The sequence below is a fragment of the Cajanus cajan genome, chromosome 1 (assembly GCF_000230855.2).
Source record: "Cajanus cajan strain Asha chromosome 1, NIPB_CcT2T_4, whole genome shotgun sequence".
Taxonomy (NCBI): Eukaryota; Viridiplantae; Streptophyta; class Magnoliopsida; order Fabales; family Fabaceae; genus Cajanus; species Cajanus cajan.
In genome coordinates this window covers 619,352-680,299 of record NC_138517.1, presented here as the reverse complement: position 1 = coordinate 680,299, position 60,948 = coordinate 619,352, and the positions used below count along the sequence as shown (strand labels likewise).

The following is a 60,948-nucleotide window of genomic DNA, read 5'->3' as shown; positions in this document are numbered from 1 at the left end:
TCAAGGAAGATCCATTATCTACCAAGACTTTTAGCGATGTGATACTCCTTGCACTTTATAGAGATGTGCAAGGGCTTGTTGTGGTTTGATCCCTCGGTGGGGATTTCTTCATCGATGAAGGTGAGGTGATCATTAGCCGTGATGTGACTAATAATCCCCTCAAACTTGTCTTGGGAGATAGTGTGCGACACGTATGCCTCGTTCAAGACTTTCAACAGAGCTTGCCGATGCGGTTCGGAGCATAGGATCAACGACAACAGAGTAATCTTTGCTGGCGTCTTATGAAGTTGATCCATGATGGAGTACTCGCTCTGTCGGATATATTTTAACAGCTTGTCTGTCTCCTCCTCGGATTCCTTATTTTCCTCGGTTTTTTCTTCTTTTTCTTTCCCTTTATTCTTGGGAGTTTTGTCATGAAGATCTTCGGGAGTGTAGATCCTGCCACTCCTAGTCATGCCCCCAAGTCCAGCGATGTTGGAGATATCGCTGTCGGCAGAAGAGTGGATGTCGTATATCCACGGCACAGCCTTATTTGATTTGTAAGGGAAAGGCCTTGGGACTGTGATCCTTAATGGTGTCGGACCTTCCCCTTTATTCGTCTTGATTACCAACAACGGAGTTGATGTGCGCTCGATTGGCACGGTCGTTGGCTTACACTTGATAACGAACGGCGTGCGATCCATTCTTTGAACATACGCATCGACTAATCCTTTCTTTTTATTAATGTTTATTAATGGATTACTAGGAGAGATGTATGAATGACTCCTAGATCCCTCCATGATCTATATGCATGATATGAGATGATGGTGGTGAATATGCATGCATAGTGTTTATTCAACTAAGCATTATCATGTTTTTAGGATGTCCCTAAGATGATGCATGATATTGCTTGGTTTGGATAAATAACCCTTTTTTCTTTTTTGGGTATTTTTATTTATTATATTTTTTGTATTTTTGGGTGAAAAGGGAAACTACCTATATGAATGTGATGAAGGTAGATGTTAACACCATGCAATGGAAGATTCTTATTCCCATTTATTCTTATTTTAAAAGAACAGGAATGTTGTATGTTTAAAGAAATGCAATGTATGCTCATACAATGTCACATAATTAATGCACAAACAATTCACTCATCCACGAACAGTCACGAGCGAATCACGAGGTAGGGGTCTCCTGCAGAAAAGTGCATATTCAAGGAGGATCTAACTGTTCTCACTTGGTCAAAGGCCCCCAAGGTGCCCCCATTATAGGGACCCAATTCCTCTTGTCGTAGGTCGATGGAAAGCTCCAACGCACCGTCGGACTCAAGTTCATGGTTATCACCTTGAGTGATGTTTTCCGACAACGGTCTCATAGGCTCCTATAAACCCATCAACCGGCCGTACTAACATCCACTCCCTATGGATTACCACTCATGCCCCCGGGTATAGAGGGAACTGTTGTGTGCAAAGGTTTGTGTACAGTTTGTATTTCAAAACAATTGCGGAAATTAAACAAACAACAGTTATTAAAAGCCATATAATAAATCATGTTATCATACAAGCAAGGGGTAATGAAGTAATTTTAACTATTATTTGTTAAAAATAATCTGTCACTAAATGGGACTGACTCTCGAAGCTTTCCCAGTGGAGTCGCCATCTGTCGCCACCGGCCCGAAACGGGCTTTCGGCATTCGCGAAGGATGGTTGGACTCGTTATTCGTTTTAAAAATGTGGATTGCTAGAATGACGTATTCTCAAACTGAGACCTTGTCAAACGAGCAATTTTATTAAATGATTCACCAATCCATATTAATCCCAAGCGGGACCCTCCATGGATTAGTGGTTTTCGCAAAAAGGAGGGGTTCGTGGAGTCGCCACCAATGTTTTACTCAAAACATTGGAAAAAGGGATAAGGCAATTGATTTTACAAATCAACTTTGGCCATTACAACCAGAGTTGGGTAAGGGAGTCGGTTACGCGTGGGGAAGGTGTTAGCACCCCACAGCGCCCCTTTCGGGTTCCCTATGACAGATTATTTTCTAAAATAACAGTGTAAAATTACTAAATTACCCCTATTTATTATAAGCGATTATAAGTTAACTATCTACATGATGACAGTTTAAATATGCACACAGAAAGCAGTAAAAGGAAGGATTTAAGAAGAAACCTCTTGAAGCGTGCTTTTATATATTGAGTAAAACTGGGAAGCTTTTTGGCGTTCCCTCGCTCTACAAGCTCGCTCGCTCCTTCCTAAAAACTTTTGACTATGGAAATCCGGAGGATTTCCCTTCGACTAGGTTCGAATCTCCAAGCTAAGTGCTCAGAATTCCAGAACTTCGTCGGATCGACTCCCAGAGAGATTTCTAGGGCAGAACACTGCTCAAAAACCCCAGAATACTCAAGGAGGGAGTCCAAACTGAGTGAAAAAGTGTGGAATGACGTCCAATTGACGTCATATTTATAGGGAATAGGCGCAATACGGCCTACAGGGGCAATACGGCCGTATTGAAATTTTTGAACTTCAATACGGTCGTATTGAAGTTCAATACGGTCGTATTGAAATTCAGAAATTTCAATGCGCCCGTATTGAGTTCGCTGCGGTTGTATTGAAGTGTCAATACGGTCGTATTGACTTCAGTACGACCGTATTGAAGTGTCAATACGGTCGTATTGACTTCAGTACGGCCGTATTGAAGTTTCAGAAACTTCAATACGCCGTATTGAGTTTCGCTGCGGCCGTATTGAAGCTTCAATACGGCCGTATTAAGTTCAGTACGGCCGTATTGGGCTTTTTCCCTCCACTTCCTTATTTTGAGCTATTCTAAGACCTCTAGACCTACAGAGAACCCTCCTAGGGCCTTCGAGGAGTCCTTCTGGCTGATTATCCTTCAGTCTTCGAGAGTCTTCAAGCTTTATTTCCGACCCGGACAATTTTAGGGGTCTACACCTCCATTATTCAATTTGAAATCAACCAACATAATAACATTTGATGGCCATCAATCAACATACATCTCAAACAATTCCACAGAAGCAAAGTCCTAATCTCCCTTACCTCAATAAATCACTTCGAAAGAGAGTAAAAGGAAGAAGAAGGCAAGAAACTTTGAGCACACAACGAAAAGCTTCGCACCACTATGATCCATAGCTAGGGGCTTTAGATCACTTCTTCGATACTGAACCACAAACTTCTACAACTCTCGAGAAGTTAGAAAGAAGCAGGGGAAGAACTTTAAAACTCTAGAGCTCCTTTAACTACTGTCTCTTTAAAGTTCTTTGAGAAATGAACTTATGAGACTCTAATATAAAAAGAAATCTTATGTATCTTCCCCTTAAAGGTCAAACTTGACCTTAACTCAAAGATATCCCTAAACAACTAAAAACCCTTAAAATTTTTCATAATTTCAAAGTTTCTCAATGACTTAACATCAAATCAACACAACACAAATCTTAATAAAATCAACAGTAATTAGTAAAAACGTATAATGTTACACATTGCATTAGTGCTATAGTGTTTCTACATAGTGAAATTAATATTCTTTCTGGTATATAATTTTTTTTTATATTTTATACATTTTAAATAATATTAATTAACTTTTCTACACATCCTTCTTTAGTATCTCTCGTTTATTTCGTCTCGTGTTTCTTAGGTTATGGTGCAAACCCTCAACTTTGTCCAAGGAATTCCCCAACTCGACAATGCAAAACCCGTAATTTCAAACAAGAAAACATTTCCTTTCCGTGGTATCTCCTTCCTTTTCATTTCTTATTTCTAATTCGCATCATGATTTTTTTATTATAAACAAGTACACTCTGTTTGTGTAATGTATGTATTGTTAAGCATCATGTTGGAGATCCCACAACAATTAGAAATAATACTTAAATAAACTATATAAGCAGGGATAATTCTCATCATACAAAAAGGTTTTATAAGGTTTAGTTGAACTTAAAATCCCACATTCATAACATGTCCTGAGAGCATTCTACAAATTTCGTGTTTGAGATGTTCAGTTAATGGCATGAGGAGTGTGTTGAAAATTTCACGTAGACTAAAAATACAACTTAAATAAAGTATATAAATTAGACAATCTTATCTTAGTAGTTAGTTTTTTAGGTTTATGTTAGGCCCAAAACTTATATTCATAAGATATAATGCAATGTAAATTGGGACCGAATGGTTTTGCCCAAATTTTTTGATAATTTGATTTTTTGTGTTTTATAGTAAAATATAGTGAAATTAATATTCTTTCTGGTATATATATATATTTTATTATTTTATACATTTTAAATAATATTAATTAACTTTTCTACACATATCCATGTTTAATAATTGTTAATCTTACTTTATAATTATTCTTATTAAAAATATTAAATGAGGATATTTTGAGGTTAACATATTAGAATTAAATATTTCTTAAAAAGTGTATACAAATTTTAAACATAAAAAATTATTACAAGACCTCTTCTTATTGTCAAATACATTAGTTATATTTTTTAAAATACATTTATCTAATTAACTCTTTTAGATAAAAGATAATAAGTAAAAAAGAGAAAAAGTTAAATTAAGAAATGTTAAAAGTAATTTTGAAAAAGTGAGTTAAATTACTGATAAATTTAATATTCTTAACTAAATTAATTAATTATTTTAAAAGTTTAATTTAGTTAAAAAGAGTCTATAATCAAGGGACAGAGGAATTACATGTTTTTTTATGTTCTATTTTTATGTGCATTACATGGTTTCATCGTGAAACCAAACACAATCGTGAAACCAAACACAATACAATTGAAAAGAACGTGAATTATACAGTTGAACACACATATTCTTACCAATTGGACTATGGAAATGAAGGATTCCCTCGTGTCATCGAGAGTGTACTGGGCAAATATTATTTCCGAAAAATGGTACTTAACACGGAAATCCAATTCTTCCATGTAAGTAAGCAGTCCCGAGAATAAAAACGTACTACTAAGAACCAAACACACTCCAAATAGAGAGTACAAATATATTAGTGATAATGTGAACAATCCAGTGAAATGCCAAAGTTAACAAGGGAATCTAATTTATATACGCAAGAATTTATATTTTGAACCCAACATCAGCTAAAAGGAAAACATTGCTTGTGGATCCCGCTCAACATCCATTCATTGAACCTCATTTATGTTATTTGCTCACTTTCTTTTCAACACATGGAACATGGAAGTATGGAACAATGCCATTCGTACGAGGCCTGCCCCATTACAGAAGGTGAAAACATGAAACTTATGCGGACAGTGCTCATTGAATTATACACCACATACAGAAAAGGAAAAGTGGAAAACAGTAACAATATTGCGTCGGTCAAAGTATGAAACAAGGAGGGCCCATCAACAGATACGAAAAATCAAAGCAAATTTCGGACTAAAATTAGTTTAAGCCAAGGAAATGATACATTACACCTATTCCTTCTGCAACATCTCATCTCATCGTGTTCTTATTTCAGAGCATCTACCCTAAAGAGCTCACTTAAATCTCATGCAGCTTGCTTGGCCATCTAATACTAAGTTCTATTCAGGGCAAAACTTAGACATAGTTTCATAGGTATTTTTGATGTTGTTTTTCAATCAAAATTGAAGAATCCATTTTCATTCATATATTATCTAGAGAAATCTCTAATTCTAACCAAAAACAACACAAGAAATACCTATATAACCCGTATCTAAGTTTGGAGCTTTCATTTATGCACTAGGCAGGAGAACAGAGTTGGGAAAGGAGGCAGATCCATTGTTAGGCGCACCCTGAATGTTGAGAATGGAAGTAACCAAATTATAAATCTGAACATTCTCAAAGGAGGGTATCTTCCTCCCTCTTGCAAACCTAGGACCACGTCCAATGAAAATAGTCCTCATGGAGAAAAACGCATTGTCATAACCATGCGCACCCCCACACTCTTTGTTACCGGTCCTCGTGGCCTCAACCTTGTAACCCTCCTCAACCAAACCAATTATAGGCGGAATCCGATCACTGTCTGAATAATGAAGCCTCTCGGGCAAATTCTCCTTCAAAAAAACCCTCAATTTCTCCCCATTCTCAACTTTCCCAGAGTTCAACCCTTGATTCATTTTCTCAACAACACGAGCAGCATCAACAGAAGAAGGTGGACGAATAGAGAGAATTGGAGTGTAATAGTGAACCCATTCTTTTGGAATGTCGACCCAAGGAGCCAAATCGTCCAAAAAGATGAGCTTTTTATCGCAAGTACCAACCATCCCATGGTCTCCGACCATGATGAGATGAACCTCGTCGAAAACCCCTCTCTGTTCCAAACCCTGAATGAGCCTCCCGATGATGGTGTCGATTCTGGAGACAGCGTTGGTGATTTCGGAATCGTCGGGTCCAACGAGGTGACCCTGGTGGTCAGGGTCCTCGAAGTAGAGAGTGATAAAGGAAGGAACTTGATGAGCAGGTAGGTCGAAATACCCCAAAACGGTGTCGACTCTGTCTTCAAAGGGAACAGAAGCATTGTAGGGCTGGCAGTAGCGTGGAGGGCAGGCCCATGGGCCTTTGTGAACCTCGGAGCCGGGCCAGAAGTAGGTGGCGGCGGTGAGGTTGTGGGCGGCGACGGTTTCCCAGAGGGGGTGGCCGAGCCACCACTTGGGATCGTGGGTGCTCATGGTGAATTTTTCACCGGTGAGGGGGTCGAAGAAGAAATTGTTGATGATGCCGTGGTGGGGAGGGTAGAGGCCGGTGACGATGGAGTAGTGGTTGGGGAATGTGAGAGTGGGGAAGACGGGGATGAGGCCGGTGAGGGCTTCGGTGCCGTGGAGGATGAGGCGGTGGATGTTAGGGGTGGGGGTTTTGTGTTGGTAGCCGAAGCGGAAGCCGTCGGAGGAGATGAGGATGACGACGGGGTGGGGGAAGAGGGAGGAGGAGGTGGATGAGAAGTAGAGTGCGAGGATGAATGCTGCTGCCAGGGACATGGAGGCGATGATCAGGATGAGACGGGAAGAGGAAGTCGAATGGCTGCTGCGTGGGAGTAGAGGCTCTTCCGCCATGCTTCTTCTTCACACCGTAGTTGCTGTTAATTTATCTTCTCAGATCTCATCCTACACAACACCACAACACTGGACAATTAATGCCACGTTACAAACTCTAATTTATGTCATTATTTAAACTACACCCTTGCAAGTTGCAATCATTTTCGTTCTACGTAATAATAATTTTTTTCTAATCATGATTTTAACCTTTATTATTATAAATAATAATTAATCTTTATTAAATTTAAAAACGATAAATATATATAAAATAAATATATTTTTTTAATATAATATCATTTATATTAATTAATGTTGATTAGTACATATAATATAAGATATAGAAAACCTAAAACCCAGTGTGACAGCATTGGAGCCCAAGGGTTTAGACTTTAGAGTTTAGAGAGAGAGGTTTTGGCAAAAAGCAAATGTGATTGATTGTGATAAGCGAAATGAATAGTTCAGTGCGTGGAGTGTTAATGTTGAGAAGGGATTCCTCTGTTTTGAATCTCATTGTTCGGTACTACGCCGCTCGCAAATCCAAATCCGTCTTCCCTCGGCCACCGGAAATCCCCTTTCAGCCAAAGCTCTCTAACGCCGTCAACCTCATCGGTCAGGTCCACTCCCCCATTCAGTTCCAGACCTCTCCCGACGGAAACCACGTTTGGGCTGCCACCGTTATCACGCGCCAACACTCCCCTCTTTCGCCCTGCCTCCAGTATCTCTCTTAACTCTTTACTCTTTACTCTTAAACCTAACCAATTCGCTACTCTCTCATTCCCTTTTCTTATTCTTATGCTATTAGGATTCCAGTTATATTCGAGGGTGATTTGGCTCACACCGCCGTCGCCCATCTCAAGCTTAATGATTTCATCCACATCGCCGGTCAGCTCACCGCCGATCCACCGAACTTGCAACATCCAACTCCGCCGCAAATTAGTTTTCAGGTCTCTTCAAATTATTATTTCCAACTTCTTTTTTTATTACTTCTTTAGTTTCTCTCGTTTATTTCGTCTCGCGTCTCTTAGGTTATGGTGCAAACCCTCAACTTTGTCCAAGGAATTCCCCAACTCGACAATGCAACACCCGCAATTTCAAACAAGAAAACATTTCCTTTCCCGGGTATCTCTTTCCTTTTCATTTCTTATTTCTAATTCGCCTCTTGATTTTTTTTTTTTTTTTGATGAACAAGTACACTTTGTTAAATGGATGTAATGTATGTATTGTCAAGCATCATGTTGGAGATCCCACAACAATTAGAAATAATACTTAAATAAAGTATATAAGCAGAGATAATTCTCATCATACAAAAAGGTTTTATAAGGTTTATTTAAACTTAAAACCCCACATTCATAACATGTCCCGAGAGCATTCTACAAATTTCGTGTTTGAGATGTTTAGTTAATGGCGTGAGGAGTGTGTTGAAAATTTCACGTTGACTAAAAATAAGACTTAAATAAAGTATATAAGTGAGACAATCTTATCTTAGTAGTCAACTTTTTAGGTTTAAGTTAGACCCAGAGCCTACATTCTTAAGACATCATGCAATGTAAATTGGGACTGAATGGTGTTGCCCAAATTTATTGATAATTTGATTTTTTGTGTTTATAGTAAAATATAGTAAAAGGAATTTTAATTGAGGAAAAGGAGTGAAAGTGCAGCTATAAGGAAGATAAGGTATCCTCGTAATCGGGACAAGAAAAAACCTTGGAGAGCAAGTTAATATGAAGCAATATAGCTAGTATTCATGATAGTCAATAAAAGTGAAAATATTGTATCAGTGTGTGTGCTGCTTTAGCTATAACTTCCACGGTTTTGATATTTCTTTTGGTGATATTCCATTTCTATCTTATTAGAAAGTGAGGAACACAAGGTCAACCCATTGAGGAAGCATGTCCATGCCAAGAAAAATGAGGAGCTTGACATAGACAAATCTTGGAAAGATCTTCTTGATAACCCCATTGAATGGTGGGATCTTCGTTCTGCAAAGGTTGGGGAGTTTTCTCCTTCGTTTGTTTTGCACTTTTGCGATTCATATTTGGTATTTTGAAATGATGAAGCTTCCTTCAAATTTGTATTTTAACATCTGTTGCAACTTAATCTAGGAGAATTCAAAAGGTGCAGCTTTTGAAAGAAAGACAGATGGTGAATTACTCTTTATCAATACATCAACTCCCAAATGGCTTAAAGAGAAATTAGAGTCAATGGCATTTGATTTGAAACCTGAACCAAAACACTCAATATGTAAGTGTATATATATATATATATATATATATATATCTTGACCCTCTTTTATTTTATAGTATTTGGTTTATTGGATTTGTTGAACATTTCAGAAATTTGCAATTTGGTTTGTTTTTACAGCCAATGCAAAGAAAAACCCAAGCACTTTGACGAGTTCTTGGACAGACCTTCTAGATAATCCGACGCAGTGGAGTGACTTCCGTGACAAAAAACTCAAAGGATTGGTAGTGATTGACGACTCAGCACTTGTATGTTTCTCTTTTTGACCATAGGTTTACATGTGTCTACTTAGTACAGGTAAATCCAAAGTATCCTGATTTCAAGCGCAAGGATGGCAGTGTTTCTCTCTGGCTTAACAATGCTACAACATGGGTTTTACCTAAATTGGAAGGACTTGAATTTGGTTCACCGGTTGCTAAATCCAATAAAGCAAAGGACTTTAAAGGTCTGTATAAATAACTTTTCTTGATCAGAAAGGCCTTTCTGTGTATCACAGTCATAATTGTGATGCATTATAAAGTTGGTGCAAATAATTGTTGGTGAGATTGAGTGCATATTAAATTCTAAACAAATCATTGTTTTGGATTTTGCATTTTGGAGATGTTCTTCATTTTCATGTTTGTTCTATGCCTCCTTTTTGTTTTGGCTCTGCAACTTTAGATTGCTAAAGTTCTACTTTCGTTTCTCTTTTCCTTCCATTTCTGTTTCATCATCTTATTTTATTTTGAAGTACACGTCTCAATTTTGTTTAGGTGGTGATGAGTCCTGGAATGATTTGGTGCAAAATCCGTCTAAATGGTGGGATAATAGATTAGATAAGGTAACTCCATTTTCTGATTTGCCCTTGTGTTCTTAAATCTTTTCAAGTTTATATCAGTTTATTAGATTTTGTGTATTGAGTTAATAGTTCGTTCCTTTTGATCATCAGAGGAATGAAAAAGCTCCTGATTTCAAGCACAAGGAAACTGGTAAAGTGCTGTGGCTTAATAATTCACCAAGTTGGGTATTATCAAAGTTGCCACCCGTGAAGCCTAAACAAAGTGTGGAAACTGGCAGGAAACAGACACTGGTTTCATAATCAATAGAAAGAGAAGTGGAGAATGGAGTCATTTACCAAGCTGGATATATCTTCTTGCTTATTCTCTGTGTTTCACTTCCATGTAATTAACTCATGCATTCCTAAAATTTTGTTTTTGGGATATCTTCATAAAACTTAGTATCTCAACCGCTCGCCTACTCAGCATTTGACTTGTAATCATTACCATGCAGATATATTAGCTGCTTCTGATGTGAAAATGTGATTATCATAAGAATTTCTGCTAATGTGCATTCCAATTCCACATATGAGGGAAAGTATTTTTGCTAAATTTATGGTAGATTTCATTATCCAAATTAGGAAAAGTGCAAATTGGGAAATGGCTTTTTCAGTTTTGACGGGCATTTTTATTTTCAATCTATCAAGTCATGGCCTCAGTTAGAAAATAGCAAGGCAAAGCTTTTTGAACGACTGTTAATTCAGAAGTAGTGTATTAGCTGCTTCTGATGTGCAGATGCGATTATAATAAGAATTTATGCACTTGTGTGCTTTCTTATTCCACTTATAACTTATAAGGGTAAGGATTCCTCCTCAAAACTTGTTATTGATTTCGTGTTCCAAATTCCAATTTTGATGGCTTCGTTGCCTCTTCGTCGTCCAGACCTGGGCCATCTTGTCGTAGGTGATGCTGATGACGGGCTTTTGCATAAGAAATATCGGAAATTTCCTTTTACGCCATTTATTTTGTAATTTGTTTTTTCAACTGTTGTTTGGAAACGACACTTGTTTAACTCTGGAAGGGCTATACAATCAAATTATTTAAGGAAATTTATTTGTTTAAAGCACTTAATGCAATTTAGAGTTAAAATTTTAAGAGTATTTAAAAGTATTTTCGAAACTTCAATACTGAATGTGTTATATTCACTCTTTCAAACACTTAATATCAGACTATGTGCGTGTTTGGAACGTTATTAAATTATGTTAGACTTAAAATTCATGATAGAATTGACAATAGATGTAGAAATTATAAATATTTATTTTTTTCTAGACGTGAATCTAAGTTGACGTGATGTAATTCTTACAAATATTTGTTTCTCTCGGTGGATCCAAGTTGACATGAAGTAATTTCAAACACACATTATAAGAATATTATCTTTGAAAGATACTTGTTAGAAGAAAAAAGGTTTATTTTTGTTATTCATGTGTAATCTTTTAAAAGTGATTTTTTTTTCCATATATTTCTTTTCAATTTCATTCTCTTGGTTTGCGGGAAAAATGACAAAGGCAAACTAATTAAAACAATATGATCTGGGTTAATTTTAATTCATGTTTTTTTAGGGAAATCTGAACTGAACTAACATAAAATTGTAGTTGCTTGAGTCCGATTAAAATATATAGGAATAGAAAAGGCAAAATTTCTTGTGCTAGTCAAGTACTTATTGCTGTTTTGCTTCACTGTCCTTCTCACAGTGATAGCACTACATCTAGTCATCTACTTTCTTTTTCTCGCGCTAAAAGAGAAAGAAAACAAAAGGAAACGTTTTTCCATTAAGCCAAACATCCATTAAGCTCTATTTCAATGGAAAACCAAACAAACGCTTTAAATGCTTCTGTTTAACCTTTTGCTGAACTTGCTTTGAAATGTAAGAACTAAGATATGTAAAACTCCCATGGATAAAATCTTAAACCAACAACTACTTACATCTTAGATTATTATGCTGGACACAAGCACCAAAGACCAAACCAACAAAATTGTTGGAAAAAAGTTGGTTCCAAGTCAGTTTTGATTGAAAGTGAAGATTTTTGAAAGTTGATATTCAAATTTACTTTTCAAGATGGAGTTGGCTTATCCATGCTTACTTTCATTTGTTGATAGTTTATACAGATGAAAACAATAGCCATTCAGAACTGAAAAGGGAATCTTATAAAAAGCGAAATTAATTTCATCACATGAAAAACGGAAGAAACAAAGAAAATGTGTTTGCTGTATTTGTGAGAGGTGGGAGATCAAAAGAATGACGGAAAATACTTTGAAAAGAAATGGCTGAATAAAGAGGAATGGTACCAAAACACTTTTTTCAATATTCTTTTAAAGATTCTTTATTATTACTGGGTTATGTCTCATGTTTGTTCTGTTTTTTCTTTTTCTAATTCTCAAACCTGAGACCTGACATAATAATTAGAAGAGTGTGTTAAAACTTAAAAAGAGAATAAATAAAGCATTGGAGTTTGATTAATTTGATAAGAGAATTACTAAAAACAATAGGAAGAATCAGAAAGTAAGTACATAAGACAGACATTACTAGGTCTCTAAGGCTTGTGGAGAACTCTTCCAGCGAGTAAAGCTGCTTCCATCACAACATGTATAACTTCAATAACATCATCCACATCGCATGTGTTTCCTTTGAACGTTGGCGCCCTCGAGTCCTTAAACTTATTCATACAGTTTATGAATGTTTGGCTGCACTCTTGGCTCAGGTAGTCATCTGCATAACACCAACATTATTAATCAACAGTTAACATAAGTACCCTTATTCATCTCTGCTTAGATACACCCAATTTATTCTGTAACCTTAATCACAAAGAAAAATTGGATTTTATTGTTCAAGTATTGGACAAAATAGTGCTAGTTCAATAAGCCTTTTGGTGGGGTACAAAGTTCACTAGTGGTTGTTATCACCAACACGTCCTCTTACGCATTTTCTTTGAGTGAAGAAGGGATCCAATAAGGGTCACGATCATGCCAATTAAGTTGGCTAAGGAGGCTCCATAACAAACTTACCGTGGTCAGAATTTGTCATCCAAAAATGATGTAATTAGATGAAGGTATTACATTCTATTTATGTCTATAAACTTCATAGCATATGCTGGACACATTAGGATACTGGTAAGAAATTAAGTAAAGAATCCCTATCAGCCAATTACCATCTTTATTTCGTTTTAGTTGAAGACTTTAAAAAGGATTCCTTGGATTAAACTACTTTTAAAAATTGGTTTGTACAATGAGATGCATATTTGCCTTTCTTCTAATGTAGTGTTTGGTCCAGCTCTGTTTGAGTTTTTCTTCTTATGAGTGAAAACTTTTTCTAATTAGTTTCTAATGGACTTTTATTTGATAGCAAAACGCTATTTTACTTCTAAGAGCTGTCTTAAAATTGTGTTTAACCCACTCTCTCCTTTAAGAAAAAGAGGAACTAGACAAAACACTACCTGAATTCCTCTCTGTCGCAATTCTCACCCTCTCCAACCTAACAATTTCCAAAGCCATGTTCTTGCAACAGAAAGTGCAGACTGATTCAATTTCCTGCTATATCTATTTCAATGGTTTATTATCATTATTAGGGCTAATTTAGTGAAAATTTCAAATAATACCATTGGGGCTAATGTATCTATAACAAAACAACTCCTCATGGATTTCTCAAAACTCAGATTTAAGATAATACCAACCCTACCAAAATAAAGACAAACAGTGCAAAAAAAGACCCTAATTGAAGATCTACTTTCTGAAAGGCCATTAATCCCACTTACAGAGTGTCAGATCAAATAGAATCTTATACTGGAAGTATTCAAGTAAATCTGGAATCCAAGTCTTAATTAAGAAGCAATTTATAGAACTCACTGTTTTTGGATTGCACACATTGATCATGCTTCATACAACAAGCATCAAGGCCATCACAAGGTCTTTCACCAGGACATCCACTATACAAAAGTCCACAGTACTTTCCATATCTCAATAATGGAGGCACTGTCATTCCAAAGTGTTGATATTAGCCCTCTTTCCGCAGTAAACCTTAATAATCTAATCTGCTAAATTTTCAAAAGAAGAAAATAATAATAATGGAATTAGATTAGACATGTACCTGAGCAGAAACTTGACTCACATTGTCTGCTGCACTCTTTGCTCTACAATAGAATAATAAAAGAAATATAATAGGAAAGTGCTAATTGTATATGCTACTAAATTAAGTGAGTTTAATTAAGCAAAGAGTGTACCACAGAGACAGCTACTCCAGTGGTTTCAGCTCCTATGTTGAGGGCACATACAGGAGTGGTTAACAAGATGAAGGCAAAAGTACAACAAAAGATGAGAGGAACATACTGGGTTGGAACCATGTTTTGTAGAATAGTGAGACTAAATTGAAGTTTGTGAAACTTGGTTTTGCTTAAAGGCTCTGATTTATAGGATGAAAATACAGACACCAGTGTTGAGTTTCAGAAGAAAGTTTCAACACATGGCAGGCACAGCTCAGAGAGAAAGAGTGGAGGGTAGGTGGTTTGTTTTGTAGTGTCTCGTGACTGTATTATTCTCATTATTTTAATTATTCTTTCCTACCACTTTTTTCTGTGGTCTCTTCTTGCATCAGTATAAATAATTTTAATGCATTGTTATTATGCAATTTTTACAACCAATACGTAGAAAGTCTTATAATATTGTAAGAAAATGCATGAGCATGAACAATGTCAATACATCAAATTTAAAATCTGATATTAATAATGAAAGAAACAAACTCTTATCCGGTGGAGGTTAGGTTACTTTCATTCTCTGTCTCAACTCGTGAACTAATTTGTTGGTACTTGCCACCTATTTCTCCATTGAAGGCCAAATGACTATTACTGATGAAATTGTATATTAAGTATTTGCTAGTGTTTTTGTACTCTGAATACATTATTCTTATATTCTATTTTATTTTATTCAATAAAATATTTCAACCTGATTAAATGGAATCCTCTGATTATAAGTACAAAGCGTAATTAATATCAATTCTCACACTAGAAATCAAATTTGTTTAACCATTTGTTATCCGTTTCAAATTAAAGCCAAGAAACGCGAGAAAGGAATTTTGTCCTTCTATGTGAATGCTTTGAACGAATGAAGAAACACACACTATAGTGAATGTTATTTGTCTCACATTCTAAAAGAGAAAAACGTGAGAAAGGAATTTTGTTCCTTCCGGTTAACCTCTATCGCCCATTCCATCATATTTATCTAATCAATATTTTTTTTTGGGCTATAAGAAACCTGCAAGTAATTCTTCCTACTATATCTGATGTGGACACTCTACCAATTTTTCCTGGATGCTCATCATTGCTATGCATGCGGCCTTGAAAATTTTCAAAGATGCATGCAAGAGACAAGTTACCTAACTAAAATTATCTAAGGATGTGATGAGTGTATATATGGAGAGTAGGAGAGCATGTTTATTTCATAAATAAGTTTTGGTAGATTTGGCTTTGGGACATGTTTTGGATATGGATCGACATAATTGATTTGAATCTATGTGAATTTACAAAATTGATTTAAAATAAACGTGATTTTTGTTTGAATGATAAAAGATATAGACGTGATTCTCATATTAAATATTATTTAAAAATTTGTTATCAAAATTGATTTTGAATGTGTAATTACTAAAATGAGTATTCATGTCTATATATTATTTTTCATATAGACATCTTTTGTTTAGAATAATAAAATAAAGTTTAATATGTTTGTAATACTAGTTTGAATAAAAATAAATATTTTGCAATACTAATATACGAGTTAGCTCCACAAATCAAATTTGTAAAATTAATTAAAGAGGCCAAAACTAGTAAAAAAAAAAAGGGAGAAAAAATCACAAGACAACTTGGAATAACCAAAAATCCAAATATCTCTCATATTGAAGAACAATAGAAACAACTGACAATGAGGGATAAAAAATAAATTTAAGTAAACAAAAGTCCAAAAGTCAATTTTGTTTGATGAAGAAGCTAGTATGGGTTGCTTCCTAGAGAATATGAATTTTAGTATCTTCAAATTGATTTTGTGAAACATTCAAACAATGTTGGAATGCGATTTCATTGATTATAGATCCAACAAAATTGATTTTGGATGTCATGGACATGAAAACAAATAAGTTTACTTAATAATTCATGTTTTATATTAAATTTTAATAATTTAATTGTTTAATTATAAGTTATTAATGAATAATTTAACTTTATAATTTTTTATAAAGTTTGAAAATCATATAATATTTCATTATTTATATTCAAGTTAATATATAAATTATTTTTATGAATATTCATTAATTTAAATTAATGAAATGAAAAATTAAATAGTTTTCAAGTTCTTTTAAAAATTTATGAACTTGATCTATTTATTAAAAAACTTTTAATTTGATAATTAAATTGTTGAAATTCAATGTAAATTATAAGTTATTGAACGAAATGAATTTACAAAAAAGTTACTTTTAGAGTGAGTAAATCTTTTCACACACACATAAATATATATAGGGGGAGAAGGTCATGATTCCTTGACATTATGATATCAAATTAATGAAATGATATTTTTAATATTTTTTATAAAATGTGTAAATCTAATTATTTTAGCCATTATATTTAATAATGATATTACATTCATAATCATATATATCAAATTTTAATGATTTAGACACTTTTAAATATGTTATCTAATAATAAATATTTATATATATTTTGAATTTCATTTTAAACATTAAAATAAATTGATATGATGAAGTACCAAATAATTTTATAATTATATATAATTATATTTAATCTAATTAATAATATCATCAAATATAACAATTAAATTATTGAACTTATATTTTATAAAAAAAATATTAAAAATATGATTTCACTAATTTGATGGGCCTGATTGTATATCTGTATAGTGCATAGTCCGATTGTATATATATTTAGTTTTATCGATAAAATTTTTTTACCGTGTTGTCCCACACTAGTCCCACACAAGAAAGGTTTTTACATAACTCCTTTCATTATTACCCAATTCTTTTTCTTTTTTAATATGATTTTTTTAATTATCAGTATGAAAACCTAAAATAACAGGTTTAATTTGAACCTACTATTTTTATATTACCTGAACCCCTCACTATTATATGTTAACACTAATAGTTCTGAATGATATTTTAAATACGTAAAATAGAAAGAAAAAAATAGTACATGAAAAATAAAGGGAAAGAAAAATATGAAAAATTACAATCGTGAAAAAGTAACTGTGGTAACATTAGTTAAAAAGAGAGATATAATGTGGTAAACTTTGAAAAGAAATGTGCAGATTGATTTAGTTGTCTTAAAGAACCTGAAAGATATGGAACTCCTGCTTAATAAGGGACAAGACACTCCTAAACTCAGTTTTCAGGTTATCTGCGATGCCATTAAATGGAAATAAATCTTTTTCTTTTAAATTTCTCAATAAATATTTTAATTAAACTCTCAAAATATATTATTGCTTCTATTTGTATTCAGCGAGAAAAATTATGTTCACAGCTTCTGAACGTATAACATATAAATTTAAATGCCCTTCCCAAAATATTTTGACTTATAATAAAACATATAACTCCAATTACGTTTTTTTCTTCTTATTTTTTATTTATTTTTGAATTACGTTGATTTTTTTTTCAACTTTAATTATTCAATATTTTAATTGTATATTTTTTGTCATCCATTATCTTAACTATTTAACAAATTATTGATGTAATACTTTAGTGGAAAATGATAATTAGTACGAAATCATACAAATTAGTTTTCATGTCTCTTCGTATTATTATTTCCAACTTTTTTTTTATTACTTCTTTAGTATCTCTCGTTTATTTCGTCTCGCGTCTGTTAAGTTATGGTGCAAACCCTCAACTTTGTCTAAGGAATTCCCCAACTCTGACAATGCAACACCCTCAATTTCAAACAAGAAAACATTTCCTTTCCCTGGTATCTCCTTTTTCATTTCTTATTTCTAATTCGCCTCTTGATTTTTTTTTTTGATGAACAAGTACACTGTGTTTGTGTATTGTATGTATTGTCAAGCATCATGTTGGAGATCTCACAACAATTAAAAATAATACTTAAATAAAGTATATAAGAGGGATAATTCTCATCATACAAAAAGGTTTTATAAGATTTAGTTAAATTTAAAATCCCACATTCATAACATGTCCCGAGAACATTCTACAAATTTTGTGTTTGAGATGTTTAGTTAATGACGCGAAGACTAAAAATAAGACTTAAATAAAGTATATAAGTGAGACAATCTTATTTTAGTAATCAGTTTTTTAGGTTTAAGTTAGGCCCAAAGCTTACATTCTTAAGACATCATGCAATGTAAATTGGGACTGAATGGTTTAGTCCAAATTATAGATAATTTGATTTTTTGTGTTTATAGTAAAATATAGTAAAAGGAATTTTAATTGAGGAAAAGGAGGGAAACTGCAGCTATAAGGAGGATAAGGTATCCTCCTAATCGAGACAAGAGAAAACCTTGGAGACCAAGTTAATATGAAGCAATATAGCTATTATTCATAATGTTCAATGAAAGCGAAAATTTTGTATCAGTGTGTGCTGCTTTAGCTATAAATTCCACGGTTTTGATATTTCTTTTGGTGATATTCCATTTCAATCTCATCAGAAAGTGAGAAGCACAACGTCAATCCATTGAGGAAGCATGTCCATGCCAAGAAAAATGAGGAGGTTGACATAGACAAATCTTGGAAAAATCTTCTTGATAACCCCATTGAATGGTGGGATCTTCGTTCTGCAAAGGTTGGGGATTTTCTCCTTCGTTTGTTTTGCACTTTTGTGACTTTGGTATTTTGAAATGATGATGCTTCCTTCAAATTTGTATTTTAACATCTGTTGCAACTTAATCTAGGATAATTCAAAAGGTGCAGCTTTTGAAAGAAAGACAGATGGTGAATTACTCTTTATCAATACATCAACTCCCAAATGGCTTAAAGAGAAATTAGAGTCGATGACATTTGATTTGAAACCTGAACCAAAACACTCAATATGTAAGTATATATATGTGTGTTAAATATGTCTCTTGATTGGTTAATTGGGTTGTTTGAACATTTCAAAAATTTGCAATTTGGTTTGTTTTTACAGCCAATGCAAAGAAAAACCCAAGCACTTTGACGAGTTCTTGGACAGACGTTCTAGATAATCCGATGCAGTGGAGTGACTTCCGTGACAAAAAACTCAAAGGATTGGTAGTGATTGACGACTCAACACTTGTATCTTTCTCTTTTTGACCAATTTATCTAGTTTTACATGTGTCTACTTAGTACAGGTAAATCCAAAGTATCCTAATTTCAAGCGCAAGGATGGCAGTGTTTCCCTCTGGCTTAACAATGCTACAACATGGGTTTTACCTAAACTGGAAGGACTTGAATTTGATTCACCGGTTGCTAAATCCAATAAAGCAAAGGACTTTAAAGGTCTGTATAAATAACTTTTTCTTGATCATAAAGGACTTTCTGTGTATCACAGTCATAATTGTGATGTATTATAAAGTTGGTGCAAATAAATTGTTGGTGTGATTGAGTGCATATTAAATTCTAAACAAATCAAATGTTTTGGATTTTGCATTTTGGAGATGTTCTTCATTTTTATGTTTTGCTCTATGCCTCCTTTTTGTTTTGGCTCTGCAACTTTAGATTGCTAAAGTCCTACTTTCATTTCTCTTTTCCTTCCATTTCTGTTTCATCATCTTATTTTGTTTTGAAGTACACGTCTCAATTTTGTTTAGGTGGTGATGAGTCCTGGAATGATTTGGTGCAAAATCCGTCTAAATGGTGGGATAATAGATTAGATAAGGTAACCCCATTTTCGGATTTGCTCTCGTGTTCTTAAATCTTTTCAAGTTTATATCAGTGTATTAGATTTTGTTCGTTGAGTTAATAGTTCCTTTTGATCATCAGAGGAATGAAAAAGCTCCTGATTTCAAGCACAAGGAAACTGGTAAAGTGCTGTGGCTTAATAATTCACCAAGTTGGGTATTATCAAAGTTGCCACCCGTGAAGCCTAAACAAAGTGTGGAAACTGGCAGGAAACAGACACTGGTTTCATAATCAATAGAAAGAGAAGTGGAGAATGGAGTCATTTACCAACCTGGATATATCTTCTTGCTTATTCTCTGTTTCACTTCCATGTAATTAACTCATGCATTCCTAAAATTGTTTTTGGGATATAATAGAAAACAAAAAGATGATCGGGAGAGAAGAAGGAAAGGAACAATATGAGAATGAATATTTCTCTCTCACTATGAAACCAATACAAAAGGATAATTACATTCATATCCTTTGATAGAATAAAAATAAAACACCTATAAAAAAGATCAGGAAAGAATAAAAAAAAAAGATCATACCTTGTTTTTATCAGAAAAGACAAGATAGCAGAATTGTTATTACCTTCCTTCTATAAGCTTGTAACCATATCCTTTGATAGGATATCTTCATAAAACTTAGTATCTCAACCGCTCGCCTACTCTTCATTTGACTTTTAATCATTACCAGATATATTAGCTGCTTCTGATGTGAAAATGCGATTGTCATCAGAATTTCTGCTACTTAGGTGCATTCCGATTCCACATATGAGAGAAAGTATTTTGCCTAAATTTATGGTTGATTTCATGTTCCAAATTAGGAAAAGTGCAATTTGGAAAATGGCTTTTTCACAGCATTTTTATTTTCAATCTATCAAGTCATGGCCTCAGTTAGAAAATGGCAAGGCAAAGCTTTTTGAACGACTGTTAATTCAGAAGTAGTTTAGAATCCAAGGAAAAAGGTTGTGTATTAGCTGTTTCTGATGTTCAAATGTGATTATAATAAGAATTTCTGTACTTGTGTGCCTTCTTATTCCACTTGTAAGGGCAAGGATTCCTCCTCAAAACTTGTTATTAATTTCTTGTTTCAAATTCCAATTGTGATGGCTTCGTTGCCTCTTCGTCGTCCGGACCTGGGCCATCTTGTTGTAGGTGATGCTGATGATGGGCTTTTGCATAAGAAATATCGGAAATTACCTTTTAGGTCACTTATTTTGTAATTTGTTTTTTCAACTGTTGTTCTGAAACGACTCACTCTTGTTTAATTCTGGAAGGGATTTACAATCAAATTATTTAAGGAAATTTATTTCTGTTTAAAGTACTTAATGCATTTTAGAGCCAAAATTTTAAGAGTATTTAAAAGTCTTTTCGAAACTTCATTTCTGAATGTGTTATATTCACTCTTCCAAACATTTAATATCCGACTATGTCGCGAAGAATATTATCTTTGTTATTCATGCGTAATCTTTTAAAAGTGATTTTTTTTCCATATATTTCTTTTCAATGTCATTATCTTGGGTTGAGGGAAGAATGACAAAGGCAAACCAATTAAAACAACATGATTTGGGTCAATTTTAACTTATGTTTTTTTAGGGAAATCTGAATTGAACCAATTGTAGTTGCTTGAGTCAATTAAAATATATATAGGAATAGAAAAGGCAAAATTTTTTGTGCTAGTCGCTGTTTTGCTTCACTGTCGCTCTCACAGTGATAGCACTTCATCTACTTTCTTTTTCTCACGCTAAAAGATTAATGTAAAAATCAACAAATTTATTATCATCATAATTTACAAACTATTTATATTATAAGTGTATGGTTTGTTGTCTCTGACATTCTAGTTTGTTGTTTAAATATGATAAATAATTATTTTTTTATATAATTAAAATTTAAAATAAATACATTTTAATCTATTAAATCTTTTAAATTTATAATGTACAATTTAAAAATAAGGTACTAAAGAAAGGCAAAGATAAAAAAAAGAGTTGTATGAGCTAATTTGACTCAAGGTCTTGAATTTGAAAAAAGAGTGAGCCTTACATTACTAAACCTAAAAACAAGGACGAGAGTATCGGAGCCCAAGGGTTTAGAGCCCAAGTCCAAGTCCGTCTTCTCTCGACCACCGGAGCCCAAGGGTTTAGAGCGCAAGTCCAAGTCCGTCTTCTTTCGACCACCAGAATTCTCCTTTCAGCCAAAGCTCTCTAACGTCGTCAACCTCATTGATCAGTTCCAGTCCTCCGTTCAGTTCCAGATCTCTCGACCGAAACCACGTTTGGGCTGCCACCAGTATCACGCGTCAACACTCCCTTCGTTTGCCCCACCTCCATTATCTCTCTTAACTCTTTACCTTTGTTGAAATACAAGCAAAGTCATCGTTCAAACAAGAGGATAGATATGAGTTTATATATATATAGTTGCCTCTATTGGTTGAGAGACCTTTTAGAGACATGTGTATGTGTATGGTAACCCTCGGCACACAATGTAACACCCCAGTTTTCCAAAATGGTTACTATTATTATTATGATATTTGGTAGTTATCTTTTATTCCAAATGTAGCTAATTCATACTCCATTTATGCTTAATTATAGGCTTTAGAAATATATGTATATTGTTGGGCTTAATTAGATAGTTGTAAACTTTCTTTTCAATAAAATCGTTTTCGCTGGGCTGACTGGCAAACCTCGGTGTTTAGGGCATAACTTGGGCTGTGATGGTCCAAATGATGCAAAATTGGTGTCAATGGAAATCTAAGAGAAAAACGCACAACTTTTACAGAAATAGCCATTTGCAAAATCGGTCGTTTAGGAGGTCAAAATTGGAATTTGATTGATACAATTGTTTCTCGCTGGACTGATTGGCAAGCCTCGGTTTGTGGGGTATAACTTGGTCGGTGGTTGTTCAAATGATACAAACTTGGTGGCTATGGAAAGATAAGAGAAAATCCTACAACTTTCATGAAGGAAATATTTTCAGATTCGGCTGTCTATAAGGTCCAAATCAGTAGCTAAAGTCGGTGAGGAAAAGAACATGGCACCAACTCCATTAATTCATCCCACCAACTTTAATAATTCATCTCACTAATTCATTCCACTTAGTTTTGTCTAAGATTTTTTCATTATTTTCCATTTTTTTAATGTGTCTTGAAGGCTATAAATAGCCCTTCACTTCTCCATTGCAAACCATCCCTCAATTCTCATTCTCTCTTCTCTTATACTCTCTTCTTCTCCTCTTCTTCTCTTTGAAGACCTAGAGGAATCCATAGGAGGTGGTTCTATCCTAGTAGAAGGAGCCTAGAAGAGGAAGCTCTTCTTTAGTTTCAGCGCTTGTCATCCAGGTAAGGGGGGGAGTGAGAAACCTCGCTCTGGGTGTGGGATTGTATGCTGGGTAGTGGGATTGGCTCCCAATCCTGTGTTTGTTATATGTCATATTGTTTGTATGTTCTAATTGCTTGGTTAATATACGTGTATGAATAGAAACTATGTTGATACTATGATTGTGAAAGTTGTGAATATGATGTGATAATGTGAATGTGATGATATGATATGATGATAATATGATATGATGTGATGATGAAATATGATGATATGAAATGACCATGGAAAGTGATAAAGTAATATGAGAATGCATAGAGTCTTGTTTGACATGCATCATATGCATACAATACTCCAGGTGTGCCGCTGAGGCCGCATACCCACGACTAACAAGGTGTACCTTTGGGTCACTCACGATATGATAACTAGGTGTACCTTTGGGTCACCCACGATATGATAACTAGGTGTACCTTTGGGTCACCCACGATATGATAACCAGGTGTACCTTAGGGTCACCCACGATGATATGAGAATCTTCCGTATGGCGCCACATGCATGCATTTGTGAGTCTAGTCAAGAAAACCAATGCATGATATATGTGCAAATATGAGATATTGTTATTTTACGTATGTATTGTTTGTGTTTGGCTATCTAGTATATATTCCTACACTGTGAGCCGAGTGAGATGTTTTCTCACTCCCTTTTTCTTTGTGTTGTTTTTTTTCTTTAACCGTTATACAGGTGATTATCAGCATGAGGCTGAGGATGTTGGTGGTGAAGCTTAGGCTTCTTTATGGGCTATGCTCTGATAGGACATGTGACATCGGGGTATAGATAAGATTAAATTAGGTTGTTAAGGTTATTTTAAATTACTTTGAAAACTTTGAGATTTATTTCTTTGTAATTTCCGCTGATTATGTTTGTTAAAAATGTGATACTCTGTAATCATGTTTAATTATTAAAGTTATATTATTTAAATTTATTGAAGTAGGATATGCGGGGTAGAGGGTGTCACACACAACAAGTTGTTGAGAAGCTTTGAATTTATATTTTGTCCGTTTAATTTGTGTGAGACGTCTTCTTTCTCTTAATCTCTTTCAAACCAGAGGATGGACATGGATGATGTCCAAACACAAAATCGTAAGGACTGAACCCAAAGCGGACAATATAATATGGAGACAGGTTTAAATTTTTGATTTTGTGTTTGTTTTTGTTTAAAAGGTTATGCTCATCAATGATTGTCTTATGGTGTATCTTGAAGTTGTCATTTCGGTGACTAAAGAGAATGTTGAATTTTCTACCAACAAATTTGTTGAAACTGGAAATGCCCAAGATGAAGTTACGGACATAGAGATGAACATGGATGATATCCAAAAGCAAAATCGTAAGAGCTGGGCCCAAAGCGGACAATATAATATGGAGACACGTTGGGTTTAAATTTTCGGTTTTGTGTTTGTTTTTGTTTAAAAGGTTATGCTCATCAATGATTGTCTTGCGGTGTATCTTGAAGTTGTCATTTCGGTGACTAAAGAGAATGTTGAATTTTCTACCAACGAATTATTTGAAACTGGAAATGCCCAAGATGAAGTTACGGACATAGAGATGAACATGGATGATATCCAAAAGCAAAACCGTAAGAGTTGGGCCCAAAGTGGACAATATAATATGGAGACACGTTGGGTTTAAATTTTCGGTTTTGTGTTTGTTTTTGTTTATAAGGTTATGCTCATCAATGATTGTCTTGTGGTGTATCTTGAAGTTGTCATTTCGTTGACTAAAGAGAATGTTGAATTTTCTACCAACGGATTTGTTGAAACTGGAAATGGTCAAGATGAAGTTACGGACATAAAGATGAACATGGATGATGTCCAAAAGCAAAATTGTAAGAGCTGAGCCCAAAGCGGACAATATAATATGAAGACACGTTAGGTTTAAATTTTTAGTTTTGTGTTTGTTTTTGTTTAAAAGGTTATGCTCATCAATTATTGTCTTGTTGTGTATCTTGAAGTTGTCATTTCGGTGACTAAAGAGAATGTTGAATTTTCTACCAGCGGATTTGTTGAAACTGGAAATGGTCAAGATGAAGTTACGGACATAGAGATGAAAACTTGTGAAAAAGGTGAGAAACTGTACCTTGTTATGTCGAGTTTTCATCACATTTCATGATCATAATGTTTTGGTTTTAATGTTGTAGCCTGAAGGAGTTACCATGATAGAGATGAATGATTGTCGTGTGGTGTATCTTGAAGTTGTCATTTCGGTGACTAAAGAGAATATTGAATTTTCTACCAACGGATTTGTTGAAACTGGAAATGGTCAAGATAAAGTTACGGACATAGAGATGAACATGAATGATGTCCAAAAGCAAAATCGTAAGAGCTGGGCCCAAAGCGGACAATATAATATGAAGACACGTTGGGTTTAAATTTACAGTTTTGTGTTTGTTTTTGTTTAAAAGGTTATGCTCATCAATTATTGTCTTGTTGTGTATCTTGAAGTTGTCATTTTGGTGACTAAAGAGAATGTTGAATTTTATACCAACGAATTTGTTGAAACTGGAAATGATCAAGATGAAGTTACGGACATAGAGATGAAAACTTGTGAAAAAGGTGAGAAACTATACCTTGTTATGTCGAGTTTTCATCACATTTCATGATCATAATGTTTTAGTTTTAATGTTGTAGCCTGAAGGAGTTACCGTGATAGAGATGAATGATTGTCTTGTGGTCTATCTTGAAGTTGTCATTTCGGTGACTAAAGAGGATGTTGAATTTTCTACAAACGAATTTGTTGAAACTGGAAATGGTCAAGATGAAGTTAAAGACATAGAGATGAACATGGATGATGTCCAAAAGCAAAATCGTAAGAGCTGGGCCCAAAGCGGACAATATAATACGAAGACACGTTAGGTTTAAATTTTCAGTTTTGTGTTTGTTTTTGTTTAAAAGGTTATGCTTATCAATGATTGTCTTGTTGTGTATCTTGAAGTTGTCATTTCGGTGACTAAAGAGAATGTTGAATTTTCTACCAACGGATTTGTTGAAATTGGAAATGGTCAAGATGAAGTTACGGACATAGAGATGAAAACTTGTGAAAAAGGTGAGAAATTGTACCTTGTTATGTCGAGTTTTCATCACATTTCATGATCATAATGTTTTGGTTTTAATGTTGTAGTCTGAAGGAGTTACCGTGATAGAGATGAATGAGCCTGTCCTAGCGGAGTTTTCAGTGAAAGATTTGAATAATTTCGCCTAGAGGGCAACACCGTTCTTGATATGGTTATTATGAGTCTGTTTACTAGGGTGCCGCCACTGCAGGAACATAGAACTGAAGATGTCAGTTATGTTCTGGTGGAGTACAACATTGCTGAGATTGATTTTCTTTAGTTCTATTTGATTGAGAGTTCTAAATCAGGAGAGGTCGACGGAGACAAAGAAGACACAACATCAACATAATCTGTTTTTGAACATTCTAATTTTAACAGTGGAAAAATTACAGATACAGATATACAGATACAATACATGTGCTAACCAAAACATCCCATCTTAATTCGTAAATAAATACATTATAACATCTCCCCCACAATGTTTGTCCTCTTGATGGAATAAGTTGCACCTCCATTTTGCGGGTAGACATACATTGAATTTTGTGACATTTTTTATACCCAATTCACCATTACTCTTTGTTTCCCTAATTTTATCCCAATTTACGTATGCCATTTTTTCACTTCCTTTATTACCAGCCCACAAAAATCTTCTCTGGATTGTGACTATCTATTTGGGTTAATTTGAAGAAAGTTAGATAGAATAGAGATAATGATTCAATACATAATTTATTAAGCACACTCTTGCTGTCATAGATAATAATTAAAAACATATTATTACTTATATTTGAATTTAGCGATAAAAATTATGTTCACCCCTTCTGAACGTATAACATATAAATTTAAATGGCATTCCCAAAATATTGACTAATAAAACATATAATTCCAATTACGCTTTTTTCTTATTTTTTTTTAAATTTTGAACTACGTTGATTTTTTTTTCTTTCAAATTTAATTATTCACTATTTTAATTGTATAATTTTTTTCATCTATTATCTTAACTATTTAACAAGTTATTGATGTAATATTTTAGGGAAAATGATAATTAGTACAAAACTTTTTTGTACGAAATCATACGAATTTAAAGGTGGCGTGAATTTAAACAGAAGCCGTTTTATACTCTTTGCTTGGTGAGTGGTTTTGCAATATTTGATTGGTTAATTTGAAATTCATATATATATATATATATATATATATATATATATATATATATATATATATATATATATTACTTTAAATATAAGTAAAGTGAAAGTTTAAAATAATAAATGAAAATACTATTTATAAAAGTATTATTTAATTTTTTTATCCAAAAAATATTTTAAAAGTAAAAAATAAAAACACTATTTATAATAAAAGAGATTAAAAATATTTTAATAAATACGATGCATATTTTATATAAAATCATTGAAATTAAATGCATTTAACGTTATACATAAGTTTAAAAGGAAGCATTAAATAACACCCTCATATTTTAATACACAGTACAGACATCATGTTAACATCACGCTTATACTTTATTACACAGTAAAGACATACTTGTTAAAATGACATTCTATTGATTGTATTATTTGGCCAACATTTTTGTTAAATAACAAATATTATTTTCGTTACACATCGCCAACATTTTTGTTAAATAACAAACATTATTTTCTTCACACACATATCTTACCTCAATTAAGATGAAAAATCTAATTGTCACACACACACCTTACCTTACGATGAAAATCTAATTGTGTATTTCCACTTTTATATTGCTCATCACTTATCTAAATATATAGGTATGTACCTTCACATTCAATCTGAAGATGAAATATTAATTATAGTGTTGCTTGCCACGAACAATACAACTTCTTTAACATATATCCTGTAGTGAAGTGGGACGGGACAAGTCAAACCGATAATAATTCAGTGTGACGCTAAATACATGAACATATCTAGATCATTATATGCTTTAGGAGTGTGTATAGTTTGGTTTTTTAAAAAAACTGCACCACACTATTTTAATAAAATGAATTGGTTTATAAATTATGTGAACTACTTTAATAAACCATTTTAAAATTGAACTACTTTAATGAACAAGTTTATAATCAGTTTAAAACCAGTTTCATAACCAAACCAGTTTTTGAATCATTTTTAAGAAATAAACTAGTTTTAGAACAGGGTTTCTTCTCTGTATCAATGCTTACAGGAAGCAAGAGGTTCCAACTTTTCATCTCAAGCACAACACATTCTTGAGAAAGAGTAATAGCTACAATCCATGAATATCCAAATGAATCCGATAACGACACAAACCCACAAAGTGAAGGCTCTGAGGTGAATCCACTCTTGCAAGTATTTAGAACAGGGTGTACAGATGGTGTTTTCATTGGATCGTCCTTGCAATTTGTCTGACTTGTAAATGGAAGAAAATGCAAAACTATTGAGTGAATCCATCCATCATGAAGGGAATATATTCTTTCTGGCATGAGCATATCAATGAATAATGAAATATTATAACCACTTTCTGCTCTCCGTGGCAGAGCCAAATCTACAATAGCCAATCTCAGCAAAAGGGGTGGACTACCCAACCAGGCATTGTGATCAAGCTTCCACAGACGGCTGCTTGCAATTGACTCACAAATCATAGCAAGGCCAAGAGTTTGGTCATGGGAATCAACACGGAGACGAGGCGGACTGCCAACACTCCAGTTTTAGTGAACCAAACTTTTTTAAAAAATTAGGTTCAGTTTTTAAGTTTTATTTTAAAAATTAAATCTAGTTCAATTTTATTATAATTAGTTCCAGTTTTTTTTAAATGGTTTGGTATGGTTTTAAATTCAATTTGGTTCTTTTGGTTTTTTTGAACAGCCCTAATATGCTTCTACATTTGATCGATTCGAACATTAATTAATTGATATTAATGTTTTGTAATTGTTAAGACTATTTTGAAAAGTAGTTAGTTACTATATGGTTTTATTGTAGTTAGAGTCGGTCAACTTTCTATTATTATTCTAGTTATTCTTGATTTTGTAATCAACATCTATATAAATACTCTTATAATTCTCCTTTGTATTCATTGAGTCAAAGAAATTAGGCAAAACACACTAGTACACAATACACATTTTACGTCGGTTATTTTAGGGGTTTTTACGTCAGAAAAAACGTCCGACATAAAAGCGGGAGTCGTAAATTTACGTCGGGGCATGAAAACCGACGTAAATTTACGTCGGACATGAGAACGTCCGACGTAAAAACTCATAAAAAATTTATAAAAAAAAACTGAATGCAAGCAGAACGGCCCGTTCTGCTTGGAGAACGACCCGTTCTGCTTGATAGACCCAGCTCCAAATCCGGACGTGGTCACTTCCTTCTCCAGCTTCAAAAACTGGAAATGCAGCACAAAGTTGAACGAGAAAAACTGGAAATGCTACTCATAGAAAAACAAGATAGTGCCCCTAACCTCGAATATGTAAACTTCGTGGTTCCAAGCTGAACGAGAAGCACCGGAGAAGAAATCTAAGTTGTTGAAGAGGAAGAAGGAAAAGCTTGAAATGAATCCCTGAAAAGCAACTCTAAAGGAGAAGAGGAAGAAGGAGATCCACTTCAGCCTTTGCGCGCGGGAGGAGAATTTTTGAAACTACACTGCGCGCACATAATGCACCTTCTTTTAATAACCAGCAGTGGGTTATTTACGTCGGACCCAATAAGGGTCGACGTAAATTTTAATATTTACGTCGGACACAATGCGTAGCCGACGTAGATGTTAAAATTTACGTCAGACCCAGTTAGGACCGACGTAAATAATCTGCCAAAATTACGGTACATGCCACCGCGTTTTTATAACGTCGGTGGTGCCATTTTCCGACGTTATTTAGGTGACGTAAAAGACTCTTTTTGCACTAGTGACACTTAATTTGATACCTTATAATAATTAATAGTTTCAATTTCGTCTCTAATAATTTAAAAAATGTCAATGTGGGACTTTCCGTCCAAATTTTACAAACGGTGTCAAATGTAGATGACGTGGATGCCATGGAGATACATACGTGACAATACGTGGCAAGTTTCCATAGTCCTTCTTTAATGAACCTGGAACGGCCCGTTCTGAAACTAGAACGAGCCGTTCTGATCTCACTCGTTATGTGTTAATTTTGTAACTGAAACGGCCCGTTCCAGATGCAAATGTAACACACAACGAGTGAATCAAAACAGCCCGTTCTGGATTCAGCATGGGCCGTTCTGGAACGCCAACCAGGATTGATGTTTAAATTTAAGTGTTACATTTTAACAAAATGTTCAACAAAATGTAGCAATGTAGTTCAAAGATTGAAAGAAAAAATTCATAACATAACATAAATTTAAATATTAAAATATGCACCAGAGTTGATATTTTCATCCTTATTTTTCATCATTGCCCATATAAATAATAAATCAATTAGGCGTAGTTTACCGTCTGAGCTGCCACGGCCTAGAACGGTAGATGCAATAAACTTATGCATAATTTTAATGACAACATGAAGAATGTAGATGAATTGCATTAACCAGTCTCTCATTGTGTATGACCCTGTTACAACGCCCCAAAACATGTATGAATTAAATGATCTTGGATTTTTTTCCCTTATGGTTTGAAATTCAAAGATACCATTAAATTTCTCCAAATTGAGACAATACTCTATATTAAAAAGTTTAAAGAAAATCAATCCTGGTTCACAATTTGCCCCGGTTAAAATTTCAATATGGAGAGAACTAAGATATTCAAGAACAATCCTTGGATCTGGAACGACCCATTCTGAAACCAGAACGACCCGTTCCGCTTGCATTCTTTGTGTGTTTTTTTTAATCTATAACAGCCCGTTCCAGATGTAAAATTAACACACAAGGAATGCAAGAGGAACGGGCCGTTCTAGTTTCAGAACGGGCCGTTCCAGATCATTAAAGAAGGGGGAGAGGAGGCATGCTACCTATGCATCTACGTGACATTGACGTCATCACATTTAACGCCGTTTGTGAAATTTGGACAGAAAGTCCCACATTGACATTTTTTAAATTATTGGAGACTAAATTGAAACAAAAAAATTATTGAGAGACGAAATTGAAACTATTAATTATTATAAAGGACCAAATTAGGTGTTTTGCCAAGAAATTATAACATATAGTTGTATACTACCATTAATTTATATTAATTAGTTCAAACTAATACACACAAATAACATAGGAAGTTTTTAATTTACAAGAAATTTTTAAACTCGACTATTTTACGAAAAAATGAAAATTGATTGAGATTGTTCTAATCCGGATCATACAATCCAAACCTTTTTGTGATGGTAAAAGTTCTAAATCTCTCATAATATATCCATACATGCAGATGCAATGCAAGTGCATAGTGGTTGCAGCAGGGGTGCTGTTAAGTATATATATCTAAGTGCTATGAGAGATTCCATGCTTTGCCACCTTTCATGTTGAATTTCTTGAGCCTCCCAAAGAACATGACCAAGATAAGGATGAACTTGCCTTTGTTACTCCATCTACCGGAAAATCCAACCCATGAATCTTTGCACATACCATTTGGTTTCAATTGCCTTGCGCAGCTATATCCCGTTGAGAACCCCACATTCCCATAAGCACTGCACATTATATATAGTTTTCCTTAATTTGCATAAAAAGTAAGGTTGGTCTTTTGTACACATGTATGTGCGACACGTGTGTGTGTATTAACAGAATATATATGCAACGAACGAATTGAATGTAAAATAAATATTTACTTGCCTGATGACTTCTAGGGTGATGTTCAAGACATTAAAGTTGAGGGGATCCTCTTTTAAGCTTTTGCTCTCAGTTATGCAAATCAAAATAATGAAAATAACCAAGTATGAGAGTTGGGACATTACAACACACTCCACTATGCTTTTTTCCTTTCTCTTCACATCATTTTCCTTCTCTCTATTTACAGGTAAATATGTTGTGTATGGTGGCAGGTACCTGTTAGACAAATCAAATCAAAATTATATCAAATAAATCTCTCCACCCAATTATCACCATAATCTCTATATATCTACTTCATTAATTCACCGTTTAATTAATTGCTCTCAACAAGCTTCCACACTTGCTTTACTGCTTGTATATATAGCGTTCAAATCTTGTTAGCGAATATATATTTTCTTCATTATTACCAGTTGGAGCAGAACCTTTAGGAACAGAGATATCTATGTATAATTTATTTTTATTTTATTTTTATTGCTATGAAACGTAAATTGCAATATATAAGTGAGTGTTTGCATATATTCTATCCTCCCACTGACATATATATGGAACTGGAATATATATCCATTGATTTTTTCTCAGAAAAGGAATTCTGAGATATGATTGTGCGTGAAATAATATGAATTTAAAAAATTGTCTTGAATTTTATAATTTTGTAAAAAAACAAAGTTATTTGGGATGCATCTTAAGAGATCCAACACGTGCTTGATAATAATTTGTTTAACGTTACTGTCAGGAATGGAATGAAGTATACATCTAGAGATATGTGACTAACACCAATAACTTGATTCATTAGCAGATCGATTCTTTACGCGTCCCACCATTGCAGGCCCTTGGCCGCAATAGGCAAACTGGGTGGAAAGGTACAGCTACTGATCACAATATTTTGTTGCATGTGTCCAATCATGCAATGCAATCGATGTCAACTAGGGAATGTTACGTGCTGTTGGGAAAATCAATTCATCAAAATTAAACTAGGATAATATATATTTTTTATTTTAGAATTACTTTAAAATGCCTATACATGAAATAAAAATAAAAATAAAAACTATTATATTCAATATCATATACAATATTTTAATAAAAAATAAAATTAAGGGAGTTGCTACGATACCCTCAAAGATGGAAGAGTTTCAATACATTTTTCTATGTAAACTCATAATTTTTTTTTAAAAAAATTAATTTAATTATAAAATAAATAATCTAAATTATACTTATAAAATAAAAAGTAAGATAAAATTATAGAGATTAAAATTATAAGTTTTCAATAATATTATAAAATATTAAAGAAAAAGAAAAAAATTAATAAATAGTAGAAATAAAAAGTTATTAAAATTATAATATAGAAATTCAAAAATTTAAGACAAAAAGACAAAAAATATACTTAAAAAGTTATTAAAATTAAAATATAGAAATTCAAAAATTTTAAGTGAAAAGATAAAAATATACTTAAAAAATTATTAAAATTAAACTATTTAAATATATAATAATATTATTACAAATAAATTAGAATATATAAAATAAAAATAAAATGACTAAATAATTTAAAAATTGAAAGGATAAAATATTATAAATATTATTTAAATAAATTACTAAAAATATAAAATATAAAAAACTGTACCGATACCCTCTTAAATGAGATGGGTACCATAGAATTTCTCTAAAATTAAACAATCATTTCCGTCTCTAATTTTTAAAGACTTGTCATATTAATTCTTAAAATTAATAAATTGGTAAATAAGCTCTTAGAATGTTAAATAATCCTTTAAATTTAATTATTTACTTGTCATTTTTTTATCTTGAATATATATATTTATATAATGTGATAACGTCTTTCAAATTTATAGAGTAATTTGAGTATTTTATTCCATAAAATAATGAAACTTATATACACATACATCAAACTTGAACTAGTATTTCATGTAAATTATTTAAATTCTCACTATTAGAAAAATTATAAGATAGTATGAGACTATCATGGTTCTCATTAATTTTCATATAGCATGTAATTAGGTATATATCATTATAAATTTTTCTTTCAAAAATTGATAAATTTTAACATGTGTCACATAAAGATTAATCATAGTGGTGTTAAACTATCTAATATTTTTTTACCATTAACCTAATATAGTGGGTTTGACACTAGATTTTATTTTGCACGAAGGAATTAGTGCTTTCCAAACAAAAAGTGTATGTTTGATAAAATATTTATTAATTTAATCAAAATAATAGAAGTTCTTTCCAAATACAAGGGTGTGTTTAATAAATTATGTAACAAACACCAATAAGATTTACCACTAAAATGTAATATATTCATTCATTCTCTTGTTAATAAATTGTTCATTCAAATATCATCTACTTGAGAAAATTGTATGTATACTGCGGTATCTTGTGTCCACATATTCAAATTAATGTTTTTTTTTTTATCATATTATTTATATATTTTAACTTTTCTTATCAGTGAGAATAGCATTGACTCATTTGAAATGAATATTTTCAATAAAAAATGATGTATAAAATTGACACTCAAGTATGATAACCAGTTAAGTATGATAACTAATACCACATAGAAGACAGAAATAAAAAAGATATGGTAGATTATAGATATTAATGAAATATTTGTCACTTTGAATTGATTAGTTAATTATAATTACATCTTAACAGATATGAATTATTTACTTCATGGTATGAATCGCTAGCTTGGATGATACTGAGAGAAAGAGAGAGAGAGAGAGAGTGGTGACTTACATCATGACAATGAAGAGTACCAATATGGCTGAAGAGATGGAAGAGAGATCAAAAACAGATTCACCAGAGTGTCTGGCGTTAGTAACTTGAAATAACGACGCAACCAGTTTCTGATACACATTCAAACCCTCCATGATGTTGGAGTTCCACTCCATGTAGCACAGCATCACAAATTGTACAACATTCAAACCCAAGACAGTAGCTACCAGGAGGCAACAATGAAGAGCAGAGAGCATATGATCATACCCCATGTCTTTGAAATTCTTGAGCAAGTACGAATACTCTTCTCTTCTGGTAACCTTTTTCAGAAGCATTATCACAAGCCTCAAACACGGTGGGTAAAGGGTGTTACCTAGAAGGACGTGTGGGAGGAGAAGGAGGAGAAGCCCCGAATTGTTCTTGAAAACCATCATGTTCTCGTTGGTGGGGATAAAACCACAACTAGCAAAAGTGGAGACTATGGTAAACAAAGAAAATGTTACAATCTTAATGCCTTTGTTTTTCAGTACTTGTCTTGCACTTGGTACCAAACTTATGTACAAAGATACCAAACTAAAGCCAACAAATTGAACCACTATAAGGTAACCTAAAACCACAAAAGTAAGATAAATAAGAGAGTTATACTTAAGTTTATCACTATCACTTGGTTTGTGGTTTTCTGATTCTGAATGAGGAATAGTTACTAAACCAAGCTCAACTTGGTTGGCTTTAAATGGGGTACCGGTCTTGCTTGTGGGTGAAAAAGGATTGGTGGTAACTTTATACCTAGCAAGTACAAGGTCTAGCATGGAAGTGAAAACTTCCCCGCCAAGAAACATGAGAAGGGTGAGGAGAATGAGTTGAGAATTGGAGAAAACCTCCATCTCAACGGCAACCATGCTAGAAACTGTGGAAGCAGAAACAGATGTGAAAAAGAGGTCCAAGTCATTTGGTCTAACACGGGTCCTTGGCTTTGAGAGCTTGAGAGAGAAGTAACCAAGCATAGAAAGGATGAGGAAATAACAAAGTTGAAGAAAGAAGGGGTGGAAATGGAAGGCTACAAAACGAGGCAAGAATCTGAGGCGGTGTGTGAAAAAACAACAAAAACGGTGTTGTTTTTTAGTGAACACGTTCATGATTGTATGTAATTGGAACTTGGTCTTGATGTACGTCAAATGGGAGTCATTTATAGCAATAGAAAATCTGTTCATGTGGGCTCTCGATTGCCTCATTGTAAGCCTATAATAGGTTATGCAAAAGGAGGAACATAAACATTATGCATTAACAATATTCGTTAGAAAAATATTTTAAAAAACTAGTAGCTTAGTGACTAAATAGTAGTATTCTCGATTAGAATTAGAGTTGAAAAATAAGATCTAACACACTAAGAAACTCTCACTTGGTAATGCAAGTACTACACTACTATAACAGTTATATGTTTTGTCAAATGAGATGGTAAATGACATTTATGACCAAAGATTGAGTGCCATTACTTACCGCCCAAGCATACGCGCGGTTGAATTTACCAATCCATCCATGCATTTTGCCTTGTTACTATAGAAATAAGTACGAGATAAAAGATAATGACTACATTTAAGGATTAAAATGGTAAATTTAGGAATCTATTACTTTCCAAATTTAAGAATTAACATAACTAAATAGAATTAGATATATAATAAAGTAAGGTTTAATTTTTAATTTAATTTAAAAATAACTAAAGAAATGTTTGAATAACTTTTTCTTTTCACTCATTTTCATTCTAATATTTTATTTCACTTGCAAAACTGATATGTGCGGAACAAGTGAAAATTTAATGAAAGAAAACAACCCGAATGTTAGATAATTAAAAGATAACAAAAAGAAAAAAAAATATAAATATTAATAATATAATTGTCATACCCTTGACATAGGACAAGTAAAATAAATTTCCTTGATTTTTGGTTGTTTGTAAAACTCTCACATAGCCTTGTTTCTACGGTAACAAATAGGACTATTACTATTAAGTATTTCCTTATTTCTTAGAAGTACTTATATTCGATTGGTGCATTCTTGCTTGAAATTTTTTATAATGACTACTCATTTTACTAAATTCCAAATTTAATAATTTAGAGTTTATAATCTTAAATCCATAATCATAATAAACAAAGAAATTAATAATAACTAACATAGAAAAATTCAACAATAGGAAATCCTACAAAACTCAACATCAATATTCCATTTTAAGTAAAGCACCCATGGCCAAAATATTTAAACATGAAAATTTGTTCATTACTTATTAGAGAGTACGAAAACCTTGCATTATGGTCTATATTAGGTGATTAAGAAAAAGAATAGTCGATTGACAAAGAGAATAAGTGTCAACTTAATACTTAGGTACTGACTGATTAAGAAATTAATCAGAGTTAGAAATTAAGTATAACAAAACGATTAACTTACATAACAAAATTAAAATCTAGGGATTCAAATATCACAAAAAATCTTTCAAAGACCTATCAATTATCTCTACCATCTTTTAATGATCAAATTAGGTGTTTACTCGATAGAAAGATGAAGAAAAAGAAAATGAGTTTTCATGTAAAATAGTCAACAAATAATAAAATTAAAGTTGAAATTTTTAGTAATTAGTCTCGCTTAATCCGTTTTTCACCCATTTCTGAATTTACTTCTCATAAGAAGAAACTTTATTTTGAAATTAAAACGCATACTTTATTTTTTTTCTTCTTTTTCTATTTCTTTTTCTTAAACAAACAACTTAATTAAAATTACTTTCTCCTCTTACTCAACTTCTATTTAAACAAACAAGCCTAAAGTCACTTTTGTATTCTCTCTACCTCATCAATTCCTTGTTGTTTACGATAAGCCACGAGAAGATTGACACCAAATAAATTTCTCCCATATATCTTTTTTCCTTTTTTTTTTACGCGTATAATGAAAACAACAAAATTAAAATCCAAGAGTTTGTGGATATTATCCCTAATGGTTGACATATTATAATAGGAAATTACATCTCTAATATTTTTCTCTTTTGAATATATAGGATGGTTAAATTAAATCGATGAAGATATTATTTCCAACGACAAGTATATTTTAATTTAAGCATTAAATGTGATTAAAAAAAATCTACCTACGCAAGGGATTGAATTTACCATCCATGTCTTTTGTGGCTGTGACGACACGTCGTATATAACTATATTTAGGGAGAAATTCTACGGTACCCATCTTATTTGAGAGGGTACCGGTACAGTTTTTTTATATTTTATATTTTTAATAATTTATTTAAATAATATTTATAATATTTTATTCTTTTAATTTTTAAATTATTTAGTTATTTTATTTTTATTTTATATATTCCAGTTTATTTGTAATAATATTATTTTATATTTAAATAGTTTAATTTTAATAATTTTTTAAGTATATTTTTATCTTTTTATTTAAAAATTTTGAATTTCTATATTTTAATTTTAATAATTTTTTAAGTATATTTTTTTTTGTCTTTTTGTCTTAAATTTTAGAATTTTTATATTGTAATTTTAATAATTTTTTATTTTTACTATTTATTAATTTTTTTCTTTTTTAATATTTTATAATATTATTAAAGTCTTATAGTTTTAATTTCTATAATTTTATCTTACTTTTTATTTTATAAGTATAATTTAGATTATTCATTTTATAATTAAATTAGTTTTTTTAAAATATTTTATGAATTTATATAAAAAAAATGTATTGAAACCCTCTATTTTTGAGGGTGCCATAGCAACTCCCATATTTAGGGGGTAGATATATAGGACGAGGGTAGTTATTATTTGATAAATATTTATTGACTTATCCTAAATAACCTGTCGCATATTTTCACATTATACTCCACCATACCTTCGCCTGATGTGAACATTCAAATTGTAATAAACCAGTTACATGTTCAGTGTCGAAATAAATATATATTGCATACCACTTACGGAATAGCACCTATCTAGCTATTAGCTTCAAATGGAATTTGGTGAGTTAAAAGTTTTTTAAAAATAATATCTTGTTTCTCTTTTTAATGATGACACTTTTCACATATAAAGGAGGAAAAATACGTGATGAAAAGGATAATACGCATGATTGAGAATGATAACAAAATAAATTATAAAAAAATTTACGAGAAAATAAAATTATTCTTCCAAAAAACTGGTTGACTGGTGAAAAGTGAAGTGAACGATTCCCCAACGTGATAGTTCATTATCAAAGAAGCAATTTGTGCAATGTCCCCCACTATCTTCCACTATGAGCATGTGTGCACCATACCACCACAAATTAATACACCTCTATTAATTGTGGATGCTACGTAATTTTTCATCACTTTGTGGTCTCACTGGTCACAACAATTCCTCCGCCACTTTATCCATCTTAATTTTAATTCATTTTCAATATAAATAAATAAATAAATAAATAACTATCAAAAACTGGATCCACTTTTATAACAATAAAATATATTCCGTCTCTATACTTAAAATAGAGATCAAGTTCCAATATTTAGTTAAGAGTATAAATATTGAACATTTTGATCTAACAACTTTTTATCAAAATATATTTTAAATACATTTTTTAAATCATAATATTAAAAATGAATTCTTTAAGCTATTAAATACGTATTTTTGAGTTTAATCGTCATAGTCGAAGTCAATACAAGTAGCTAGGTTGCTTCGGCGGGGTATAAATTATTGTAAGTATTTTGGTGTTGAATTTGGTTTTTATAGGTAAAAAAAAAATCAAGTAAAATGTTATTGAATATCGAAACACTTTAAATTAAAATATTTGATGTCACACGAATAAATAAAAGAGTGATTAGATCATTTGTATATTTTTTTTTTATACATTCTTCACTACAACAAAATTTATTTTTACCGACAATTATTTACCGGCAATAAATTAATTGTCTTTGTTTTATTATTTAATAAAAGTATTAGTGACTAATATATAATGGTCACTAAAAATATATTTATATCACACCAAAATTTACTATTAGCGACAATTATTTATTAAGAAAAACTTTAGTCCCACGTCGACTAGAAATAAAATAATTAAAGAGTATATAAATGAATAATAACTCTCACCTTACAAGTTTGTTATGTAGGATTGAGTTAGACCTTATTATTCTAAATTAGTATGAGATTACTCACTATTATCAAACTCAATAATCCTTAAACTTAAGAGGGTCGACTATTGATAAGAAAATAATTATATATATATAATTAGAAGATAACCTTCATCTTAAAGTCTCACATCAACTAGAAATAAGATAATTAAAAAGAATATATAAGTAAAAAGACAACTCTCATCTTACAAGTCTCACATCAACTAGAGATAAAGTAATTATTTATTTGTACTCATCTTACAAGTCCCACATCAACTAGAAAGTATCTTACAAGTCCCACATCGACTAGAAAGTAAAAAATGTCACAAAAAGATATACACTTTTTTTCGACCATTATAAGGGTTTTTACCGGCATTTTGAATAATTGCCGCTAAATGCTTTAGCGACACTGCATACAATGACTAATGTGAAAATGCCGGTAAAAGATCTTGTAACAATTTTTATTGCCACTAAAAATTATATTAAATGCCACTAAAAGTATATTTTGTTGTAGTGCTTTTAAAAGCTAAAAGAGATACAGAAAAAGAAGAGAAAAATAGTAAAGGGTTATTGTACGTATTTATATATTCACTTTTTCTTCTATTCCAATTTCATGATCATTTTCTTTTTAAATTTTTATCCCTTTCTTTCTTTCTTATCACATTGCTATCACATTAATTTATCATTTTTTTTATCATAAAGGGTAAATAAAAATAATACAACTTTAAATATAATGTTGCCTACGAACCTAAAAAAATATATATATATATAATGTTGCCTTTATTTGCTTCAAGGACATTTCATATTGCTTTGTAGGGAATAATATCTACCAACAACCACAAAAAGTGGTAAGACAGCTAGCATTTTGATATTTTAATTTTTAACTGACTAACTTTTTGGTCCATTCTGTCAACCTAATAAGCCTCTGTAAATTGTGTTCCCATCGTTTCTCAGTTGATGATCAGTTTTAAATTTTTTAACAAAACACAAAAATACTAATAATAATCCTTTTTCTTGAATCAAACTTCTCAATTTTTATTAACTCAGAGCTCTTTATTTATATTACGGATTTATTCATTTAAACATAGATTAATTTATATTCATGCATGCTTTATATATATTAGTACTTTGTCCATAGATTAATTTTATTACATTACAAGTTGACCAATTAGTACTTTGTCTATAGATTAATTTTGTCACATTACAAGTTGACCAATTGATTTTCAGGTACTTGAAAATTGTAAAGTAACTCTAAGAGCGGAAGGTCTCTAGTTAAAGATCCAATTAAACTTAAGAGAGAAAAGTATAAATAGTTTCTTTTTAGAATGAATTTCTAAGCTTCTTCTTCATGTTTCTAGAGAGATAAACAAGAGAAAGATGAGTCTTGGAGATTTCTGATTTCTTCTTCCTCCTTCTAGATTTCCCAGAGGTGTGAGAGGTCCTTTTAACCCTTGAGGTGGTGATTCGAAGTTGTTGGAGTTAAGGATTGTGCGAGTGTAAAGTTTTTCATGGGGTTGCTCATTCTTCCTTATTCTCCCTTTTCTCTTCATTCAAGGTGGTTGGAGTTCTGAGGTAAGGGAAATTAGGATCAATGGTTGATTGACTTGTTGTGTTATATGTGAGTGAGGTTATCAATTGTTGCATGAATTAGAGGATTTGCAAATTTGAAGGTTCTGTTGGTGGGGTTTTGGTTGTTCTTGAGGTGGTTAAGATGATTTTGATGATCTTGATAGATTTTATAGTTGTATGTGGTGGTTTTGGGGCAAACTAAGTTGTTGGGAAGGCATATGTATGAACAATTGAGTTGCATGCATGAATTGATGCATGGGTTGGGTGAATTTTTGGATTATTGAAGTATGTTGTTGGGTTGATGTTCTTGAGCTTCGAATTTGCATATTTTTTTGGGTTTGGTCTCTTAGAGCATCCATGGGGATCGGTCCAAGCAAGCCTTGGTTGTTGTTCAAAGATACTCTTTGACTTGGGTTGCATAGAGCAAATTTTGGTCACTCCAAGTGAGTTTTGGTCACATAGAGCGAGTTGTTGGTTTCTCCAAGCGAGCCTGGATAGTTGTTTAGAGATGTTCTCTAACTTGAGTCTCTTTGAGCAAATTTTGGTCGCTTAGAGCAAGTTGTTGGTTGCTCCAAGCAAACCTAGGTGGTTGCTCAAAGATGCTCTCTGACTTGAGTCACTTAGAGTGAGTTTTCGAGTGCTCTAAGCAAATTTTGATCGCTCCAAGCGAGTTGTTGATTGCTCTGAGCAAGCTAACCTTGCTTAAGCAAAAGATTAACTCATTTAAGCAAGTATATGATTGAATTTTCTTTTATGATCTTCATAAAAGTTGTAGCCTTGAATGTTAGCTTTCCAATGGCTTTAGATCACCTAAAAAGAAGGTCTAGAACTCCACTTATGACCTTTTTAGTGAGTAAAGGTCAAACTCTAAGCATTTAGGCCAACTGTTGTGGTTTTTGTGACTTTCAATATAATAAATGATGGAGTTAGAACCTGAAGTCTTCATAAGAGTTGTAGATAACTTTTTTATCTTTCATATGAGATAAAGATGAGTTTTGTTGGAGTAGTAGAACTCCCTATGTTGTTTTATGTGAAGGTTTCCATTATATGATAGTTGATTCTAAAAAGTTGTATGTTGATACATGTTGTATAATGAACATGAATAGATATGTTTTGAGTTTTATTACATGTTGTATGGTGTATGATAATGGTTCTACATATGTTGATTGGATATGAAATTTGCAAATGTTTGTATGGTGTTGAATAATGATGAGTATATGTATGTTGTATGATTTTGGAGAACATTGATAAGCCATATATGGATAACGTTGTTGTTGATCTCTATATGTATTGACTGGATGTGATGCATATAGATAATGTATGGTGAGGTGTGGATGCTGAGAATGTGATATGGAATTGAGGCATGTTGGCTAACTTAGGACTTAAGGAGAGAAAATTGTTATTGAAAATTGAAGATCTCACATAGGGTATTTTGAGTGGTGCTCGAGTAGGTCACTATTGAAAAACCCTCCTCAAGTAGGTGTAGTATCTCTTGGAGTGGGCTTTTGAGATGCTTGAGTCTCTTTCAGGTCTTTAATTAGTGATTGAGTAAGGTAGGAGATTGAGGGCTACAACTGTTAATCAAGTACTTGGAAATGTTGCGTGGTTCTTTGAGGATGGTCAATGGGCTAACTAGGACATAGGATTATTTTAAAGTTATTGTATACATGTGTATATATCTTATCTATATTAGTATAGGTGTACTATTATATTCATGTTCTACATACATGCATGACACGTTCTCTCATTTAATTTTGAATGTTCTGGTAGGCTAGTTTCTACTGCTAGTAGTAATGATTTTATTTAGTGTGGCGATCAGGATGGGTCATTACGAATTCATGTATTAGCTAGCATTTTGATATTTTAAATGTTGCTTTAAGTAGGATAAGTGTGTGCACGTCATATATATAGAGGAGAGATCCATTTACTCCAAGAGTAAATCTATCTAAACTTACTTTGTTCAGTAACTCATATTCTACATCAAATATCAACAATCCAACCGTTGAATTTAAAGTGTTTAATACATAGATCAAATCTACAAACTTTTAGACAATTTAAAAATCATTTGATACTTCATTTCATTACTTCAAATCAATGTATAAAATAATTTTATGATTATCCATCAATTTGAATTAAAGAAATGAAATATCAAATGATTATCAAATTTTCTAAAAATTTGCAGATTTGATCTATGCATTAAGAACTTTAAATTCAACAGTTAGATCGTTGAAATTTGATGTAGAACATGAGTTATTGAATGAATTGAGTTCAAATAGACTTACTTCTAGAATAAACGGATCCCTCCTCATATATATATATATATATATATATATATATATATATATAGGGAGAGAGAGAGAGAGAGAGAGAGAGAGAGAGAGAGAGAGAGAAAGGAGAGAGAGAGAGAAAAGAAGATTCCACATACTTCAAGAATAAGACTACCAAAACTTATTCCACTGAATAACTCATGTTTTACATTAAATTTTAATAATTAAACTATTAAATTAAACAAATTTAATGCATAAATCAAGTTTGTAAATTTTTAAAAAATTTAAAAACTATTTGATAATCTTTTTTATTAATTTAAGTTGACAGATAATCATAAAAATGTTTTATACATTAATTTGAATTAATGAAACAAAATATCAAATAGTTTTCAAATTTAAAAAAAGAATTAAACTTTATCTTCTTTTTTTTAGGCAATTATTAAACTTGATCTATGCATTAATAACTTTTAATTTAACGGTTAGATTGTTAAAATTTAATATAAAACATAAATTATTGAGTGAATTAAATTTAAATAGACTTGCTTTTATTTATATAATATATATATATATATATATATAATATGATATATTTATACAATTTCAAACATCCACCAGTTACATGATTCAACTTAATCACTAATTTCTATTTTGAAATTTAAGTATATAATTACATTAAGTATTTAGAAGAAAAAAAATTATTATCTATAATTATTATACTTGACACGAGAAAAAATCCAAAGTAAAAAAGAAGTGCAAATTAACAAAATTGAAATCTTGTCAACATTAGTTGTTTTGAATTGGCTATCTAACTTGAATTTCCCTTAATTTAAAATTCTTAAAATTTGATCACATAAAAGTTTTTTAATTTTAAGTTTTTATTGAGTAAAACGGTCTTACATTGAGATTGAAATTTAGCCAACTTAAAAAAAAAGTTTAAGTTATCCAACACTTCGAATTTTTTTAAGTGAACACCAACACTAATAAATTAGATTTCAACCTTAAAAAATGATTAAAACAGGTCAGAGTAAACTCCACTTAACTTTATCTAACCTAATTTTCACCGCTACTCTTAACATGTAAAAACACATCTAATTTGACAAAAGAAAGTGACATGTACAGTATATGTACCTGTCTAAGGGTACACTCTTGTTCTTCTGGGTGAGAGTGGACCGAATGAGAGCTCCAACCGTCTTCCAAAGAGGGGGGAGGTACCTGCAAAAGGCACTCCGACGCTCAAGTTAGTATACGCACAATATCTAGGGTAAAATAATGAACAGTGACATACCTTGTTATGTATGACCTATTTATAGTATCTGACATGGGCCTGAGAGTGATGGGCCCTCTCAGATATTTTCCAAATTAGGTAATACCGTACTAATTGGTTGTTAGGCTTTAATCATGTACTTACCTTTCTTAATTGTGATTACTGTTATAACTTGTTTAACCCTTCGGCAAGAGGCCGAGCCGACTATTCAATACTAGTCGGAACGGCAAATGACCGAGCCGGCTAGTCTGTATTCTGCAACTTGTATACTTCCGGTTGACCTATGTCGGAACGGTACTTGACCGAGCCGACTCGATGAGTGATGATGGTCCATATTGGCATTAACCAGACTGATGTCGGCTCTCGACCTCATGCCGAGCCGACGTTGATAGTAATGCTTGTACGTGACTTACTATGCATGAGTGTCTGACGAAATGGCACGTGTTGACCCACGTGACCGATACGGTCTCTCCGGTACAGTATATGATCACAAAATCTTTGTATTTTTGTTCTTTTAAAAGAAACTGGCTTTATAGAGAATTCGGAACCTCTCCCAATTCCTTTAAAAGGATAATATATAATAACTTCTCATGTTTGATATGCATCGTGCATTATAGACGTTTCTCATATAAATAAAGTCAAGAAAAGTCGTGATAAATATAGAAATAGCACTTGTTTTCGATAATATTTTTTTTAAGGAGGGATTAATTTATTTTAGGAATAAATCTATTTTATAACTCACGTTTTATATCAAATTTTAACAATCTAATAAGTAAATGAGCTTCAAAGTTTTTAAAATTTTGTATACTTAATTTATGTTTTAAGAATTTCAAATTCAATTATTGGATCGTTAAAATTTGATGTAAAATATGAATTATTGAATGTAATAAATCTATATAGACTTATTCTTAGAGTAAACGAATCTCTCCTTTTATTTATTTATATATATATATATATATATATATATAAGGAGGGATCTGTTTACTATGTTCAATAACTCATGTTTTACATCAAATTTTAATTATCCAATCGTTGAATTTAAAGTTCTTAATGCATAGATTAAATCTGTAAATTTTTTTTTAAAAAAATTGAAAATCATTTGATAGTTTTTTTCATTAATTAAAATCAATGTATAAAATGATTTTATGATTATCCATCAATTTGAATTAATGAAATGAAGTATCAAATAATTTTCAAATTTTTTTTAATATTTGCAAACTTGATATATGCATTAAAAACTTTAAATTCAACAGTTGGATCATTGGAATTTGATGTAAAATATAAATTACTGAAAAGTAGACTTAGAATTTAGGATTTAGGTAGACTTATTCTTAAAATAAATAGATATTATATATATATATATATATATATATATATATATGATTTAGTTAATATGTAATGACACATCAATATATTGGGCAAAAGTTTAGTTATATTTAGGAGGCATTTGTTTTACGTGGTGTTTGATCGGAGAGAAATGAAGAGGGAAGAAATAGATTGTTTTAAATTTGTTTTATTTGATTAAAATTTTAAGAAATTAAGATGGGAAGCAAAAAATTTTAACCCAATTTTAGTCCCTCTACAATATTGAGGGGAATTGGAAGAGAGAGAAATTTTAAAATATTTGTAGTATAATGTCTAAAATATTTTTATTTATATTTTCCTACCCTAAACTAAACAAAATTTGTAACTCATTCCTTCATCTCATCTATTACTTTCCATTCCCTTTCATTAAAAAATTTTCTGCTCTTCCCCTCATTTGAACTAAACAGGCTTTTAAAGTATCTATTTTAAGTAATTTTTTCCTATTCTTGAGAATATGAATGTAAAAATATTTATTATCATGTTTGTTATAAGGTTATGAAAAAAATTTGTGTTCAGGAGTATGTTTTATTAAATTTTCACATTTAACATATTTCTCATTCCTATGAGTGAAGGAAGAGTATCTTATGTAAGTTATTGGTATAGTAGCATGAGTCCAGAGAAGAGTAAAGTATATAAAACGAATTTTGAGAAATGAATTTTATAAATTCATAACTCTAAAATTTTAGAAAAAAATTAGAAAAAGGTGTTACAAGACCAAATCACGCCAAAGATAACTAAATTTTGTTGAAGTTTACTCTGATGTAGTTAGACCTTAAATAAACACCCATCCACTTAAGTTTATTTTATACTTAATATTATATTTTGTATATAGTACATGTACATGATATTATTTATTAGCTGGACGATAAATCCTCAGTCTAATACATGTTTATTTTTCTAATATGTAGTAAATGAATCATAGCAAGTGTTATGGTCAGTCAAATCGTTATATATAATTTTCTTATTATATCTTTAATAGACTTTTTGACTTTGTTTGTTGCGTACATTGGTGATATGAAGAAATTGTTGGTGCGATTGCGCGGTTAAGTGGGTTCATGCCTGATTTGTCAACTTGCCTGTTTTTATGGATCTCTTCGACATATCCGAGGTAAAGCAAAGCTGTTCTCGTTTTCCATTGCCACGTCCTTTTCTTCGACCAAATCGTTAGACGCCTCAAAAAAAAATCACCATAGGTATGGTGATCAATTGCCAAATACTCTTGTTATTGTTATGATTATGATGACGATCAAATTTTAGTGACCAATTACAATTTTTTTCCTGTATTTTTGTTTTGCGATAAAGGAATGGATTAAACCATTCTGTATCACTAAACTGTCAAATTTTTGTAACTTCCAATTTGTGATTTCCAATGCAACACCTCTCCAGACTATTTTGTTTAGATTTTAGCACGTGTACAGGACACAATTGAATTGGGATTCAAATTTTATCTAATTTGCAAAAGTAATAATTGGGGCAAATGAGTTGTTAAAAAAGGGCAGATTTGTTTACTCGTTTATCGCACATGTACACACAATCACCACCACTCACTAGATAGGATTGCTTGGTTCGGATCAAGCAATCTCTCTACTCATTTTGGCATTTTTTGCTGTTGCCCCGACTTTGGACTTCAAAATTCTTCACCAAATGTTACTTATTAGTCTTCACGGATATTAAAAAAAATCACCAAATACTATTAGCATTAAACTGATATTGTCCTCAAGGGTCTATCAGTCATGCTTAGATTTCAGCCCCATGGGGAAAACATCTCTGTGTTAGCTTTTTCACTGTCTGAATAAATTTTTGGTGAGAGTGGATACTAAATTTCTCACAGCTGCCTGAAACTTAAGAATGCTCTTTTTTCTGTTTTACATACATTGTGAATCAAGCTTATTATTACATATGCCACGAGAGATTCCATGCTTTGCCACCTTTCATGTTGAATTTCTTGAGCCTCCCAAAGAACATGACCAAGATAAGGATGAACTTGCCTTTGTTACTCCATCTACCGGAAAATCCAACCCATGAATCTTTGCACATACCATTTGGTTTCAATTGCCTTGCGCAGCTATATCCCGTTGAGAACCCCACATTCCCATAAGCACTGCACATTATATATAGTTTTCCTTAATTTGCATAAAAAGTAAGGTTGGTCTTTTGTACACATGTATGTGCGACACGTGTGTGTGTATTAACATAATATATATGCAACGAACGAATTGAATGTAAAATAAATATTTACTTGCCTGATGACTTCTAGGGTGATGTTCAAGACATTAAAGTTGAGGGGATCCTCTTTTAAGCTTTTGCTCTCAGTTATGCAAATCAAAATAATGAAAATAACCAAGTATGAGAGTTGGGACATTACAACACACTCCACTATGCTTTTTTCCTTTCTCTTCACATCATTTTCCTTCTCTCTATTTACAGGTAAATATGTTGTGTATGGTGGCAGGTACCTGTTAGACAAATCAAATCAAAATTATATCAAATAAATCTCTCCACCCAATTATTACCATATATCTCTATATATGTAGTTGATTCCATTCCTGACAGTAACGTTAACAAATTATCATCAAGCAAGTGTTGGATCTCTTGAGATGCATCCGGAATAACTTTTTGGTTTTTCACAAAATTATGAAATTCAATATAATTTTTTAAATTCGCATTACTTCACAGTTCACACGCAATTCTATTCCTGTTATATATGTGTGCGCGGTCAATCATAACATATATCAGAATTTCTTTTCTGAGAAATCAAACCAATATTCCAGTTCCAGATGTAGACCAGTGGGAGGACAGAATATATGCAAATTTTAACACTCACTGATTGCAATTTACGTTTCATGAAAGAAAAAATATATATACATATATCGCTATCTGATCCTAAATATTCTGCCCCAATTAAAAATAAAGAAAATGTGTATATTGGCTTTAGCATATTTAAACGTTACTATTAATTAATAAACATAAACAGGGCGGTAAAGAAAGTGACATACAAGCAAATAAGCATTCGAATGTGGGTTAAACAAAAGGAGAGAGATTGTGTTATATCTATGATAATCATTATAGGGTTTAATATTAAACTAAAGCATTATTCTATTTCCTATCTACTTATTCATATCATGACTTTTGGCAAGCACTTGAAATAATAATATTTAACAGTAACGTGCCACAGCCATATACGTGGGAACGAGTAACATGACTAAGATGTGGCACAGTCACAAGTCGAATCTTCAATGAATATGGAATATTACAACCTCACTCTAACATATTATTTTTAACATGTTTTATTATTACTTTTAATTTATAGGAAATAATAAAATTAGAAGAAAAAAAAAACTCATTATTTGAGAAGTGAGACTAGAAAAAACTATTATGATTTTTATTAAATTTCGGTTAACAGTATGTGGAGAGTATTTAAAATATATAGTAAAAAGCATATTGTTACAAGAATTTTTCAGCATAATATTATAACAAACGACTGAAAAAAAAATTAGAAAAAAAAAACATGCAGCCATATAATAATGTGTTTTAACTTATTTTTCGATACCAAATTTCTACACTTTTAATATTCTTAATTTATTACATTACTTTTAAGCTATTTTATGTTGTTAATGTTCTTTATTACATTATTTTCACGCTCTTCCGCTTATGTTAAAAAAAAAAAAAAAAAAAAAAAAAAGACAGATAAGAAAGAGAAAGATGATAATGAGAGAAACTGTAAACATCAGTTAATAGTTGTTTTCAAAATACTTTTTCTTTATTTTGTCATATTATTTATACTATTAAATTAAATATATTTTTCATCTCTCATTTATAAAATAAAAAGAAATGAGAGAGTGAGTAGTGACTTACATCATGACAATGAATAGTAGCAATATGGCTGAAGACATTGAAGAGAGATCAAAAACAGATTCACCAGCGTGTCTGGTGTTTGTAACTTGAAATATTGACGCAACCAGTTTCTGATACACATTGGAACCCTCCATGATTTTGGAGTTCCATTCGATGGAGCAGAACATGACAAATTGTATGAGATTCAAACCCAAGACAGTTGCAACCAGGAGGCAGCAATGAACAGCAGGGAGCAAATGCATGTCCTTGGAATTCTTGAGCAAGTATGAGAATTCCTCTCTTTTAGAAACCTTTTTGAGAAGCATTATCACAAGCCTCAAACACGGTGGGTAAAGGGTGTTACCTAGAAAGACATGTGGGAGGATAAGGAGGAGAAGCCCCGAATTGTTCTTGAAAATTATCATGTTCTCGTTGGTGGGGACAAAACCACAACTAGCAAAAGTGGAGACTACGGTAAACAAAGAAAATGTTGCAATTTTAATGCCTTTGTTTTTTAGTACTTGTCTAGCACTAGGTACCGAAGTTATGTACACAGACACCAAACTAAATCCAACAAATTGAACCAGCAAAAGGTAACCTAAAACCACCAAAGTGAGATAACCAAGACATTTATTCTTAAGTCTATCATTTGAAACGTTAATATAATTACTATGACTTGGTTGGTGGTCTTCTGATTCTGAGCGGGGAATAGACACTAAACCAAGCTCAACTCGATCGGCATTGACTGGGGACTCATTTGTGGGTGAAAAAGGATTGATGCTAGCACTAGATCTGTTTAGGACACTCATGTGGGTGAATTTATACCTAGCAAGTAAAAGGTCGAGCATGGAAGTGAAAACTTCCCCACCAAGATGTTGGGATTCATCCCAAGTCCCACATCGGTAAAATGAAGGAACATTGGCTAGTTTATAAGTGTCCACCATTCCACATAGTATGAGGCCTTTTGGGAAGGAGCCCAAAAACAAAACCGTGCGGGCTTGGGCCCAAAGCGGACAATATCATACTATGATGGTGGAACAGGTGGACTATCTGGACCTAACAAGTGGTATCAGAGCCAACGGTTCGTCTGGGTTTGATGCGGGAAGACCCTCAGTGTTGTGCCTCGCGATGGAGATTCGAACTTGGTGCCTTGTGTCGAAAGTCTTCCTGATATTGTGGTGTTCAGGCGGCGTGTCCCGTAGAGTTAACGGCGGTACAAGATGGTGACGGATTATCGCTTGAGGGGAGGAGATCACGAGACATGTGGTCCTTGGTCTGAGGGGAGGTTTGTTGGGATTCATCCCAAGTCCCACATCGGTAAAATGAAGGAACATTGGCTAGTTTATAAGTGTCCACCATTCCACATAGTATGAGGCCTTTTGGGAAGGAGCCCAAAAACAAAACCGTGCGGGCTTGGGCCCAAAGCGGACAATATCATACTATGATGGTGGAACAGGTGGACTATCGGGCCCTACAAGGCCTCAGGGTTTTGTCCTAGGCAATGCCCTCATGGCATCCCTAAGGGCCTCCTCCCCTCAAGCGATAATCCGTCACCATCTTGGCATCCCTAAGGGCCTCCTCCCCTCAAGCGATAATCCGTCACCATCTTGTACCGCCGTTAACTCTACGGGACACGCCGCCTGAACACCACAATATCAGGAAGACTTTCGACACAAGGCACCAAGTTCGAATCTCCATCGCGAGGCACAACACTGAGGGTCTTCCCGCATCAAACCCAGACGAACCGTTGGCTCTGATACCACTTGTTAGGTCCAGATAGTCCACCTGTTCCACCATCATAGTATGATATTGTCCGCTTTGGGCCCAAGCCCGCACGGTTTTGTTTTTGGGCTCCTTCCCAAAAGGCCTCATACTATGTGGAATGGTGGACACTTATAAACTAGCCAATGTTCCTTCATTTTACCGATGTGGGACTTGGGATGAATCCCAACACAAGAAACATGAGAAGGGTGAGGAGAATGAGTTGGGAGTTGGAGAAAATCTCCATTTCTAGGGCAACCATGCTAGAAGCAGTGGAAGCAGAAACGGAGGTGTAAACTAGATCCAAGTCATTTGGTCTAACATGGGTCCTTGGCTTTGAGACCTTGAGACCGAGGTAACCAAGCAGAGAAAGGATGAGGAAATAAAAAAGTTGAAGAAAGAAGGGGTGGAAATTGAGGGCCACAAAACAGGCCAAGAATCCAAGGTTGTTTAAGAAAACACTACAAAAACGATGTTGTCTTTTAGCGAAACTTGTAAAACTGTTCATCATTGTGTTTGGTTGAAGTACTCACAGCCTTGTACTAGGTTTTATAGCCTTGTACTAGGTTTTAATGACAAGGAACATTTGTGAATAAGCTTTTGGCAACTTATCTATTTAAAAATATTTTTTATTTTTAATAGAAAAGTACTTCTATATAATTTGCATTTAAACTGACTCATTTTCTTTAATTGTTAAAATTCAGTCAGTATTAATTGAAAATATTTTTTTAATGAAACATAAAAAGATACTTAATAAATAAATATAAAACTAATAAAATTTGTAATTTTTAATAACCTTCGGCTTATATTAAAAGAAGTATCCGTAGAAGAGTGTCCTAGTATTCTTAATAAAAGTATTTTATAAAACTAACTAACCTCGTATCTATAAAAAAAGGAAGGGGCAGGGGTGGCTGAACTTTTATATATATGACGAGGGTGTGAATAAATAATGATACTGATTGATCTTAAAGAAATGATTATGGTAGTTATTAATAATTATTTGATCGATTTGACTTCTTCCAACCAGTCATGTTCCCGCATTATACTCCATCTACGAGTATGATTCTTCCTTCGTGTCGATATTCAAAGTAAGAAAGAGTCGTAACACACTTTTTTGTTATTTGTTAAAATTTATTTAGAAAATACAAAATTAGTGTAGAGTCATTAGGGAATAATTATACATTTTAATTAATAATAAATGTGTTTAAAAGAATGTATTGCAGCTCTATCACCCTCTCTCTTTTTCTTCCAATTGATGTGTCTAATATAAATTGTTAAGATTTGCAAAATACTACGTTTTACTCTCATTTCAAAGTGTATTTTTAAAAATATTTACAAAAATAATTGAAAAAACAATTCAACATCTTTTTTTTTGGTTTTTTTTTAACTTTCCTATATGACTTTATAAGTATCTTCAAAAGTTGTCTCATTATTCTGCTATATAGTTCTATATATTTACAAAAAAATATCAATCAGCTTCATATAAAAACTTATAAAAGAAGAAAGAAAAAAAAGAGAAGAAAAAGCAAAATTACCAAACTCTTCTTCCAAAAATTAAAATATACTTGATTAACACCAAATTTTTAAATAAATGAGAGCTTATATTTTTTTTCATAGACAAGATTCATGATACAATATCTAAAAACCGATAACAAAGAATAAAGTAACATTTGATGTGAAAGTTTATATAAAGGTTGAAGTTATATATTGATTTAAAAAATAATAATAATTCATTTTACTATTTCTTTTATGATATGTGTTTATAAAGGAATTGATCTCGATCCGTAGGGTTTAAATTGACCTAATTTTGAGGAGATCTAATTCTTGAAATTACTAAGTGTATATTTGATTTATTGTTAAAATCTTGTAAATTTACGTTCAACAGAGAAGATAAAAAAAAGTTATTTTGTATTTTGGTGCTTTGAAACCCGTATTTTTATATTTTCGTTAAAAAAAACGGATTTCTATTAGTTAGACCTTATGCCGTTATGCGTTTCATAAACTATTTAGGTTGTGCTTCAAGTCATGGTAATTCTTGTACGATATTCTATATTATCTTAAAATTTATAAACTTTAAAACACTTGTGTATTATTAGGAAGATTTCTTTGACTTAGTTAATAACATTTTACTTAACAAGAAAAATATATTTATATTATAATTTATTTTAAAATATATATTAACTTTAATTTCATATTTGTTTAATTCTATTATTTAATTATAAATAATGCTAAAATTTATATATCAATGTATTATTAATTAAAAAATTTCTCATATATTAGACTTAAATATATATTTAAATTTTGTAAAATAAACAAATTTTAATTTTAATCTTCATAAGAAAATATTTTTTATTTTTTCTCTCTCTAAAATTTGGAGTTATTATTTTAATTCATACTATCATGCGATCTTTATTAATTACAAAAACATTATTATAGAACTATCACATTTTAATAAGGTATATATCAAAGTCTAACAATTATTTGCCACATACTCCAATACATACATGCATCCATAAATAAATAAATAAAACATACAAGTAAAATATAGGAAGATTTTGCCAAAATCCGAGAAACATAAATCAACAAAACCTAAAAGAAATAAAAAAAACATACAAGTAAAATATAGGAAGATTTTGCCAAAATCCAAGAAACATAAATCAACAAATCCTAAAAGAAAGTAGTCCACAATTATTATAGAAAATCTCTTCTTTTATAAAAACAAGCATGACTATTTTCATATTTAATTTAGCAACTACCCCCGCCAATGAAGAAAACAAAGGCTTTCTTGCTCAATGTATGTTTTCATGTCAGACTAAGCACTTTAATAATCGTTCATTATTACAGTGCCATTATTGTTCTTATATATTGTTATTATTTGACTATATCACGATCTTAGTAACTTAATGTATTATTGAGAACATATTTAGTACTTCCAAAAAATAATGGTATGATCATAAACAACCAGCTGGCGTAGTTATAGGGTATGACTGCAACTGTTTAAATATATACTACTAATTAATTAGAACAAATGGATAATGAAACAGCGAAAGAATCGGAGCAATAATCAGTCATTTACAAATAAAAATGTCTTCATTCATGTATACGTAATAGGACTCTTTTAGTATTGCTTTATAAGAATTGTTATTAAAACAAAAATAATGTCCATCATATTTTTTAATAGAAAAATTCCTTTCAATTCAAAATTATTGAGGTTTTAATTTTTCTTTATTTTAAAATTATTATTTATATATACATATATATATATATATATATATCAATATTAATGTAAAATTATTATCATTCAAAATTATATATATAATAAAATATTTTCTTGAACAATAATTTTTTTAAAGATTTTTCTAACATAAAAATGTTTTTAAAGAGTTTTCTTTAATGACGTCTTATATATTACACATGAATCTTTATCTTATGTGAAAACGCATTTTTAAAGAAATTGATAGTGTTTGTATAAATTTTTTTAACTTCTTTTCTAATTCAATTTATATTCATCATAATTATTATGAATTAAATATTAATATTTTAAAATAATTTATTAATAAATAAAAACAAATTTTTATTATAATACAAATTATTTATGATAAATTTAAAATGTAGTTTATATATTTAAAATATTTATGCATATTATTTTTAAATTAAATGTATATGTTCAAATGTAATATTTGTTCATATGAAATTTTAATTATGTATAATAAATATGTATGTTCATTTCACAGTTTAAGATACTAGTGAAAATGATTTTTAAAAGTTCTCAACTTCTTATATCTTTTTATTTATCTATTTTTATTAGTATTTAAATTTAATTTCAATATTTATCAAAAAGTATCAATAATTAAAATCAATTTAAAATTATGATATAAATGATTTATTACAAATATAATATATAATTTATTATTTAAAATATTTATGTTAAATTTTAGTTATATGAAATAAAATTATCAATTAATATTTATATTTACTAAGTTAAAATTTTAGCCAAAAAATATTTATATTTTCTGAGTTGAAAAAATCAATAAAAAAAGGACCAAAATTATAAATTTACTATTATAAAAGAATTAAAAGTATACTTTAACCAATCACTTTTTCAATGATGGCTATTAAAAACTCTTCCATTCCAGAAATAATTTTACTTTATATGTATAGAATATAAATAAATTTAATTTTTATGATATGTACTGCAATCAGATCAATTTTATAGTGACAATATTAGACTAAAGAAAGATTGATTATTTTTGGTTGCCAGGATCAATCAATGATCATTTAAATATTTTTGTAACCAATAACTGACTCTAAAATATAATATCCGATGATCTAACATTTTGTTGTAGTGGAAGAAAAAACCTAAAAAAATAAATACTAGAAGGATTGACTACTGACTTGTATTTGTACTCGGTGATATCGATAAATTTGGTAGCTACTAAACCAAGTACTAACATTCGTAGTGGCAAAAAATAATATGCTAAATTACTATAAGTTGTACAATGAATTTTGTCAAATTGCATAATAGAAAAACAAATTTATTGCTAATACAATAACTATAAAATAATTTTAATTTAAGGAATACCTTTCCATACATGATCATTTATATTTGACACCTAGGTGTAAATGTGTAATTTAGAGAGAGAGTGATTATAAAGATCTTATCAATAACTGTAACTAATTTATTACAAAATAAAAAATCCGATCCAATGTCCACTTTTGAAAACTAAAACAAATTACACCATAGGCTAGAGCTTTTAGATATTGAATTCCATCAAATTTTGTTTTAATTATAATTTTCTATCAATTTAGTTCCCACTCAAACCCTCTCCTTTTATTTTATTGTTTTAATTTAATAAAATAAACAAATATTTTGGACAAAAAACCCTTCCCACTCAAATTTTAGTTTCTACTTTACTCTAAAATTTATTTTCCAGAAAATAAGATTTAAAATTTGTTCCTTGGACACCCATCATGTTTACTTTTTATTTTGAACAAATATTATTAATTTTGAACCATAGAAATGGTAACAAGTTAACAGCATAACACAAATGTCAATGAAAACAGCCAAACATGGATTAGTTTGAAAGGTCTACAGTACTTTAAAGCAAACAATCCCTTGCGAATTAAGGAAAATACACATTTGTAGCCTCATATCATATCAAGGTCTAACTTATATAACCCCTTATTACAAAGCACCCTCCATATTCTCACAGGAACTTCCTGTACGGTCTACCATTATCTTCATCTTGCATATGCTGTAACCATAACAGTTCAAATATTCACTAAATTATATGGTTAACTGCAAAGAAAAGCATTCATATGTACACCCAAAAAAAAAAGGTTCAAAGAAAAATTGAGAACCATATCACGTCGTAGATGTCCTACTAACATAATTAAAAGCAGATTACAACAGAAGGATCAAACAGAGCCAAGCGCAGCCTATGGAAACAATACAGTAAAATTTGATATGATAAATCATGTGAGAGGACAAAACAAGTTCAACTAAACTCTACCCATAACAATATTTGTATGCACCCATGATCCATCTCAAACTTCATGGCAATTCAAATAATGCAATCGATTAAGGCATGTTTGGTTGCACATCCAACTCCAAGATCCACATTTAAATCAGAATCACATCAAAATTGAAGCAGCATGTCTCTGGTTACCCATTAAATATGCACGTTATGACTTATTTCCACGTAAAAGACCCAAAACAAACGTAGAAGCTAGTTGCTAGTAGAGTATGTTTGGTTCAAAAGAGGAAAAGGGAAGGGGAGGGACTAAAAATTTTGTTTGGTTGAGACTTGAGAGGGGAGGGATTTTAATGGAAGAGGGGTGGCTCTTTTCTTGCAACATTCAAACCAATTTCACTTTTGTACTTTTATAATTATAAATTTTAAAACATAAGTAAAATATTTTAGATATTATATTAAAAATATTTTAGAACTCCGGTCCTCTCAATATTAAAGGGCTAAAATTAGATGAAAACTCCAAATCCCCTCGATATTGAACTTGAAGCAAACAAAAAAAGTTTATAAAAATTCTCCCTTTATCTCCTCTCTTCCATTCCCCTCAAACCAACAACACTATGCGAGGAGAATGTGATCAAATTTTGGGGACTTGCAACCAAACACACTAGTAAAAGCAACTAATTATTGCTTCCACCGATGCATGATAGTGGATCCAAATATGCATTAAGCACATAGAATTAAGGTGTGTTTGATTTCTATTTGTTTTCAGTTTTCAAAATGCATCAAAACAAGGTTGCATGTACAGCTGGTAGAGGGTACCGCATCTGCAAGCAACAGAACCGAGTGCTGAATAGAAGGAGAGGTTAAACAAGATGATAATAGTGTGTTTGGATATCTCCTAGAATGAATTCTAACCCCTAAAATCATGGTGAAATTTTGAAAATCTCCTTCACCATAGCATTGTAATTGATATTGGTAGAATTGAAAGTCCGTTTTTCAGTTTTTAAAACACACGTTTTAGAAACAGTTTTCAAAAGTCGATGGTGTGAAATTGATTTTAAAATTATATAATAAAAAATGTGAGAAAGAAATGAAAGACATATTTGAGCATAAGAGCAGACGTTTGGATCCTAAAACCCTAAATTGTGTTGATGAATTAGAAATAGTGGTAGCAGTGGAAATCGTGATAGAGAATGATGTAAAGCGTAAATGAAAAGAAAAGGGACTTACGAATTCTCGAACGATGCCTTTGTAGACGATTAGGGGAATGGCGACGCCGAAGATGCCGACAAGAGCGAGGTTGCGGCGAGTCCAACGGAAATTGAATTCGAGATTCTCTCTGGCAGTGCCCCAATCCTCTATGAACTTGTTCTTGTTTGCTTCCATTCCTCCACCCATTTTTCAGATCCAATTCCGATGCTGCTCTCTTCTCTCTTCTCTCTTCTCTCTTCTCTGCCTCTGCTTCCTACACTCTTCTCAATCTCTCACCTCTTTCTGTGCTACTTGGGCCTCGCCCAACCCATATCCCTCTTTCTTTTAATGGGCCATAACTAAGTCATCATCTCAACCCATGAAATGTACACCTCCTATTTTTATAACTACACCCCTTTTTCTTAAAAATAATAATTAAATTTTTAAAATATCTTTAATTTTTATAATTTTTAGTTTTACACTATCAACATTTAATTTAGTATTTTTTTATTCTTTTTTACACACTTACTTCCCTCTTTTTAAATTATTTTCTTTCTTTCTCCTCTTTTAATTTTTTCACTATTATCTTCTTTTTCCTTTCTTTTAGTTTTCATAAGTATCCAGAACGTATAACAAATTTTTGACAATATTATAGATGTATGTAATTTTCTTAATAGTGTCGAAAGTACACATTTTTTCTTTGAATACTTCCCTTATTTACACATTTAGAAAACACATCAAATAATTTTAGTCTTTTAAAAAGTAATTTATAAAATAGTAAAATTAGTCTTCCTAAAATCATTTTTTGAAATTGGATTTTTAACATATTTACTTTCTAGAAGCACTTCCTAGAATAGTAAATTTAAAATTCTGAAAAGTACTTTATGAAATTATGTTATATTTTCGAAAAGTATTTTTCGGAATATTAATTTTACTATTTTGCAAAGCATTTTTCAAAAGTGTATTATATTTACATAATTCGGAGAAAAAAAAAATCTTTCTAGAACAATGAATTTAGTATTTCAGAAAGTACTTTCCGAATTTATGTAAAACAATATACTTTCAAAAAGTACTTTCCAGAACATTAGTTTTATTATTTCGAAAAACACTTAACGAAAGTGTGTTATGTTACATAATTTTAAAAAAAAATCTATAAGAGTTAATTTAGTGTTTTGAAAAGTAATTTTCAAAAGTATTTAAAATAACACAATTTCAGAAAATACTTTCTGGAATATTAATTTCATAAACTCGAAACTTTCTTCAAAATAGTGAAATTAGTGTTCCAGAATATCTTTTTTCATAATACTGAATTTAATGTTAAGATTTTTGAAGGTGTGAAAGGAAATGAAGTATTAGAGGAAAAGAAATGCATATAGTTCAATAGAAATTGTCAACGAAGTTGTCACGCACCAATTCTATGATTTGAGAGCATATGAAAAGGTGAAAGAGTTGAGGGAAGATGAAAATAATATAAAAATCAAGAGAACTAAAATCACCTATTGAAATAAGTGAAAAATTAAAGAAAGACAAGATGATTCATGTGAAAAAAAAAATGAGATGTGTGAAAAAGAATAAGAAATCAAAAAATTTTAATAAAATCAAAAAATTAAAAATTAAAAAAAAAAAAAAGATTAAGGATATTTTATAGTTTTTTAAAAAATAATAATAAAATATACCTATATTAAAAAAAAGTGTATATATCATGAATCTTTTCTCAAATCAAAATTTTAATAAATTATAAAAAAAAATAAAACAATAGTTACATGTTAATGCATTTTTACTAGGGATAAAATATTAGCTAACCACGCAATCCCCCTGACATATTTAAAATAATTAAACTTTTTAAATAGTAGTATTCATTAATTTTAATTTATCTTTTGTTTTTAATGCAAAATACAAGTTAAAATTAAAGTTTTAAACTCGTTATAAAATGTTGTTAATGGAATTGTTGGCTGATAAAAGAAACATAATGATTATGATGTGTGATTTGGTGATTGTATTAAATTAATGTTGATGTTGGATTCTTTTGTGTTGACTTAAGCAATCACGATAAAAGGATTTTGTGAGAGTTGGTTTGTAGTTCCAAGCTTTCGTGTGGTTAAAGATCAAATTGTGTGATATTAGGTTGATGATTCAATAATGTGTGATGTTGAGCTGAATATGAAGTTCCATATGTTTACATGATATTTTTTTATATTCTCTTTGATTTGACATTTTTCTTTTTTATTTTAAAAAATAAATTATACATCAATAAAATTATTTGAGAAAATAATTTAAAATTATTAAAAAATTAAAAAATGTCATATAATAAGATTATTAACTTTTACAATTATTATCTTAAAATCATATCC

At 31.6% G+C, this 60,948-nt stretch overlaps 7 protein-coding genes and 1 long non-coding RNA gene across 12 annotated transcripts; 3 read left to right on the top strand and 5 right to left on the bottom strand.

Annotated features, from left to right (window-relative positions):
• Nucleotides 1–5,359: 5,359 nt before the first annotated feature.
• LOC109806661 (nucleotide pyrophosphatase/phosphodiesterase 2) lies at nucleotides 5,360–7,121 on the bottom strand. Its single transcript, XM_020369134.3, has one exon. The coding sequence runs from the start codon at nucleotides 7,008–7,010 to the stop codon at nucleotides 5,694–5,696; it is 1,317 nt and encodes a 438-aa protein (XP_020224723.2). The 5' UTR covers nucleotides 7,011–7,121; the 3' UTR covers nucleotides 5,360–5,693.
• Nucleotides 7,122–7,343: 222 nt separating this feature from the next.
• LOC109805764 (protein OSB2, chloroplastic) lies at nucleotides 7,344–10,556 on the top strand. The gene is made up of 9 exons (XM_020367955.3): nucleotides 7,344–7,707; nucleotides 7,795–7,936; nucleotides 8,018–8,111; nucleotides 8,846–8,979; nucleotides 9,095–9,233; nucleotides 9,354–9,457; nucleotides 9,531–9,678; nucleotides 9,986–10,053; nucleotides 10,162–10,556. The coding sequence occupies exons 1-9, from the start codon at nucleotides 7,442–7,444 to the stop codon at nucleotides 10,309–10,311; spliced, it is 1,245 nt and encodes a 414-aa protein (XP_020223544.3). The 5' UTR covers nucleotides 7,344–7,441; the 3' UTR covers nucleotides 10,312–10,556.
• Nucleotides 10,557–12,461: 1,905 nt separating this feature from the next.
• PLA2-ALPHA (Phospholipase A2 family protein) lies at nucleotides 12,462–14,542 on the bottom strand. The gene is made up of 4 exons (XM_020367956.3): nucleotides 14,263–14,542; nucleotides 14,130–14,172; nucleotides 13,889–14,014; nucleotides 12,462–12,755 (listed from the first exon to the last, which is right to left on the bottom strand). The coding sequence occupies exons 1-4, from the start codon at nucleotides 14,380–14,382 to the stop codon at nucleotides 12,580–12,582; spliced, it is 465 nt and encodes a 154-aa protein (XP_020223545.1). The 5' UTR covers nucleotides 14,383–14,542; the 3' UTR covers nucleotides 12,462–12,579.
• A 2,832-nt stretch (nucleotides 14,543–17,374) lies between these two features.
• LOC145953893 (protein OSB3, chloroplastic/mitochondrial-like) lies at nucleotides 17,375–21,173 on the top strand. Its single transcript, XM_083067673.1, has 8 exons — nucleotides 17,375–17,425; nucleotides 17,790–17,991; nucleotides 18,686–18,819; nucleotides 18,929–19,067; nucleotides 19,162–19,265; nucleotides 19,346–19,493; nucleotides 19,805–19,872; nucleotides 19,977–21,173. Exons 1-8 carry the CDS (start codon nucleotides 17,375–17,377, stop codon nucleotides 20,124–20,126), a joined length of 996 nt encoding a protein of 331 aa, XP_082923799.1. The 3' UTR covers nucleotides 20,127–21,173.
• Nucleotides 21,174–21,980: 807 nt separating this feature from the next.
• On the top strand, nucleotides 21,981–27,123 carry LOC114916172 (uncharacterized). Of its 5 annotated transcripts, none has more exons than XR_014432751.1 (7): nucleotides 21,982–23,210; nucleotides 23,929–25,306; nucleotides 25,382–25,559; nucleotides 25,686–25,796; nucleotides 25,872–26,049; nucleotides 26,176–26,286; nucleotides 26,362–27,119. It is a non-coding gene; the product is annotated as an uncharacterized LOC114916172 (long non-coding RNA). The 5 variants fall into 5 exon arrangements; XR_014432752.1 differs by having other exon boundaries at nucleotides 21,983–23,210; nucleotides 23,929–25,069; nucleotides 25,239–25,306; nucleotides 25,872–26,286; nucleotides 26,362–27,065; XR_014432749.1 differs by having other exon boundaries at nucleotides 21,983–23,210; nucleotides 23,929–25,116; nucleotides 25,239–25,306; nucleotides 25,872–26,286; nucleotides 26,362–27,065.
• A 4,289-nt stretch (nucleotides 27,124–31,412) lies between these two features.
• On the bottom strand, nucleotides 31,413–36,006 carry LOC109804593 (sodium transporter HKT1). Its single transcript, XM_020366449.3, has 3 exons — nucleotides 34,781–36,006; nucleotides 32,039–32,251; nucleotides 31,413–31,896 (listed from the first exon to the last, which is right to left on the bottom strand). The coding sequence occupies exons 1-3, from the start codon at nucleotides 35,989–35,991 to the stop codon at nucleotides 31,698–31,700; spliced, it is 1,623 nt and encodes a 540-aa protein (XP_020222038.3). The 5' UTR covers nucleotides 35,992–36,006; the 3' UTR covers nucleotides 31,413–31,697.
• A 12,002-nt stretch (nucleotides 36,007–48,008) lies between these two features.
• Nucleotides 48,009–51,643, bottom strand: LOC109803312 (sodium transporter HKT1). The gene is given in 4 exon segments (XM_020364833.3): nucleotides 48,009–48,290; nucleotides 48,293–48,438; nucleotides 48,581–48,793; nucleotides 50,193–51,643. Coding segments are annotated over 4 exon segments (1,410 nt in total). The 5' UTR covers nucleotides 51,116–51,643; the 3' UTR covers nucleotides 48,009–48,162.
• Nucleotides 51,644–56,983: 5,340 nt separating this feature from the next.
• Nucleotides 56,984–58,894, bottom strand: LOC109804055 (neuronal acetylcholine receptor subunit alpha-5). The gene is made up of 2 exons (XM_020365807.3): nucleotides 58,637–58,894; nucleotides 56,984–57,187 (listed from the first exon to the last, which is right to left on the bottom strand). The coding sequence occupies exons 1-2, from the start codon at nucleotides 58,802–58,804 to the stop codon at nucleotides 57,140–57,142; spliced, it is 216 nt and encodes a 71-aa protein (XP_020221396.1). The 5' UTR covers nucleotides 58,805–58,894; the 3' UTR covers nucleotides 56,984–57,139.
• Between the last annotated feature and the right edge of the window lie 2,054 nt (nucleotides 58,895–60,948).

Bases quoted from the DNA above. Each gene is read 5' to 3' on its own strand.
- LOC109806661 (XM_020369134.3), bottom strand. From the start codon at position 7,010: ATGGCGGAAGAGCCTCTACTCCCACGCAGCAGCCATTCGACTTCCTCT.
- LOC109805764 (XM_020367955.3), top strand. From the start codon at position 7,442: ATGAATAGTTCAGTGCGTGGAGTGTTAATGTTGAGAAGGGATTCCTCT. The intron at 7,937-8,017 runs GTCTCTTCAAAT...CGCGTCTCTTAG, and splicing joins CGCCGCAAATTAGTTTTCAG to GTTATGGTGCAAACCCTCAA. The intron at 9,679-9,985 runs GTCTGTATAAAT...AATTTTGTTTAG, and splicing joins TAAAGCAAAGGACTTTAAAG to GTGGTGATGAGTCCTGGAAT.
- PLA2-ALPHA (XM_020367956.3), bottom strand. From the start codon at position 14,382: ATGGTTCCAACCCAGTATGTTCCTCTCATCTTTTGTTGTACTTTTGCC. The intron at 14,173-14,262 runs GTACACTCTTTG...ATTCTATTGTAG, and splicing joins CTGGAGTAGCTGTCTCTGTG to AGCAAAGAGTGCAGCAGACA. The intron at 14,015-14,129 runs GTACATGTCTAA...TTGGAATGACAG, and splicing joins TGAGTCAAGTTTCTGCTCAG to TGCCTCCATTATTGAGATAT.
- LOC145953893 (XM_083067673.1), top strand. From the start codon at position 17,375: ATGGAACTCCTGCTTAATAAGGGACAAGACACTCCTAAACTCAGTTTT. The intron at 17,426-17,789 runs GTTATCTGCGAT...AATGATAATTAG, and splicing joins CTCCTAAACTCAGTTTTCAG to TACGAAATCATACAAATTAG. The intron at 19,873-19,976 runs GTAACCCCATTT...TTTGATCATCAG, and splicing joins GGGATAATAGATTAGATAAG to AGGAATGAAAAAGCTCCTGA.
- LOC109804593 (XM_020366449.3), bottom strand. From the start codon at position 35,991: ATGAGGCAATCGAGAGCCCACATGAACAGATTTTCTATTGCTATAAAT. The intron at 32,252-34,780 runs GTAAGTCACCAC...TTTGTCTAACAG, and splicing joins GTACTCTTCATTGTCATGAT to GTACCTGCCACCATACACAA. The intron at 31,897-32,038 runs GCAAGTAAATAT...TATAATGTGCAG, and splicing joins ATCACCCTAGAAGTCATCAG to TGCTTATGGGAATGTGGGGT.
- LOC109804055 (XM_020365807.3), bottom strand. From the start codon at position 58,804: ATGGGTGGAGGAATGGAAGCAAACAAGAACAAGTTCATAGAGGATTGG. The intron at 57,188-58,636 runs GTAAGTCCCTTT...TTATGGTTACAG, and splicing joins AAGGCATCGTTCGAGAATTC to CATATGCAAGATGAAGATAA.